At 45.1% G+C, this 69,826-nt stretch overlaps 4 protein-coding genes, 1 long non-coding RNA gene and 1 other non-coding gene across 8 annotated transcripts in view; 3 read left to right on the top strand and 3 right to left on the bottom strand.

The window, feature by feature from the left end:
- Nucleotides 1–732, top strand: part of Dusp26 (dual specificity phosphatase 26) — a 7,315-nt gene extending 6,583 nt beyond the window's left edge. For both annotated transcript variants that reach the window (XM_040731842.1, XM_005066596.4), the window contains one exon: nucleotides 1–732. This exon is cut by the window's left edge and continues 83 nt beyond it. In XM_040731842.1, the coding sequence (XP_040587776.1) occupies nucleotides 1–117 (117 nt within the window). In that variant the 3' untranslated portion in view covers nucleotides 118–732.
- Nucleotides 733–18,034: 17,302 nt separating this feature from the next.
- Nucleotides 18,035–35,606, top strand: Rnf122 (ring finger protein 122). Of its 2 annotated transcripts, none has more exons than XM_005066598.4 (6): nucleotides 18,035–18,403; nucleotides 24,868–25,024; nucleotides 31,042–31,087; nucleotides 31,324–31,365; nucleotides 34,274–34,353; nucleotides 34,592–35,606. In XM_005066598.4, the coding sequence occupies exons 1-6, from the start codon at nucleotides 18,379–18,381 to the stop codon at nucleotides 34,704–34,706; spliced, it is 465 nt and encodes a 154-aa protein (XP_005066655.1). In that variant the 5' UTR covers nucleotides 18,035–18,378; the 3' UTR covers nucleotides 34,707–35,606. The 2 variants fall into 2 exon arrangements, with proteins under 2 accessions (XP_005066655.1, XP_005066654.1); XM_005066597.4 differs by having other exon boundaries at nucleotides 18,037–18,403; nucleotides 34,271–34,353.
- Nucleotides 20,743–51,522, bottom strand: LOC106020827. The gene is made up of 3 exons (XR_002382105.2): nucleotides 51,344–51,522; nucleotides 45,964–46,064; nucleotides 20,743–21,691 (listed from the first exon to the last, which is right to left on the bottom strand). It is a non-coding gene; the product is annotated as an uncharacterized LOC106020827 (long non-coding RNA).
- LOC121134206 lies at nucleotides 51,129–51,233 on the bottom strand. Its single transcript, XR_005871244.1, has one exon. It is a non-coding gene; the product is annotated as a small nucleolar RNA U13 (small nucleolar RNA).
- Nucleotides 51,523–51,614: 92 nt separating the features above from the next.
- Tti2 (TELO2 interacting protein 2) lies at nucleotides 51,615–60,312 on the top strand. Its single transcript, XM_013110850.3, has 7 exons — nucleotides 51,615–52,552; nucleotides 54,252–54,438; nucleotides 54,879–54,971; nucleotides 56,457–56,644; nucleotides 56,719–56,862; nucleotides 58,765–58,927; nucleotides 60,110–60,312. The coding sequence occupies exons 1-7, from the start codon at nucleotides 51,939–51,941 to the stop codon at nucleotides 60,212–60,214; spliced, it is 1,494 nt and encodes a 497-aa protein (XP_012966304.1). The 5' UTR covers nucleotides 51,615–51,938; the 3' UTR covers nucleotides 60,215–60,312.
- Nucleotides 60,313–60,651: 339 nt separating this feature from the next.
- Nucleotides 60,652–69,139, bottom strand: Mak16 (MAK16 homolog). The gene is made up of 10 exons (XM_005066599.4): nucleotides 69,020–69,139; nucleotides 66,756–66,805; nucleotides 66,569–66,678; nucleotides 66,423–66,487; nucleotides 66,134–66,285; nucleotides 65,123–65,177; nucleotides 63,366–63,440; nucleotides 61,699–61,809; nucleotides 61,308–61,373; nucleotides 60,652–61,137 (listed from the first exon to the last, which is right to left on the bottom strand). Exons 1-10 carry the CDS (start codon nucleotides 69,032–69,034, stop codon nucleotides 60,940–60,942), a joined length of 897 nt encoding a protein of 298 aa, XP_005066656.1. The 5' UTR covers nucleotides 69,035–69,139; the 3' UTR covers nucleotides 60,652–60,939.
- Nucleotides 69,140–69,826: the final 687 nt, after the last annotated feature.

The following is a 69,826-nucleotide window of genomic DNA, read 5'->3' as shown; positions in this document are numbered from 1 at the left end:
ACCCTTGTGGAGGCCATCAAAAAAGTCAAGGATCACCGTGGCATCATCCCCAACCGGGGCTTCTTGAGGCAGCTTCTAGCCCTGGACCGGAGGCTGCGGCAGGGTCTAGAGGCATGATGGGAGGGGAATCAGGCCAGGTTCCTGCGTGGTTTCCTGGCTCCCGGCTGGGAAGAGGAGACCCAGGAGGCAGGTAGTTAGAAAGGCCATACACAACCCTTCCTACCCCAGTGGCAGGAGCGGGGAGGGCCCCAAGGCCACTGTGACTCTTTGTGGAAGGGGACGGAGAGCCAGGTTGGGCAGTGTGGCAGGTGGGGCCTGTTGACCCGGGAAGGAAGCAGCTGGGCTGTAAGATGACTCTGTGATGAAGACAGCACCAGATTCCAGCAGGGCGTGCCCGACGACTCAGAATCCCTTCCCCTCATTGTGTTCAAGTGTTCCCCTCTCTCACTTTCCAAACAAAAGCACCGCAGCTGTGCAGGACCTGAGCAGTGCTGGGGGGGTGTCAGGGATGCGGCAGCAGAACTGTGAAGGAAGATGTACAGGTTGCAGAAAAGGAGTCGGGGACGGAGTGGTGCGAGAGCCACAACTCCAGGAAGAGAAGTGTGGGAGGACCGACATGACACCCCAAGGGAGCTGCTCGGGGACACTGGTGGAAGACACCCGTGTCTTAGGTGGCCATATTCTCGCTGAAAACCATTCATCTGGAGCAAAAAAATAAAGTCGTGAAAAAGAGGAGAGTGTCTTTGCATCATTAACGGTGTGACTGTTTCCTGGGAACCCTACCTAGTCTCACCGGCTCACTAACCCTCAACCAATTCTTACATGGCATTTTGAAATCTTCAGTTGCTATTCTTAGCTTTTCCACAAGGGGGCAGAAGAGGTCCAAAAACTTGAGGCCTGTAACCACTTAGGGACTCCTGCCCAAGAAAAAGACGTCTTCTGTCTTCCAAGGATAGGGTCCTCTGTCCCCTCAGGCTGACGAGACAGCAGAATATTAATCTTAAACCAAGATCAGATCTAAGTGTCCTACTTCAGGTGCCAATGTACTAAGGGACAGTTGTTTTCGCTTTTAATCCTTCCAGGTTTCCTTCAGAGGAGTGTAACCTTAGTAAGCTTCGTATAAAGGTTTGACAACCAGGAAGAACAGCATGTTATCTCAAATGCCAGACCGCCACCACAACTCTTGCCAAAAAAATAAAGTGTGCTCAATATCTGTCAGAATGGGAAAAGAGGATAGAGAGAAGTGTAAGTGGAAAGCGCAGGGAAAAATAATGAGCCACCAAGACAGCTCAGCAGCCAGTAAAGGCAGCACCAAGCTTTGTGAGCTGAGTTTGATCCTGGGATCCACATAATGGGAGGAACAAAACAAGTCCCACAAGTCCTCTGGCATTCGTCTCGTGTGCACGCTATAGCACGCTCATGCACAGACACAGACAGCACACACACACACACACACACACACACACACACATGATCACACACAAACATACATCCTAAAAATTCTCAAGTCACTTCCGTACGAAGTGTATGTCCCACTAAGAGCATAGAATTCTAAGGTTGGAAGGCACCTCCACAGATTGTGTTTCTATTCTGTAAGTTTATTTATTTATTTAACTTTATTTTATGTGCATTGGTGTAAAGGTGTCAGATCCCCTGGAATTGAAGTTACAGACAGCCATGAGCTGCCATGTGGGTGCTGGGAATTGAACCCAGGTGCTCAGGAAGAGCAGCTAGTGTTCTTTTTTTGTTGGTGTTGTTTGCTTGCTTGCTTTTTTTTGTTTTTCGAGGCAGGGTTTCTCTGTGGCTCTGGAGGCTGTCCTGGAACTCGCTCTTGTAGACCAGGCTGGTCTCAAACTCACAGAGATCGCCTGCCTCTGCCTCCCGAGTGCTGGGATTAAAGGCGTGCGTAACTACTGAGGCATCTCTCCAGCCTCCTACTCAAAGGTTCAAAGGTTCTACTCACCTTTTCCATGCATCTCTCCTGACTGGAAACGGCGTCATCCTCACTCGACTTCACATCTCTAAGTCCTGTTTACCGGCAGAGGTTCTGACTACTTCTGTGGAATTATTGCGGTCATTTAACAGGTAAGAGTTAAGCGTGGCATCTACGAGGCTGTGGGGTCTGTCACCATCTGTTACTCACAGCTCTTGAGATACAGAGGGAGTTCTCTGATTTAAACCTAGCTCGCATGATTCTCTTCTGACACCAAGAGCTGGTTGTTCTTGGTCACCGGCATTTGTCATATTTCCACCAGCCTTGCTGATATTGGCATCTCTCCCTACTTGTAGGAAGCAGAATTCTCATCTCAGGGTTTATAGACCCTGAACCTCCAGGGAGACCTGTGAGATGGGGAGAGAGCAGGCTCATCATCTGAGAACTCAATATATGGTCTCCTCTGAGGGTGCATTTATCAAAGGAACAGAGAGAAGCCTTCATAAGCCGTGCTGGTCCTAATCCAAATGAGTTGGTTCCCTACTAGAACCATGAACCAAAGCCAGGTGTGGTGTGGCACACACGTGTAATCCCAGCACTCTGGACATGAAGACAGGGCATTGAGAATCCCAGGCCAGTCTTGTTACACAGAACTTGCCACAATCAATAAAGAAAATTATGTGTCACCGTGCGGTGGTGGCACTGTCGGGCAGTGGTGGTGCACACCTTTAATGCCAGCACTCAGGAGCAGAGGAAGGCAGTTCTCTGTGAGTTTGAGGCCAGCCTGGTTTACAGAGCGAGTTCCAGGACAGGCTCCAAAACAATACAGAGAAACCCTGTCTCAAAAGAGAAAAAGAAAGGAAGGAAGGAAGGAAGGAAGGAAGGAAAGAAAGAAAGAAAGGAAGGAAGGAAGGAAAGAAAGAAAGAAAGAAAGAAAGAAAGAAAGAAAGAAAGAAAGAAAGAAAGAAAAGAAAACCATGTGTCAAAATAATTAAGTATAAACCAGGTGTGGTGGGGCACGCCTCTAATCCCAGCACTTGAGAGGCAGAGACTGGTGGATCTCTGTGAGTTTGAGGTCATCCTGGTCTACAGAGTGAGTTTTAGGACTGTCCAGGATACACAGAGAAACCCTGTCTTGAAAAAAACATTTTAATTAAAAAAGAATTAAACATAATTTAAAAACTCAGGGGATAGAAATATGGCCAATGGTAAAATGCTTGCATAAATCCCCAATACTAGAGATGACAATGATGATGATGACAATGATGATGATGATGACAAAGATGATGGACAATGATGACTGAAAAATAACTGAAACTCATAGAAGGATTCATTATAACTATGATTCCAGCAGTACACCATTCAATAGACTGGTCATCTTTCTTAAATCTAAAATGTGTATTCCAGTAACCACCACCATGTTTGTTCAGTCCAGGTTGTGGTCTAGATTTCCTTTCCTGATGAATAACTTGAGAACTTGACTCTGACTTCTCACAGAAAAGCATCTAGAGTATATATGAATAGAGAACGGGCTTCAAGATTATCCTACAGGGTGGATTATATATTGTCATCTGTTAATGCCCAACTTTATTTCTCTTGTGTGATAAAATGTCTTGGCAAAGGACAGCTTAGGGGAGAGAGGGCTTATTTGGCTTACCATTTCAGCTCATGGCCCATGATTCCCTGGGAGTCAAGGCAGGAACCTGAAGCACCGTGTCTGTAGTCAACAGTAGAGATTAAACAGATGGATCCTTGCTCTAGGACTCAACCCAAGCTTTCAGTCCCCCACCCTACCCCGACTCCTGTTCTCTCTCTGTTTCTGTTTCTGTTTCTGTTTTTGTCTCTGTCTCTGTCTCTGTCTCTCTCTCTCTCTCTCGTGTGTGTGTGTGTGTGTGTGTGTGTGTGTGTGTGTGTTCAGGTGTAGGAAGAGGAATTGCTACTGAAAAACTGCCTTTAAGAACCAGCAACGCACTCTTGCTGATGTGGCTGTGCATCTGAGGTAGCTGTTAGTTGATTATCTCCCTGGCTTTTCTTTTTTTTTTTTTTAAAAAGGTTTTTAAAAAATACCAGGGGCCCATAGCCTTAGCATCACACATTCCCATCCTCCAAGCTAGTTATGTAACACCTGTCATAGACGATCTGGCTCCAAGCTGAGAAAACAGGTTCAACCTCCAATGTCCTCCATCCTCTCCTTGAGCTGCTGACCATTTGAACCCCAGAACACTGTGTTAAATATAACAGGCTGTGCCTCCAGCTGACTGAGTCACAGCCCTCTGGAACCTTCTGGAACTGGTCCCAGTCTGTCTGGTCCTTGTGCTCCTTCTCTTGCCTGCAGCCTTCTCCTCTGCAGTGTTGACTGAAGCCCTAGAAGCAGGCCTAGGAGACCTAGCTGCCTCTGGGGAAGGGGAGCGATCCTTGCCCAGTTCTTCCCCCCTGTAACTAGTCCCAGCTGGGAGGCGCCACACAAGTACGGCTCAGAGCAAACTGTGGCTTGCGAGGCCAAGGAGGCAGGTGCGTCTGGAACAAGATGGGTGGCTGCCTTAGAATTAGGCTGGCCCTCAGAGGGCTGCACATTGCCTCACCCAGCGGCCCCTGCTGGAAATGGATGCAGTGAGATGTGTCAGACTTGTGACTCATCTAGCTGTAAAATAATCCCCGTGTGGGGGTTAATCCATCAAGACAGTCATAGCTTTGCAGCATTGATAGGAAACTAATGTAAGCCTTTGGACTCACCATGAAGACCTTTCCCCAAGGAAAGCCCTCACTGAAAAATGACAACACCGGTACTTATACTCAATGGAATTTTTTCAGCCATAAAGAAAGACGAAGTTGTGACATTCTTTTGTTGTTGTTGTTGTTGTTGAAGATGAATAGAGCTAAAGACCAACTCACTAACTGAAATAAGCCAGACTCAGAAAGGCAAATGCTGTGTGTTTTCCCATACCAACAATCTATATCTAAAAATTTGTGTGTATGCCTTGTGTATTGATCTTAGGCCCTAGGAGGGAACTTAACCACAGCATTTAGCTGAAGGGACAAGATAATGAACTGCTTTCCTAATAGTCAAATTTATACCCTTAGACAAATGCTACACCTAGTCTTCAGTCACCTTCCCTTTGCAATGAACTATGGTAAATACCTCAGACTGCTAAGGTACTGAGAGCGCTTGGCAGTTCAGTGGTCCGCCCTAGACAAGGCACCTATACCAATCAATGCCTCTGTGGTTAGGAACATTGAGGAGGAGTGGGCAGAAAGCATGTAAGAGCCAGGAAAATGCTAGGACCACTCAGCTCACCTGCTGGACACTGGTGGATTCTGGTAGAAGCAATTATTGTTTTCACTTCATTGTACCCACAAGGCTCCAATGGATAGATCAGTGGGTGACTGTGGTAGTTTAAATGTAATTGGTCCCCATAAGTTTATAGGGAGTGGCACTATTAGGAGGTGTCGCCTTGTTAAAGTAGGTATAGCCTTGTGGGAGGAAGTGTGTCCCTGTGGGGGTGGGCTCTGAGGTCTCATAAATGCTCAAGTCATACCCAGTGTGACAGTCCACTTCCTTTTGCCTTATGATCAATACGTAGCCTGCACCATGTCTACCTGCATGCTGCCTTGATGATAATGGACTGAATCTCCAAACTATAAGCCACCACCTCAATGAAATGTTTTCCTTTATAAGAGTTGCCATGGTCATGGTGTCTCCTCATAGCAACAGAAAGCCTAAGGCAGAAGTTGGTACCAGAGACTGGGGTTTTGCTGCCTTTTGTCCTTGTTGGAATTGTCTGCCTGAGACTAAAGAATTTTGGATTAATTCTATTGTGGAGAGGAAATCTCTTTTTTTTCCTTTTTTATTATTATTTTAATTTTAAATAGTGTGTTTTACATGTCATTTCCAGTTCCCTCTCCCTCCCCTCCTCCCGCACCCCTCCTGCCATCCCCCCAGCTTCCTACCCTATCACCATTTCCTTCCACATAGGGTATATCTAGAGTCTATCATTTCACTCAGGGCAGGGTCCAGGCACTCCCCTAAGAGTCCAGGCTGAGAGAGCATCCCTCTTTGTGTTATGGGCACACTATGTCTGTTTGTATTCGAGGGATAAACACTGATCCACTGCCCAGGGCCCCATAGGTTGCCCAAGCCTCCTCTCTGACTCTCACACTCAGGGGGTCCGGATTAGTCCCATGCTGGCCTCCCAGCTGTCGGTCTGGGGTCCAAGAGCTCTCCCCTGTTCAGATCAGCTGTCTCTGCTGGTTTTGCCTGCCCATTCTTTGCCAATTTGCTCATCGCTCCTCTCTCTCTGTCACTGGGTTCCTTGGGTTCAGTTCAGTATTTAACTGTAGGTGTTTGCCTCTGCTTCCATCAGTCACTGGATGAAGGCCCCAGGATGGTTATAGACATCAAGTTCATTATCAGGAATGAGCATTCGAGGAGGTCTCTCCACTATTGCTTAGCTTGCCAGTTGGTGTCATCCCTTTAGATCACTAGAGGTCACAATGGTGCCTGATCTGTCTTCTAAACTATGATTCCCTCTATCCTACCTCCTCACTCAACCTTCCTGTTTCCCCATGACCTACTCTCTCTTCCTCTTCTCCCCCTCTCTTCTTCCCAGCTCCCACTCCCCCACACTGGTCGCCGTGTTCCCCATCTGTTCAGAAGATCTTGCCTCATTCCTCTTCTCTTGGGTACCATGCATATCTCTCTTAGGTTCTTTCCTGTTTCCCAGACTCTCTGTCAGTGGAATTGCAGACTGGCACTATCCTGATCCATGTCTAAAATCCATATATGAGTGAGTACATACCATGTTTGCCTTTTTGTGACTGGGTTACCTCACTCAGGATGGTTTCTTCTAGTGCCATCCATCTACCTGTGAATTTCAAGATTCCATTGTTTTTTTTTCTGCTGAGTAATACTCCATTGTGTAAATGTACCACATTTTCTCTATCCACTGTTCAGTTGAGGGGCATCTAGGTTGCTTCCAGGTTCTGGCTATTACAAATAATGCTGCTATGAACATAGTGGAGCAGATGCCCTTGTTGTATGAATTTGCCTCATTTGGATATATGCCTAAGAGTGGAATTGTTGGGTCTTGTGGTAGATTGATTCCCATTTTCCTGAGGAATCTCCACACTGATTTCCAAAGTGGCTGTAGGAGTTGGCACTCCCACCAGCAGTGGAGGAGTGTTCCCCTCTCTCCACATCCTCTCCAGCATAAATTGTCATTGGTGTTTTTGATTTTAGCCATTCTGACAGGAGTAAGATGGTATCTCAGAGTTGTTTTGATTTGCATTTCCCTGATGGCTAAAGATGTTGAGCACTTTCTTAAGTGTCTCTTGACCATTTTAGCCTCCTCTATTGAGAATTCTCTATTTAGTTCTGTACCCAACCTTTTAATTGGATCCTTTGGTGTTTTGGAGACTTGCTTCTTGAGTTCTTTGTAAATTTTGAAGATCAGCCCTCTGTCAGATGTGGGGTTAGTGAATATCTTTTCCCATTCTGTGGACTGCCTTTTTGTCTTGTTGACTCTCAAATTAGCCTAGTGTAGACTCTGTCATACAGTTATTAGTGGTAACTCTAATAAAGATTTATAAGAAGAAGAAGCAAGCTGAGCAGAGTAAATTACAAAATGTAAATTTTGAGGAGAAAACAGCACAAAGAAGTGGAATGGGGTTAAGTCCTGTGTTCAAGGAGATAAATGGGTGAAGAAATGGAATAAAGGGAGTGGTGACCTCAGGACAGATCCCACCCAGCCGAGCTCCCAATTTATGGAAAGAAACTAAAGAAAAGAACTGGCTGTGGTGGGGCATACCTTTAATCCCAGCACTGGGAAGGCAGAGGCTGGCAGATCTCTGAGTCTGAGGCCAACCTGGTCTAGAGATCCATGTCAGGACAGCCAAGCTTAGGCAGTGAAGAGAAAATTGTAATTGAACAAGGGGGACATTTTCCAGCCCCATTAAGCAGCAAAACTTGGCAGTTTCTGCCACCCATGTGGTTCTAGCTTTTAGAGTTAAGGATAGAAGAAACGGGTTATGGAATTTGCCCCCAAGATTAATGACAACTGAACAAGCCAGGCATGTGTCAGGGGTGTCCCCAGATGGAGGCCTAGGGAGGTCACTGATTGAAGCTGTCAAGTTGAAGCCTGAATTGCCTCGGAGAACCAAAGACGTTGGAGACACTAAAGCCGTGGGATATCTACTAAGGAGAGCTGTTAACAGAGTCGAACCAGCCCAAGAGAAAAAAGTGTGTTTCAGTCAACAAAGCTAAAAGATGCTGGATATCTGAGGAGCATTTTGACATTAGACATGGAGATGCAGGGTTTGGAGTTTGCCCAACTGTTTTTTGGTCTTGCATGGTTCAATATTCCTTACTATGCTCCCTTCTCTACATTTTGGAATGATAATGTACATCTTGTACCATTATACATTTGAAGCATGTGTTCTATTTTTTTATTTTGATTTTGTAGGGGATATACTACATGGTTTTGTGTGTCAGCTTGACACAAGCTAGAGTCATTAGAGGAAGGAGCCTCAGTTGAGGAAATGCCTCCTTGAGATCCAGCTGCAATTAGTAATCAATGGGGGAGGGCCAAGCCCATGGTGGGTGGTGCCATCCCTGGGCCACTGGTCGTGGGTTCTATAAGGAAGCAGGCTGAGTAAGCCATGAGGAGCAAGCCAATAAGCAGCACCATGACCTCTGCATCAGCTCCTGCCTCCAGGATCTTGCCTGTTTGAGTTCCTGTCCTGACTTCCTTCAGTGGTGAGCAGCAATGCTGAAATGTGAGCCAAATAAACCCTTCCCTCCCCCAACTTGCTTTTTGGTCATGATGTTTTGTGGTAGCAATAGAAACCCTAACCAAGACAGGGGATTACAGTTAAAAGATTGCATGAATCTCAGAAGAGACTTGGAACTAAGGACTTTCAAACACTGGTGAGACTGGGATAGATTGTGGGGACTTTTGAAGTGGGACTAAACGCATTTTGCATTATGATATTGTTACAAGCTTATGGGGGCCAGGGAGTGGAATGGTGGAGTGTGATAGTCTGAATGTAATTGGCCTCCATAAACTCATAGGGAGTGGCACTATTAGGAGGTATTGCCTTATTGGAGTAGGTATGGCCTTGTGGCAGGAAGTACGTCACTGTGGGGGTGGGCTCTGAGGTCTCCTATGTGCCCAAGCCATGCCCAATGTGACAGCCCACTTCCTGTTATCTTATGATCAAGATGCAGCCAGCGCCATGTGATGATAATGGACTGAATCTCTGAACTCCAAGCCATCACCTCAATGAAATGTTTTCCTTTACAAGAGTTGCCGGGGTCATGATGTCTCTTCACAACAAAAGGAATGCTAACAAGACAGAGACAAAATATAAAGACATGAATGTGAGAAAGGGACTTTAAAGAGGGATGGGCGTTTCGGGAGTAAGGGTAACAAGAGTGTATTATACACATGTATGAAAGTATCAGAGAAGAAAACCAATAAACAAAGTATATATGTGTTTTTTTAAAAAAAGCTAGGCATGTGTGGTGAATGTGTGTAATCCCAGTGTTTGGAAGGCTAAGGCAGAAAGATCTTGAGTTAAAAGCAGCTTGTGCTATACGGGGACACTTTGCCTTGAAAACAGAAACCAGAGACAGGAGACATGGCTCAGCAGTAAAGAGTACTTGTTGCTCTTGCAGAGGACCTGGGTTTTGATTCCCAGAACCTGCAAGTCAGCTTCCTACCATCTGTAACTCCAGTTCCAGGGCATCTGATGTCCTCTTCTAACCTCCTGAGTACCATGCGTACACATGGTGCACGGACATACTTGCAGGCAAAATACTCAGACCACGCAACAGTAATTAAAATAAATAATAGGAATGATCTCTGGCATGTTCAGGAATGGAGAGAGGTGGAGACACAGAAATACGGGACAAGGATTCCCCTGGCAAAGGCAGGAGGAACAAGGAACTGAGCCCACAGCCCAAGAGCCGAAGGTGTTTTATTCACTGTCTTGTGCTTCAGTAACTCTAAAACTTCCTAACATTTGAGATTCCGCCTTTGCACAAGACAGCTATGTGGGGCTGTGCCTGAGAGAGAGAGAGAGAGAGAGAGAGAGAGAGAGAGAGAGAGAGAGGCTGAGAACACCTGTTCCCCGCCCCTCACCAGTTTTCTGACACTACACTTGCTTTACTCCTTAAGGTCATCCCCCTGGCTCATCCTTTAATCCCAGCATTCCAGAGGCAGGCAGATCTCCTTGAGTTCAAGACCAGCCTGCTCGACATAGTGAGTTCTAGGCCAGTCGGGTCTACAAAATGAGACCCCGTACCAAAACCCAGCAAAACAGGTTTTAAACCAGGTGAAGTGATGCACACCCTTAAACCTAGGACTCTAGGAGGCAGAGGCAAGAGAATCTCTGTATTCAAGGCCAGTCTGGTCAACATAGTAAGTTCCAGGACAGTCAGGGCTACACAGAAACCAAATCTCAGAAAGAAAGAAAGAAAGAAAGAAAGAAAGAAAGAAAGAAAGAAAGAAAGAAAGAAACTCCCTGCAACCTCTGAGAAAAACCACCTGCCCCATGGCTAATAACCAGAAATATGAAATCCCTGATGCCTTGCTCCTAAGATGTCCCCATTAGCCTGCCTTTCCAGATTTTCTCCTAATTCCTGTCTATACTCGCTGGGTTTTGGTTATGGGCAGTGGTTTGGAGCTGTCTATATAGCCTGGGATTTCTCCCAATGATTTGACAGACAAATCCCCAAGCAAATTCCCAGTCAGCATTGGGAGCCAGCTGGGAGAAGGTGGCTATCACTCTGAGGTTCTCCAGCAGAAAGCTTGCAGAGGAGCCCAGTCCATCCCTGGAGCCCAGCACCATCCTGGGGAAGCAGGGAGTGTTTCTGAACTCACAGGCCGGCTTCTGGTGTTTGCAGACAGCAAGACACAAGCCACCACCCTTCCCAGGTAATGCTCCTTGATCAGTCTGTTGTTAATAGACACATGGATTAAATCCAGATCCTCCTCCCTTATTCATAGAGTTTACTCATAAACTGGGTCAAGGCTCGATGAGGCCGTAGTCTCAACCCATTACCTTGAAAGAGTCTGAGATTCCTAATCCCAGATGAGACCAATGATCAGTCTTAGCCTGACGAGGACACATCCAGAGGGTAAATAAAAAATATTAACCTGGAGACAGAGCACAGTCTGCTCTGAGAATGTCTAAGTTTAAGTTAGGAGGGCCCTGCCAGAGACACAAGGACACTGACCCCTCACAACACACCAATCCCAGGGAGAGAAGGGGCCCTCACTTTGTTAGAATTCAGGAGAGGAGTGTCCCAAGATTTGTCACCTAAGGAGTAAGAGGAAGTGAAGCAGAGCTGAATACTCAGGCAGGGGTTCATTCCATTTTCTTGTGGTAATACCTGCCTGGTACAAAAATCTCCTCGCTGCCAAGCCAGACGAGGTTTGGTAGGTTCACCCAGGTGAATAAACACAGCCTCAAAAACACCACAGCTGGAAGGAAGCCAGGAGAGTGTCAAGGTCAGTGACTCGCTACCCGGCCCCCCTTTTCCTTCTTCCCTTTTCTTCCTTTCTTTTCAAGGTTTATGCAGGAGACTAACAGCTTTCTTAAGGACTCCGCCAAAATCTCGGCAAACATTTTAAAAACATATTTGTAAACATTAGGCTTGTCTTCTCAGCTGGCAGAGCTCAAAAGGGACAATACAAGGAAAACAACCGCCTGGAACCAACATTATTAGTGCAAGATCCTTGCATACACCAGACCACAATATGTATAAAATGTACAAAATGCACACGCCCACATGCTAACACGAGTGAGAGCGACCTAGTCAGCATCAGCAGATAAACGCCGTGGCAGGAAGTTTATGCTGGTGAGTGAGTGAGTTATGGTGTGTTGTGGGTAAACACGTCTGCTCTTTTCAAGAGCAGATGTATTTTATTTTGATTTATGTGTGTGTATGAATGTATACCATCTGTACCTGGGGAGGCCAGACAAGAGCTCCATATACCCTGGAGTTGGAGTTGTAGGAGGTTGTGAGCACCTGATGTGGGGGCTGGGATTCGAACTTGGATCCTGTAACAAAGCACCAAGAGGTATTGATGCTCTTTCGACCGTCTTTTTTTTCTATTCACAGTACCCACGATTCAGAAGGAAGCAATATTTAAGCACATATGTCGTGTAGACATTAGCCTCTTGCTTGGTTATACACTTCTGTATTTTCTGAAGAGAGGTGTTAAGTCAATGATTTTGTTGTTCTTTGTTGAGTTAGGGATCCAGCCCGGGAACTGGCACATAGGAGACTAGTATGTTACCAGGAAGCTGTACTCCCCCAACCCTGAGCCCTGGTATTTCAAATAGCTTTTCCTGCGAGAACACGTACAGGAGCCCATTGTGGTTCAGAGAAACACTTCTGTTCTTTCTTATACCCGAAGGTTTTATTTCTGTCTTTTTGTTACAAGACATTGAAAACTCGTGAGTTTTAAGTACATAACACTACTGCTGAGGTATGTCAGCCCTTGCCGTTTATTTTCAAATACAAGATTCTGTGCTAAAGATAAACTTGTAAACCAGCAGTCATAGCCAACCCTTCACTTTAGAAACAAGAGAAATAAGTAACTAGAAGGCAAAGAGACACTGTATAAAAGCCAGATGTGGGGCCGCCAGACAGCATAGTGGGCAGAGTTCCTTGAACATCTTAGTTCAGTCCTAGAATTCAACAGAGAACCAACTCCTACGATTCATTCTTGTGCTTTCCCCTCTACATAGAGACTGTGGTATGTGTGTGCCTGCACTACACACAAAGACATGCACAGACACGCACTAAAAGCGCTGTTCCAATGCTTGGGAGGTGAAGGCAAGAGGATCAGGAAGTTCAAGGCCATCCTTGACTACATAATGAGTTCTAAGCCATTCTGGTCTATGTGAAGTTTTGTCAGTAAAATAAGGTCAGGATAAAGTCAGGGAGGGAGTGAAAGTGGAAGGGACGGAAGGAAGAGAGAAGGAGGAAGGAAACAGAAAACCCAGGACTCAGGTGGGAGCGCTGTCAGGCCATCCCTAGCACCTCACCCCACTTTGCACCCCATCTTCCTCACATTAATAAAATGGCCCTGAGCTTAAGACACATACGTCATTGCCCAGCTGCAGTTTATGTTCTGTGTGCTCTTGCAGAGAAGTGTAGCCATGGAACAAAGTTCCACCCAGCAGAAGGAGAATGGAAGTAGGGCTCTGTTTCTTAGAAGGAAATGGCTGTCCCTGCCCTCTTGGGTTCCTTTCCCTTGGGCTGACTCACAGGACACATGACTAGCAAGGATCTAGTACAACAAACTAACAAAAGCCATCTATTGCAAGAAAGAGGGAAATGGCTGAGGGCACAGCCTGGAGAAACAGATCCCAATACTCAGGAAGCAGGTGCAGGAAAAGCTTTGTAAGGTTGAGGCTGTGACTGCATTGTAAGACCCCGTCTCAAAAATAAGTAAATGAAGAATTAAACCCCAAGTTATTGTTTCGTGATTTCCGTGGGTCATTCTGCATAACATGTCTCTTCAGTCTGCCTCAGGATCTCTCAGGAAGTGGCAGCCAGCATTGTGGTCACCTTAATAGTCATCAACATCTACTCTCAAGCCCACGCTCAGGCTGTGGCCTCAGAGCAAGATCTAGCTCCTCATTGTGTGGCTTCTCCACGGGTCCTTTTTTTTTTTTAGGATTTATTTATTTATATATTTACATGCTTTATCTGAGTGTATGCCTGCATGCCAGAATAGGGCACCAGATCTCATTATAGGTGTTTGCAGCCACGATGTGGTTGCTGGGAATTGAACTCAGGACCTCTGGAAGAGCAGCCTCAGGTAAGCGTCTTCATGGCATGGCAATGACTTCCCTCAGTGCAAATGACCCAAAAGCCAGAGTGAGAGTTTGATCTTTTTGTTTGGTTGGTTGTTTTTTCAAGACAGGGTTTCTCTGGACAACCCTGGGTGTCCTCCAGGTTGACCTTGAATTTAGAGATCTGCCTGCCTCTGCCTCCTGAGTGCTAGGATTAAAGGCATGTGCCACTACACTGGATCTGTCTTTTGAATCTATTGATTCCTTTCCTACACCAAACCTTCATTTGATAAAATCCATGGATGTGTTTTTTGCTCTCGTGGCCGGTGCCTTTGGGGACTTTCATTTTGCTGTGTTGTGGGTTTTTGTTTTGTTATTTTGGTTTTGTTTGGTTTTGCGACAGGGGTTCCACCCAGTAGCCCAGGCTGACCTGACAGCATTTTCCCTACCTCCACCTCCCAGATGGTGCTAGGATTAAAGTGTGAGCCAACTCACCTGTTTTGGATTTCGGGCTTAATATCTACATCTTTGAATCGTTTTGCGTTGGCTTGGGTATTTGATGACACAGAGAGATGTACTTTCATTCCTATGCACAAGCAGTTTCCCTGACACTGTTTGTTCACTGTCTTTTCTCCACTATTCTTGGCACTTTTATCTGAAACCAGTTGGCTATAATAATATGGATTGATTTCTGATGAGCCAAATTATTAAAATGCCCAAGGCCATAGCTTTTCCTATCTGCTGTGCCCATGACCAGCCATCATCTGCAGCACCGAACTGCAGCCTCAGTGTCAGGAGGGACAAGAGTGGTAATTTGACTCCGGAGAATTTACTGGAAGCATGAAATGGCATGCATAAAAGTATAAATTATAGATCACGTGGTGCCCACTGTAGCAAGGTTCCTGTGAGTATGACCCAGGATATTCACTGCTCAGCTATTCGAGAGCTGTCTGCATAAGCACCGAGTTGGCTCTGTCTTCTAGGTGTTTTCCCAACTAGGCTCCTTTTGGCCTGAAGGGGAACTGGTAGGGAAGGGACTTCTCCCTTCCTGTCACTTTCCCCTTCAAAGGGCTCTTCCTCTTTGTGCTGGGGGCACCTAGCTGACATCCCTAAGGAAAGCAGGATCACCCATCACACCTGACTGGAACCAATGTGTAAAAATTGCATTCTATCTAGTTAATGTTGTGCGTAATTGGAATTTGATTTTCAATCAGAGTTAAGGTTTTTTTCTTTGCTGTTTTAGGTCACAGCAACATGGATGAGAAGCGTCAGAAAATTCCCATTTATTTCCTGGTTCAATACATGCAAAACCTCTATCACCAATATCCCCAACCCTAATGGTAGGTGTATTCTTACAACTGCTTAATCTATACAGACACAGTGGTGCCCGCTTTTAATATCAACCAGGAGACAGAGACAGGTGAATCTCTGTGAGTTAAGGGCCATCCTGGTTTACATCGCAAGTTCCACAACAGCTGGAGGGTGTGGCAGAAAGACAATTGGAGGCCAACCCGGGTTTATGTCGCCTTCACACACACACACACACACACACACACACACTAAGAAAAAAATAAATCAGTTCAAAAAGAAGGCATTGAGATGACTCAGTGGTTTGGGGTGCTTGCTGCCAAGCCTCACAAACTGAATTTGAGCCCCGGAACTCAAATGGTAGAAGGAGAAAAGTGACTTCCACAAGTTGCCCTCTGGTTTCAAAGCTCAAGCAGTGGCATGTACAGCACCTAACAATCAGAGAGAGAGAGGCAGAGACAGAGAGAGAGAGAGACAGAGAGAGAGAGAGAGAGAGAGAGAGAGAGAGAGAGAGAGAGAGAGAGAGAGAGAGAGAGAGAGAGAGATTTTGTACAAGAAAAACTGAGGACGCCGCACAAACCTGTAAGCCCCAGAAACCGGCAGAAGCTATTAAGCAAAGGAAATGATCAGATGCACTCGTTAGAAAAATAACTGGGTCGCTATCAAATCCGAGTACCATTTCCCTCAACAACTGCAGGATTGACACAGGAAACAAGGCCTGTCAGAAGGACTTCTGGAGCAGGATTTTAAAACAGAATCTCTGGGCTCAAGTTTGGGTGTCAGTAGATGCACATGTCTGCCATTAGCGTGACTCTGAAGTCAGAGGCAAAGAGGATGATGGGAGAGGCCATTAGAGAATCTTTGCACTGATCTCATTAAGAATTCAGAGGAGACAGGTGGTGGTGGTGCACGCCTTTAATCCCTGTACTCAGGAAGCAGAGGCAGGCAGATCTCTGTGAGTTCAAGGCCAGCTTGGTCTACAGAGTGAGTTTCAGAACAGGCTCCAAAGTTACACAGAGAAACCCTGTCTTAAAAAGACCAAAAAAGAAAAAGAATCCAGAGGAAGTGTGTCATTCCTGACATTTTAATCCCAGCACGAAAGAGGCTGATGCAGGGAACTCTCTTTTATTTCCAGGTCTGTCTAGTCATATAGTGTAAGTTCCAGATCATCCAAAGCTACATCATTAAAACCCTGTCTCAAAAAAAAAACAAAACAAAACAAACAAGGGCTGGAGAGATGGCTCAGTGGTTAAGAGCACTGACTGCTCTTCCAGAGGACCAGAGTTCAACTCCCATCACCCACATGGCAGCTTGAAACTGTCTGTAACTCCAGTTCCAGGGGACCTGACACCTTCACATCAATGCACAGAAAATAAAGTTAAATAAATAAATAAACAGAGAAAGCAGTTAGTTCTGCCCGTGACACCACACCTCGGCCTAACCCTGAAAGAACAGAATTGTTAAGGAAGCAACTGATAAACTACTGTGAGCCCTCTACATTGTCAAATTATGCAAATATTAGGAGGGAAAGACAGTTTAATATTAAGGGATATATAGCTCACTTTCAAACATCATGTCACTGCCCACAAGGGCCTTTTGAATTTGGAGATCATCTGACCATCCCCAGAGACTGGAAGATAGCCTTGGTTCCAGCAGCTCCGTGGGGCTGAGCAGGACATTTGATAGTTTAACGACTATACTTTGAAATGGCAAAGCACTCACATGCATTAGCTTACTTAGGTGCCAGGAACTCCCCAGAGTTAGGGAAGTACTCCATTCCAGTGGACAGATCAATAGTGGGGTAGAAAAGTGTGGGGAACACGAAACAGGACGTTTTGTTTGCTTAGTTGTGGGTCTGTCTCCTCACACACTTCTGACCCTGGATGAGGCTCCTGTACCAAGGTACTCTGAGCGATACTGTACACCTGATGGTAATACTTTAAGTGGAACGATAGACAAAAACAGAAATAAACCAGTTGGGTGTGGTAGCGTATGCCTGTAATCCCAGCAATCAGGAAGCAGAGGAGGGCAGATCTCTCTACGTTTGGAGACCAGTGAGGACTAAATAAATTTCTGTTTAAAAAATAAAACATGAAGCCGGGCAGTGATGGTGCACACCTTTAGTCCCAGCATTCGGGAGGCAGAGGTAGGGAGATCTCTGTGAAGTTCGAGACCAGACTGGTTTACAGAGCAAATTCCAGGACAAGCTCCAAAAGCTACAAAGAAACGCTGTCTCGAAAAACCAAGATAGATAGATAGATAGATCAATAAATAGAAAAAAATATGAAATGAACAGTGGAAAGTCATGCAAAATAAATAATACTGCACAGAGAACTCAGATTGTCTTTCCTTCGTGAGCTGTTCATTCCACACCCACACAAGACCCCGCAATGACAAAGCCACAATCTGGGGAACTGTAACCCTGGCAAGTGATGGTCTCTCAGCTTTAGGCCTCAAATCCTTGTTGTAAAAGAAGGCGCTGTCCCGAAGTGAGGTGAGAACAATAGCCCTTTTGAAGATTCGAGTTTTGAGTTTCATCTGCTTTGCCTTCTGGTCTCAGGTCCCTCCTTTGGCGGTGGATCTGGGAATATTCTAACTGCCACGCACAACCCTCCAGGGCTGGCTGCTACAGAGCTATAGAAATTCCAGACAGGCAGGGATCTGTAGGCGGAAAACAAAAGTGGCACTAATCGTCTGGTCCTTCCCCTACTCTATCCCCCACCTCCCTACCCCGTCCCCCGCCCGCGTCCTGGGAGGTGGCGGTCTCCGCCCCCTGCGGGCGTCGCCCCTGAAAACCCGGGACTCCCCTGCTCTGGCTAGGAGGCGGGGTAGGAGACTACCCAGCGAAAAAACTCCCCTTTCCAGAGTGGGGACCCGCCTGTAAATAATACCCGGGGGCAGGAAAAAGGCTCCCATTGGCTGGAGGGCAGGTGACGAGCAGGGGGCGGGCTCCCAGGAGGGGGCAGTCATAGGGAGGGGGGTGTGCGCCTCTCCGTGTCAGTTTTCGGAATCCCAGCGCGCACTCTTCGGCGCGGTGGGACCCCAGCCCGGCTTCGTGCCCCGGCTGCTGCCTCCTCGGCCGGGCGTCCCGGCCCACTCCGCTGCAGTCTCGGCCCGGGCCCTCCGCGATTCCCCTCCGCAGAGCTCCGCTCCGAAAGACTTTGTTTGTTTCCTCCTCTGCCCTCTTTGTTGCTCTGCAAACCGGCCTCTCCGCAGCCCTTGACTCCTCCAGGAGTTGCATCTCCAGCTCGGCGACCGCCGTGCACAACCCCACCAGGTCTCAGCACCCTGTCTCCTTTCGCTCCGGGAAGCTGACCTTGACTTCATTGATGCACCCATTCCAGTGGTGTAACGGTGAGTTCCGGGACGGGCAGGTGAGTGGACACCACTCCGGTCCAGGTCCTGAGCCAAGTTTCCCCGTCTCTGGGATGGCCCAGAAGGCGTCCTGGCGCCCTGCGGTGCTCTGCACAACGTGCAGTTTGAAACGACCCATCTCAGTGTTTGGGGATGAAAAGGGTCTAGAAGCGAGTGGAGGACCAGGGGCATGTGAGCCGAGGGCTTCCTGGCCTTTGTGTGGTGGTCCGGCTCTTCTACCCTTTTCGCCTGCCTTTGTGCGCTCTCAAACTCTGTTCTTTGTTGTGGTGGTTAGAGAATTAAATCCGCGCTCCGGCAAGGATCTCCTCCTAGAGGGAGCTCAAGTTCCGGTTCTGAAACTTTGCAGGCTCTTTTAAATACGTGTACAGTGCAATGTGTGGGACAGAGCACGGGGTGACTTTCCTCATCTTTGTTGGTTCCCAGCGGCTTCCAGGGGCAAGATTCTGGATTAATGAGCGCCAATACTGAACAGATAAAGTCTTGCAGACTGCTGGGCTCCCAGCTCAGGGCTGGCCTGGCAAGAGCTTTGCATTCTGGCGAGGAGGCCTGGCCATAGGGTCTGCTTTCAGCCGAGGTGGTGACACTGCATCCAGACACAGCCACTGGCCACCAACCCCTATCCATGCCCTACGGGGTAATGGTGCTAACTAAGTTAGTTCACCTGAGGCTTTTTGGGTGGCTCAGGTGTTATGGATAAGGAGCGGATCTGGATTTCCCGTTTAAGCTACCTGACGGATCTTTCTGAGCCCGCCACTTAAGCTTTAGATGTTAATACCACTCACCCCTCCCCCAAAGGGTCCCCAGAATCTTGGCCACTTTTTTTAAGCTTGAAGAGTTGGGAGAGGTGGAAAGCATCTGGCGCTTTTATTTTATATATTTATTTATTTATTGGTATGGCTGACTGGTTACTTAGTAGGCTTCTGCCAGATCTTGGATTAATTATTTCAAGAGTCTTTTGTTTTAAGGCAGGGTTTGGGCCGCATGTGTATGAGTGGCCCCCATCCCCCCTCCTTCCTCCTTTTGCTAGTCGGATCTAATTTCCTGAAAATGAACCAAGCTGTGTGTGATAGGCGGGTTATGGAGAGGGGCGGGGGATGGGGGCTGAGGCCTGACGGTGTATCCCAGCATCTGGGAAAGATTCCCTTGGCTGGAAAGAAGCAGTTCCCAGATCCGCTGGTCTTGGCCAGACCTGCCCTGACGTCATTCCTGCTTGCAGCCTGCCAGCTGAGATGAGGCATTCTGGTGTCAAGTCGAAGACAATGGACCAGAGACTTAGGGAGGACTAAGCTGTCAGTAACCCCGACCTTTTTCTGGCAGCTCCCTTTGGGAAGTGTTTTGTCTTTCCCTGCTTCTGCCCCACCCCCGCGGTGATGGAACCCAGGCCTTGCTCATGCTACACATACTCCATCACTGACCAGCGCTGCAAACTTTCTTCATCTTGCACTCTTTTTTTTTGTTTGTTTTGTTTTGTTTTAGAGACAGGGTTTCTCTGTGTAGTTTTGTAGACCAGGCTGGCCTCAAACTTACAGAGATCCACCTGTCTCTGTCACCATCCGGTTTATATTGCACTTTTCAAAGTGATTGGGCTAGGCTGTGGTAGTGCATTTCTTTAATCCCAGCACTTGGGAGGCAGAGGCAGGTGCATCAATGTGAGTTCCACGATAGGCTCCAAAGCTACAGAGAAACCCAGTCTCAGAAAACCAAAAATAGATAGATAGATAGATAGATAGATAGATAGATAGATAGATGATAGATAAAGTGATTGGCAGATCCTGTCTCTTGATTCCAGAGGGGATGCAACCCCATGTCTGCCCCCTTGAAAATTTCCTTAGAGACCCCATATCTGGGTTGGGTATTCTTTGACCTATAAGTTTTAAGGAAAAACTCTATTGTCCAATTTAGATCACTATTTTTTTCCATTTCTCTTCAAGAGTACAAGTTGAACATTCCCAATCTGAAAACATAGGGTGAGTTTCGTGTTTAGACTTGAGCTCTATCCTAGAGATATCACACTATGTACAAACATTCTAAAATAATAACATTTCAAATCCAAAACCAGTTCTGTTCTCCAACGTGTAGAATGAATGAAACTCATTCACACTGTAATAGAAGCTTTGTTTTATGAGATGGGTTTTCACTGTCACCTATGCTGGCCTCAGGAAAACTCAATCATTCTGCCTGAGCTCCTCAGAGTGCTGGGGTCACACACATGAGCTACTGTGACAGCAGGCTGTTGTGTGGCAAAGCTTTTTCCTGGGGAGATGCAACTCACATGTCTACTCACCCCAGGAATGACCAAAGTATGGATACCACTGAAGTTCAACCTGGGTGAACCAATGAGTTTTATTGGGATTACTTACAGGAGTATGGCTGAGGGGTTACTACTCACAGGGGCAGAAATGACTCCGAGAGAGTTCTATCACCAAAGCCCATCCCAATGTGGGCGATTGCTCACAAAAGCTGGGAACCTGGAACATACTACACAGAAAGCAAGCAGGTCAGCAGATTGAGAGTGTCCTTTTCAAGTGACTGAATCTGGTTTTAAGGGTCTTCTTTATAGCTTTTTCACATCTGAGTTCAGATTCTCAGCTTTTGTTGTTTCCTCTGACAGAGAGGAGCCTGGTGAATCTGGTCCACTTCAGGGACTTCCTGAAGCTATTTGAGTTTACCCTCCTGCTTAAGGAGCTTCCTGCAGAATGAAATCTTTGAATCTCAGAGGAAACTATTACACAACAGAGGCTGAACATCTACTCTTGAAGCTGACTCCTTATAGGCCCCATAAAGTCCCAAGTTCATTGATTCAGTCCTAGAGCCCCAGGGAAAGCCTTTTAGGAGATGGGAAAAGATGGAGATAAACTGATCTGGGACTGCTGGAACCAAAGTTCCTGCAGGGTGCAAGCGTATACCCTCTAAACACAGTTCTAGTTTTTCAGAGTAGAAATGTGAGGTTCTTTGGGACCCAGTAGATACAGGATCCTGCTTATGTAAGGTTCGTAGAAGAGCCATAGTAACTGTGGAGAGAATGCTGGCCCTCTTACAGCATCGGATATTTCTGTGGCAGGGTGAAGGAGGCTATTGGCAGTAGATGGTCCTGTTGATCCTGAAGATGCAATTGTCTGGCCTTTTCTGGTGCAGAATGGAGGATGCTGGGGCAGGTCTAGCATGATATCTTAGTAGAGAGTTGCTCTGTGAAAGGCCCGCAGAAAGCAAACCCTCAAGCGGGAACCAGTGATGAAAACAGTATTCTTTCTAACCCTCCAGTGGAACCTAGAAGCAAGAAACATTCTATTGAGCAAAGCAAACTTTAGTAGCTAATTGCTTCTTCAATTGCCCCTAATTGAAAATGCCTTCCGAACAAGAGCTTCTTTCGCTTTTTGTTTCCCCATAAGGTCTAGGTCACTGTATAAAGCACACCCAGAACAAAACCTGTTGGTGGACTGGTGATTTATTAGCTGAGGGCAGTTTCTGGGCAGTTTTCCCAAACATCAGTCTTCCCACTTTGAAGTAGGAGCTTTTGCCAAGGAGACTAGGTTGTTTTGAGAAAGCAAGGAGCTGTCTGTTAACTAGCTATGTAGACAGACCAAGCACTAGCTCTCAGGGCACTACAGAGTGTTTGGGAGTCCAAGTTGGTATTCCCAGGCTGAGCAAAGTTCAGGCTTGTTGGGATGACTACACTTACTCCCAGAATTGTAGACTGACCTCCACTGCCACATCTCACTTTGTCAAGTGCTTGAGTCTGTCTCTTTCCTACATGGAAAGCCATCCAGCCATTGCTGGTATGCTCCTTTTATTCTTCATCTCAACTATCGTTATTATCGTATGATCGATGCAGAGTGCAACGGGAACCAAATTAAGTTTATGCTAGCAACATCAGGGTAACAGAAGATGTTTGGAGCAAAAACCATGGCAAGCGATGCAAGTCTCAAGCATTGTAGAGTTCCTGAGAGGTCCCTGGACTAGCCTAAAGACCATGCAGGGGCTGAGGATTCAGCACAGTAGCAGATCTCTGCCTAGCCTATGCAAGGTACTAGTTCAGCCCACAACCCTGGCATCGGAAAGGAAAATTATCACAAAGACCAAGACTAGACTTCGGAAAGGAAAGAATTCTAGACAGAGAAGGTGACATAGACGAAGGTGTGGAGACAGACAGGGACATAGGTGGGCAAGATAAAATAAGACTGGCCCAAGTGGAGAAAGCTCACAGGCTATTGCAAGGCGGTGGGCTGCATGTTCCTCTGGACTAGAAACCAGACAAGAGTGTGGAACTGACATGGTAAGTGGAGTTGGAGGATACTGCCAGACACGGAGAAACTAGAAACAGTGGTGACATGGATAAGACAGAAGAAGGTGTGTAAAATAGAGATGTGGCAGTAGGGTGGGGCGTGGTGTTAGACTTTTGGGTGAAGGCTTAGGTCATCTACTGATAAGACACAGAGGAATGACGGGTACCATGTGTGACGCTTAGTCATGTCATCACTGTTTCAGATTCATAATCATACATGACTTAGAGCATTTTAGCTCCTGACTTTTTGAGGTTTAAGTCTATCAAGTGGGAAAGAAGTAGCTTTACCTCATGGGGTTCAAGAAGCAGAGAGGAAGAAGGGTCAGCATCTAAGCCCGCTGAGGGATGCCTCAAGTGCAGACCATAGCACAGTGTCACAATTGATGGCAGCCTCTGGAACTGGTCTACTTGCAGAGTTGTGGTAGCACTCAGTCGTGGTAATTACCAGGTGGAATCCTGGCTCCTAACCAGAAAGCCAGGAGAGAGCCTAGCCCCTGAGGTCTGGCAGGTCTTGGGAAAGTAAAAAGGCGAGGAGGGTAGAATGTGTTTGGAATGTAGGACACAGGTTCTGGTTAATCAGGGACATCACCCTTCAATGCTTTTGGCTCTTCTCTTTCCAGCTGTAATGTCTGAGGTGATATACCTTCCTGTATGTCTGAGGTGATATAAGAAGAAAATATTTCCTTAAAGGAATGTGGTTCTTTGTTTGTGGTGGATTGGGGGCTGGGCAGGGGTATCACTGCATTGCTCAGGCTAGCCTGGAACTCATCATTCCCTTGTTCCAGCTGCCTAGACCCTTCTTAGATCATTGGGATCATGAATCCAGTTCATGGAGTGAGTATAGACCTAAGACTGCACATTTCTTTTTTTTTCTTCCTTTTTTTAAAATTTAAGTTAGAAACAAGCTTGTTTCACAGCTCCCTCTCCCTCCCCTCTTCCCCATCCCTCCCCACCAGACCCCTCCCCAATCTCCACTCCAATCCCCAGGGAGGGTGAGGCCCTCCATGGTGGATCTCCAGAGTCTGTCATGTCATCCAGGGTAGGGTCTAGGCCCTCCCCCAAGAGTCCAGGCTGAGAGAGCATCCCACATTGTGGCATGGGCACTCAAAATCTATTTGTACGCCAGAGATAAATACTACCCAAGGTCCCATAGATTACCTAGGCCTCCTCACTGATACCCACATTCAGGGGGGTCTGGGTCAGTCCCATGCTTTCCACACAGCCATCAATATGGGGTCCAAGAGCTCCCCCTTGTTCAGGTCAACTGTTTCTGTGGGTTAAACCAGCCCAGTCTTAACTCCTTTGCCCATCAATTCTCCCTTTCTGAAGGGACTGCACATTTCTAACAAGTTTGTAGGGGATGTGTTCAAGGGTGGGACCTTGCAGCTGTGAATAGAAAGGTAACCACTCAATGAAAATGATAGTCCCTGACACCAGTTCTCATCAGCACCTTCTGGAATGCTGGCCTGGACTTCTTGTGAACAATTTCTTGTCTGGTTTCTGAACAGGTGGTTTTTAGTGACAAAATGACCTTTGCCATTGCTCTTTCCAGCTTACTATTTCTCAAGCCGTCATTTCTACCCTAACCCTCTATTTGCTAGTTTTCCTATGATGAGATTAATTCTATAGTAATTACTCATTGAATGTCACATAGGTTGCTTAGGAGGCATGGGTCAGGACTCAAACAATATATTTTCTCACCTAAGACTCTTCTTTTTGCTGTGTGCTCGATGAGCATCTCCTACTTGGAGGCAGTTTTGTTTTTGTTTTCTTTTTCTACTTTCTGTCCTTCCTTGCCTGAATTCTTTGTTTGGCTTATTAGGACAGTTTCTCTGCATAGCCCTGGCTGTCTTGGATCCTCGATCTGTAGAACAGGCTGGCCTTGAACTCAGACATCCATCTGCTTCTGCTGCTAGGGAGTGCTAGGACTAAAGGCATGCGCCACCACTTCAGGCTTCTAAATTCTTAATCCATTTAAGTGCTTTGCTCAACATTCCATTTCACAGATTGACTCAGTAATTTACTCAGGACCATGTAGTTAGTAGTTAGTGCTGGGAAATAATATTCTTCAGCTAGAACCTGACATCCCTGCTAACGCAATGTGCCAGGCCTCAGTGGTAAAAGTGTCTAACTTCAGTATTATTTGCCTCTTGCTTTGCAGGGTGTTTCTGTGGCCTGGGACTGGTTAGTACCAACAAGTCCTGCTCAATGCCACCTATCAGTTTCCAAGACCTTCCCCTCAACATCTACATGGTCATCTTCGGTACAGGCATCTTTGTCTTCATGCTCAGCCTCATCTTCTGCTGCTACTTCATCAGGTTGGTTGCCGGATGACTGATCTGGGGAGGGAAATGAAGGAGGAGGGAGACAAGTGCATGGAGGATATAGAGCAAGGCATGCACACGAGTGAACACACACGCACACACATCAGAGCCTTATTCCGGAGCCTCTATGGAGGATGTACATTAGCCCACCCTTCTCTGGACCCTTGAGGTCTAGTGTTTGCATTTATATCAGCTCATCAAGTTATCCCAGACATAAGGTCACCAAGGGTTGGACTGCATTCCACCTCTTGGTCAGTTATTCGAGGGCTGTCTAGAATGACTGTTAGCTGAGTGATAAATCCAGCACTCTTAACCTGCTTCCCACCCACAGACAGGGAGACATAGGTAGGTAGGTATCAGTTCACTTGTTCACCTGTGAGATTAGTTGCCAGTTCTCCCAATGCTGATGTTGGCAAGCTCATGCTAGAAAGGTCCTTGTTTATTCTGTCTTGTAAGTTTTCTTTTTATTTTTGAGAGTGGAAAGGAAAAATGACACTTACTCTTAGTTGCTTAGGGATCAAGGGAAGGGCTTGAGCTTGGCAGGGGTAGCTAAGCTCCAGAAACTATTTCTCCTCATGGTGAAAGACATAGGAGCTTGTTGTCTACTAAAAAACTGGGGAGATGGTTCAGTGGTTCAAGTGCCTGTATCAGGAGTGGAATTTGAATACCAGAACTCATGTTAATGCTGGGTGAGCATGGCAGCCCGAGGTAATTCTAGTCCTGGAATATGGACACGGGATCCCTAGAGCAAGCTGGCTATCTCAAGGAGCTCTGAGTTCAATGGAAAGAAGCTGTCTCAGTCAATAAGGTAGAGAGCCACTGAGGAAGACTGCCAGTGTCAGTCTCCTACATATACCCGTATGTCAGTCTCTACATACACACATGTGTGCTTATCCACACAGGAATGTGAGTACACACATGCACATGGGGGAAGTGTTGGGCATGCTTGGTGCTTAGAGCAGAAACCAAAGCAGAGTTGTTCTAGTGGGGTGCTCTGTTGGTGCTTCTGGGTCTCAATCCCATCCATGGGTCTGCCCTGTACATTGGAGAGAGTAGGACATCTCTGGCCAATAGAACATGTTCATAATTCTTGCAGTCTTTGTGACAACTGCCCCCTTCCCTGGCACACACACTACCCAGGGAGACATGGGCTAGGGTCTACTCGAATCAATTTAGGAAATTAAGAGACGGGAGTCTTGGTACCATGTTGTGATTCCCTGCTGGGGGATAGCTTCTGCCTAAGAGGCAGATGCTTGGGAGTTCCAGAGACAAGCATTGTTCCCACAGCCAATGACTACTTCGGGCTCTTCAGAACCTTCCCCAGCAGGTCTTTTTGTTTTGTTGGTTTTTCGACATTGGGTTTCTCTGTAACAACGCTGGCACTTGCTCTGTAGACTGGCTTCTAACTCACAGAGATCCCCTGCCTCTGCCTCCTGAGGGTTGGGATTAAAGGTGTGCGCCACCACTGCCTGACCTCCAAACAGGTCTTTTAAAACTTGAATTTCTCCACCTAGATGGAAAATAGTGCTTGATTTTTCCTCTGCTACAATTAGTGCAAAATCCACGCTTAACTCCTAAGTGGGAGTGAATGTAGACTTGCTCTTTCCTGATTTATAATCTCCCTGTTTCCCTCCCAAGACTATTCTTATTCACTGACCTTTTCCCTCAACTCCTTTATCAGGCAATTAACTCAATTCTCATGAAGGGTGAAGGCATGCATGTTTCAAGTTATCTCAGATTTATTTAGAATGTGACTGATAGAAATATAAGTTTATAAAATTTTATAAAACTGTATTTCTCGATTTGGTTCCTTTCTACACACACACACACACACACACACACACACACACACACACACACACCCCACAAGGACCAATGATGATAAACAAAAGAAAATCCAGAGGCTAACACTCTGACCCACAAGTAGATAACTGAGGTTCGTTTCCTAATTGCCACTACCAGGTATGACCTTGTGCTTTGGGCTTCTCTTTGCTAAGGGCTTTCTCATAGTAGGCATTGCAGTGAACCATTTAGCTCACCCAATTCTACGAACAAGCATCCAATGTAAGGGTTAGAGAACTGCGTAAATGAAGTCATTCATTCTGGACAGTTAAGAATTTGCCCAGGAGCTGGGCGGTGGTGGCGCATGCCTTTAATCCCAGCACTCGGGAGGCAGAGGCAGGCGGAGGCAGGCGGATCTCTGTGAGTTCGAGGCCAGGCTAGACAGACAGCCTCCAAAACAATATAGAGAAATCCTGTCTCGTAAAACCAAAAAAAAAAAAAATTTGCCCAGGAAGATGCTGAGGTGGGTTAATCTCACAATTTAGCCTTTCATGCTGTCTTCCATGTTTTGACCTTTGTGTGTCTTCGCTGAGACCTGCATGGCTAACCCCTTTCAGCTGGGCGTCAGGGTCCTGCGGGGCAAGACAGGTTGTTCTGTTGGTTCCTGATTTGTTTTGTTTGGGTTGTAGCAGAAGGACAGAGAGAGTAGTGACTGCATGATTCTAAAAGCCATCCGCACTGTGCCATCTGTCCTCTCTGCAGTGTTTGGCTCCTTCACCACCCCACCCTGTGTCCCGTAGTCTGTCCAGAGCCAGCTGCCCCCTGGGTCTGATGCTTCCAAAGGCTCACTGACATGTGGTATCTGTGTCTATATATAGAAAGACGCACAGGCACAAAGGCCATTTCCTCTCCTTGCGTCTCAGTTTCCACCTCTGCCAAAATAGGTCCATGACTGCCGCTCCTGACCCGGTGAGCTCACGAGCCAAGGACACATCAACTGCCAGCTGCCCCTAGTTTCTCCTCTTTCCCCTCAGAGCTGGCCTCTGCTTACACAGGATGGAGGGGCCGGTGGACTACAAATAGGCAGGAAAGGAACAATTATTTTCAGGAGCTGGCTGCATTGTCTTGCTCTCAAAGGGAAAGGAGGGAAGGGAGAGCCTGTTGGCAGTGGCTTGCAATGGTCTCATTGAAATCGTGGTATTTTTAGTTGCTTTGCTCAGCCAACAGCTGAGAGAGCCACCTGTCTAGAGTCCTTGGCTCTCCGTCCCCAGCTGGGACGGACCAGAGCATGATTTCTGCTGTTGTTTTCTTTCCAATCCTTTGGGCCCCATCTCCTCAAGACCTAATCCTTCCTGAGCCGAAATAGCCATGCAGAATGAAGATGGAGCTCTGAGGGCTCTGGGTCCCTCTATTAAAGGGAGCATTCCATACACAATAGGTGAGAGGACCCCAGGCACTGGACCCCAGTGGTCATAGAGCATAGCACACTCTGCATCGGTGGTGGAAGACGAATTACAGGTTGCACACGTTAGGTCTCTCAACATGTCAGTGTTGTTGGTGAGGCAGTTGAACTTTAAAAAAAAATGTGTGGCATTCTCTCCTTTAAACTTCTACCCAGACAGGGTTGGAATGTAGCTCAGTGACCTAGCAAGCATTCGGTCCTTAGACCTAGAGGGCAGGGGAGGATAAGATCAGGAGTGCAGATGGACTTGGTTGTAGCTAAACTGGAGAGTGCCTAGCAAGCCCAGAGCTCTCATAATCAATCCTAGCATCTCAGAGATTAAGGAAAGAAAATCAGAAGGCCAAGGTCATCCTTGGCCAAGCAACCAGTTTTGAGGCCAGCCTGGGTTACATAAGACTCTCAAAAACAGGAAAGAAGGCTGGGCAGTGGTGGGGCCAGCCTTTAATCCCAGCATTTGGGAGGCAGAGGCAGACGGATCTCTGAGTTCAAGGCCAGGCTGGTCTATAAAAGGCATTCCAGGACAGCTAAGAATGTTCCACAGAGAAGCCCTAAAAACAGGAAACAAAATGAAAAGTTCTAAAGAAAGATCAGACACAGTGTGGTCAGGTAATAGCTCACTTGTGCTTTGGACACACCCTTCCCTGCCCATCCCCTTTGGAGGCAGAGAAGACACACTTGTATTATATAAGAAAACATTTCCAGGTCTGGAGACTTCTGCACATTAAGGGTTTAGTCCAGACCTGAAAGTGAGCACATGATAGAGGGGGTGTGGGGGGGGGGGAGCGGTGCGAGCCTCAATGGCAGTGCTGCCTAAGCCCCAAACCCTGGCAGGAGGCCACCTGGCAGGGACTTTCCCAGAGGCTCACAGAGGCTCCAGGAACAGTCAACCTTGCCAGACCACGTGACTTCCTGTCAGGAAGGATGGAGGCCGCTGGTGGCCAGATCTTATCTGTCCTGACCCACCTCTCAGGCATGCCTAAGCACCCTGCTTCTTCACCACCCAGGGAGGGGCTACCACCACTGAAATGAGGTGTTCTGAGTTTGTCACTTAGGGCAGCAACCTTTTTATTTACGGGCTTGTTGGGTTGTAAAGTCTCCCTCACAACCACCCAGCTATTCTGTTACGCCATCACAGCCAGTTCCAAAGGCAATCATAGGCGATACATACATACGGTGATAGACCAATGGCAGTTTTTTAAAAGTGGATTTCTTTTTCTTTTGTAGTTCTGGGATCAACCCCAGGCTCCACTGCTGAGCTATGCCCTAGCATAGCTCAGGTCATGAGATAAAAGTTTTTATACTATGAGATGTTGATTTTTTTTTCCTTCTATCTTCACCCAGTGAAGAATAATGAAAGCCATTCGTAGCCTGTCGATCCAGTAAGAACAGGTGTGAGGTGTAACCAGGCTTCCCTCCCGTACGCCAGCCAGATCTATGTTAGAAAGTGCTGGGTGTGTAGCTCAATGGAGAGAAGCATGTACGCAGTAAAAAATACCATATATATCAAATATACTTTTATTGTTGTTATGAAACATACCTGATTTGATTTGTGGTTTTGGAGGGTTTCATCTGTGGTCACTTAGTCTCAAATGCTTCAGCAGAAAATTGTGGTGGCAGAAGCATGGACAAGAGACAGGAAAGGACCAGGGCAAGATTCTTTCTACAACCTTCTAGAATACCATTGTACTGTGAATCCATGGAAGGACCAGGTCAAAACTCTCATGGTTGGATTATGTTGGGAAATGACATCATAGATGCACCCTGATATATACTTCACGTAATACTGAGATACTAAGGTATTTCTTAATCAAGTTAACTTGATCATTATAGCATGCCTGAGGCATTGGGGTTAATTCCTAGCACTCACCAACAACTGGAAGGTGAGAGAAAGTTCTGTGCCCATATATAGGATACATGTATACCTACCTGAATTTGAAGTCAGTCTGGGCTCTGTGTAGAACTCACAGTGAAAATGTCCCCCACTGATGTAAGGCAGCACAGTGGGTCACCCAAAGTCAAAGGCTTAATAAAGCATTCATTGTATCTCAAGATCAAATAGGAACTCAGGGCTCCAATGTATTCCATTTGATTACAGAGGTAGGGGGATCACGTTCTGTGGTAAAGAGGGTGGGCTCTGTAATCACAGACTGACTTTTAACCCAGGAATTGCTCCCCATCAGCTCTGTAAAGTTTGGGCATCTTGCTTGATTTCTTTGGGCTTTTTTTTTTTAACTATAAAATGAAAAGTTCTTCCTTCCTGGAGTCATTTGAATTCAGTGAGACAATGTCAGTCTCCAAGGGACACACAATGTAGCCTGGATGAACTATTTATTATGCTATGAGTAACAACATGCTGTGTTTTGGCTATCCGAGAGTGGCTTTTTGCAGGCAACCATTTGAAATATCTGCCTCCCTCTGCACACAGTAAGCACACTGTTGGTTTACGTAGTTTGGATATCTGAAGGAATTTACCTACTGGAAACAGGGAAAGAAAGCAGATAAGCCATTTAGGATGCCCTGCTGGAGAACAGCCCAGAAAGTGGCTGGAACCTGGTAATAAAAATCCTAATCCTTCTCATTTCTGATTGGCTGGCATACTTCTGAACTATGCTCCCATTGGCATTACTGAAACAAGGACCCATCTCACCTCCAGAAAACTGTCCAAGCACTCACATACTTGTCATTATCTTATGTGTCTTAAAACAAAACAAAATAAAACAAAACAAAACATGGTAATCTGCCCTCTTCTCTTTCTTTCTCCATCTAGTAAACTCCGGAACCAGGCACAGAGCGAGCGATATGGCTACAAGGAGGTAAAGTAGCACTACACTTCTTCCCCACTTGCCCTGATAAGAAGAGCTACCCAGGCTTCCATAGCCTACATTCCCCAACCCCCTGGACATCCCGGAGGCTCACCACTCCTGCCACTGTTCCCTAGTAGGGTTTGCCCTCCACTTTCATGGAGACAGAGAGAGACAGAATCATTGGATGAGCCTCTCTGGCTTCTATATTGGTACCTTCAGACATCAGCTGCTTCTTTCCTCCTCAGGTGGTGCTTAAAGGCGATGCTAAGAAGTTGCAGCTCTATGGGGTAAGTGTCTGGGGATAACTAATGTTTGGGAGGATCCTTCTCCAGCTCATGGGTTGGACCTTTTCCAGACTCTGTAGTCCCTGCCTTCAGATTACCTGTGTCCAAACAGAAGGAATTCATCCTGGCAGGTAATACATTTACTCTAGAGTCAAGTAAGGCAGGAAACAAAGGGATCACTGCCATAGACAGTGTGCTTGCTGGGTAGAATCTGTAAGAGTGTCACAGGCTGTATGCCATAGGTAGTGTGCTGTGCATAATCTGAGTGTGGTCACAGGCTCTATATCATAGATAGTGTGCTGCGTAGAATCTAAGTGTGGCCACAGGCTCTATATCATAGATAGTGTGCTGCGTAGAATCTAAGTGTGGTCACAGGCTCTATCATAGGTAGTATGCTGTGTAGAATCTATAAGTGTGGTCACAGGCTCTATGTTATAGGCAGGGTGCAGTGTTGAATCCTTAAGGGTATCATAAACTCTATGCCTTAGGCAGTGTGGTGTGCAGAATCAATAAGAGTGTCACACACTCTGTGACATAGGCGGTGTGATGCTAACTTTCCCTTTATTTGGTGCCTATGCTCCAGTTTGTGACTAAAGAAAATAAGGTCCTTTCATTCATGTTTATTACATTGTCCTAACAGATCAGTAACTTGTATCCCCCCTCCCCCTCCACGCCCGCCACACATACACACACACACACACACACACACACACACACACACACACACACACACGGCAATTCCATAGGGTCTATCAACTTTGACCTTTTTATTTCATCGGTCCCCCTTCCCTTTTTTTCTTCTACCCCCTCTTTTAATGGACCATTTCCAGATCAGTCCCCTTAGTCTTTGAGGTTACCTAACTCATCTCCCAAGGCTTCTATCCATAACCACAGACACCCTAGCCAGCGAGTTGGCCTTTTGTGGTTGTCTGAAAATGAATACGATTCCAGCATCACCAAACATGAGACTCTTTAGACGTGGCCTCATTTTACTCTTGTTTTCCATGTTGCTACGACACCTCAGGTTCTTAAAATAAGCTCAGGTGTTTGCTAAAGGCTTTTGGAATAGTTCAGCTGAGATCTTGGAGTTTCATAAATGGGGATACAAGTCTGGATTTAAAGAATGTAACGGTGCATATATGTGTATTAATCAGGTTCTCTAGTGGAACAGAATTTACAGGATGAATATATATAAAGGCTTTATTAGAATTTCTTACAGGCTGTGGTCCAGCTAGTCCAACAATGGGCGTCTACCAAAAGGTCTAATCCACAGGCTGGATGTCTCAGCTGGTCTTTGCTGTACACTAGAATCCCAAAGTCAATCTAATGCCAGTGAAGGAATGGACCTGCCAGGGAGAGGGAAAACAAGCAGAGAGAACACCCCTTCCATTCATTGTCTTCTCCATGGGCTCCTGGCAGAAGGTGTGGCCCGGATTAAAGGTGGATCTTCTCACCGCAAAGATCCAGATTAGAAGTGGGTTTTCCCACTTCGGATGATTTAATTAAGAAAATCCCTCACTCCCAGGTGGTGATGGTACATGCCTTTAATCCTAGCATTCAGAGACCGGCAACTCTCTGAGTTCAAGGATAGCCAGGGCCACACAGAGAAACCCTTTCTCAGAAAAGAAGGGAAGGAATGAAGGTGAAGGAAGAGGAGAGAGAGAGAGAGAGAGAGAGAGAGAGAGAGAGAGAGAGAGAGAGAGAGAGAGAGAGAGAGAGAGAGAGAAATCTCGAAGGTGTGCCCAGCCATTTGGATTTTAGTAAATTTCAGATTTAGTCCAGTTGACAACCAAGACTGACATTACATCTGTCCTATGGTCTCACTCATTACTGTGGACCTCCTTGGTCCATGCTATAGGCTAGAAAAGACAAAACTATTTGAGACCAACACTGTCAATTTAAAACTTGCGTGTTCATAAGAAGGTCCTGAGTCTGTACTCTCCAATCAGCCATAGGTAGCTGTTGAGCATTGGAAATATGGACAGCTACCTCCAGGGTGTGAGAGAGGCTTAGAACTCATATCAAAGTAGCCTACACCCACTAAGTAGGCACCATGAGCCCAACTCTCTTCTGAGGCAAAAATATGCATAATTTGATTACCTGAGAAGTTATCAGTGACATTAAATAATTGCACTCCTGTCTAAAGAATACTGTAGGGATCCAAACACATTATGACTTATTAGATTCATGATTGTGAGAAGATGGGAGCTACTGAGCACCAAACAATAGTAGTAGCATGAAGAAACAGTGTGCATTGTGGGAGAAGAATCGGCACACTTATAAGCAGTGAACTGAAAAGAGTACTATCTATGTATAGTCCCATCACTAAGGAAGTGGAGACTGGAAGATAAGAAATTCAAGGGACAGCTTTGTTTATACGGTGAGTCTGAGGCCAGCTCAGGCTATGTGAGAGTCTGCCCCCCCCACAAAACCTAAAATAAAACCGGGATTATAGGCAGAGAGATCTATGTCTCCTCTCCTAAGGACCATATCACTGACAGCAAAAGTCACCACACACTCTTCATTTATGGTTTTCGATTGTGGTGTGGAGATTCCAATTTAGGATCTCACGGATGATGTACAAAACTACCACTGACCCACATCCCACATTTTTATATTGAAATAAACATTTGAAAAAATGTGGCTAGTACTTCTGAGGGGCTTTGCTTATAGTTTCTTCATTTGGTTGATTTCAGTTTAAGCAGCCGTATTGGCTGCTATCCTTTGGATGCAGTCTTATAAATATGGCTGACGCAGGAGACTGGGCTGGAGTTTGGTTTCCTTGTCTGAAAATTAGATGGTGGATACTCGGGATGGATGAATGAAGACAGCCTCTAGCTCACAGATTCTCTCTCTCTCCCCTCCTTCCTCTTCCTCCCTCTCTCTCTCTCTCCCTCTCCCTCCATAGCAGACCTGTGCCGTTTGTCTGGAAGACTTCAAGGGGAAAGATGAGCTAGGCGTGCTTCCATGCCAGCATGCGTTTCACCGCAAGTATGAGGGGGTGTGATGGGGGAGGGGCTACCGTAGGGGAGAATTAATTAGGGAGTGTCTTTAAGGACCTTCTAATCCCCACCAATGCTGTTCAACAGTGATGCCCTAGGTTCGGCACGCCCGGGGGGTTAGCTAAGGGCAGGCACAGGGGCACTTTGTTGTCAGAAGCAGCTGGACTCAGAGACAGCTGGAGCCATCTGGAATGTCTCCTCCGAGATAACGGTGCTCTTGTTCACAGGTGTCTGGTGAAGTGGCTAGAAGTACGCTGTGTCTGCCCCATGTGCAACAAGCCTATCGCTGGCCCCACAGAGACCTCGCAGAGCATTGGGATCCTGCTGGATGAACTGGTGTGAGCGCTCCGTGTATGTGGACACTGGGGAAGACCGGGGTTCCTCTACGCAATGAACAAGACTTTTGGGTGTTAACTGGGCTTTCACCAGCAGTGCCGGACCAGGACCACGATTGCCTGGGCTCTGCCTCCCAGAGCTTCTTTCCCTGTTACTCGGTTCCAATGGCCTCACCTAGCCAGACTACTCCATCCTGGTACCACATCATCCACCTGCCTCATGCTTGCCCTAGGAAGGAATCAACCCTGTGACTGTGAACATGGGCACTTCTCTGGCCTTGAAAGGATGAGGTGGCTGTGCCCCACCCACATCCCTCCCTCACTCCTGTCAGCGCGCCTTGGGATGATTTAAAGGGAAGGAAGGAAAGGTCAAAAAAAAAAAAAAAAAGAGCCAAGGTGAAAGACTCAGCATGAAATAAAGGAGGGCAGGGACCTAGAAAAGGGAAAAGTCAAAGTCAATGTTTACATGGGATGTAGGAAACAAAGGCCAGGCCTGCCCTGGCTGACTGCAGGGTGATGGGACCAACCATCCCCTGTTAGATTCTTAGGTGCTATCCATTCTCTCCCTGGCCCTGGTTAATCTCAGAGCTTCCAATTCCTTGTTGGTTTTGAAGAGACCCCGCTCTATAGGAAGGGACTTTTTCTATCCTCATAACATTTCTAGGGGCTTTTTAAACGAAAAGGACCCTGGGATGGGGGTGTCTGGAGGTTACAGTAGGGCAGGTGCCTGCTTCCCCTCTGTAAATAGTATTTTTATACTTCATCGTCACCATCTCAGGCTTTACATATGCAGCCCCCAAGGGTGGAGGGGGTGGAGTCTCCCCATCCTTAGCCAGGTGGCTGAGAGTGGGAAAAAGGTTATGTATTTAAAGAAAATTAAATTTAATAACATGTTTCTCTAATCAAATTTGGCTTGTGGTTGTGGCTCTGTGCCAGGAGAGGCAACAGAGCTCTTCACCTGGTTCTTCCTCCTCCCCAAGTCAGAACAAACTTAACATTTCTAATCCTTAAAAAAAAAAAGAAAAGAAAAGAAAATTGAGGTCTGGGCATGTAGCTCACTCGTAGAGTGCTTGGTTAACATGCTCAGGGACCTGGGTTTACTTTCTGGCAATGAAAAAGAAACAAGTAGCTAGGCAGTGGTGGAGAGTTCTGGGACAGCCTCCAAAGCCACAGAGAAACCCTGCCTCAGGAAAAAAAAAAAAGAAAAGAAAAAAAGGTTACCTGTTGAACACCAGTGTGAAATAAGATCTAATGAAGCCAGGATCAATTATCAGAATGTTTTGAAATGTTTTAAAGCCAGCGTTTTCAAGTGTCATTCACCAACTAAGTCTTGGAACTGATAGGATTCAACCTGTAAGCTGACTACCCGTGACCTCGTAACCCACAGGTCCCATGTACCTATCCTGGTGCCCCATCTCTACTTCTGTGTCACTGACAATCCCTGAGTGGCATATCCTAGCCTCCCACACCCTATCTAGAATTCTACATGATAGCAACTCACAGTCCCGTGTGTGTCCAGATTTGTCTACCTATATCCTCCAACTTAACTTTGTCAGTTTCCCAAGGGGCTGCTGCATCAACAGTGAGTATATACAGAACAGAATGATGTTGGGAATGCCTTACGCATAAGGATGCTAAACCCTGGTTGCCCCCTGCTTGGTAGCACAGGTCAATGCCAGTCAAGCGGGCAATTTTCCTTGGGTGCTAAGGCCAGGAAAGCCATTTGCTAAGTTCAGTATAGTGTTTTGATAACAGCTGTATAGGAACTGTCCATCGGGGACCAGCCACCAAGCGTGGGTATGGTGCCTTCTTACCTGGCCATTGTCTTGGGGAGACTGAACAATACTAAGGCATACCTGAGTATGGGGTCCTCTGCAGGAAGGTGCCCTTAACCTTCATGTTAAGTAACTCCTGCCGGCTGCTGTCAGCCTTACAGGACGTGATCTCTTCACGGGTCACTGCACCCTCTTCTAACACTGTCAAAAGCCGTGCAAATAGTGAGGAATGTATTTTCGCAGCCCATTTCAGCCTCTGCTCCCATCCTGCCACTGGTGGGTGCATTGTTGGAATATGATGGGGAAACGGATCACAGCTTTGCATCTCCTGCCTCCACCATCTCTCCTTGCTTTGGGGAGAATCCACCAATGTTAGCATCCAGGTGAAAATGTTAGCACTAAAATGCATGTTTCACAGATTTTTTTATTTGTTTGTTTTTTTTTTTGAGACAGGGTTTCTCTGTAGGTTTGGAGACTGTCCTGGAACTCTCTTTGAAGACTAGGCTGGCCTCCAACTCACAGAGATCCTCCCGCCTCTGCCTCCCGAGTGCTGGGATTAAAGGCATGCGCCACCACCGCCCGGCTGTTCCACAGATTTTTAAATCAGTATCCTGAGGTCAAAATGTGGTGGTGGTGAGGGGGGACGACACGTTTTATTCCCAGCACTTCCATTCATATATTGAACTAGAGTAATTTGTATTACAGAGTACACCGAAGGGAAAATGATGCTGTTCAGCTGACTGGCTGTGAATTGGCAGCTGCAGAGCACAGTTAGGTAATATAGCCCCAAGTCAGACAGTCATTGGTGAAGTCTTTTGTTTGTTTGTTTTGTTTTTTCAAGACAGGGTTTCTCTGTGGCTTTGGAGGCTGTCCTGGAACTAGTTCTTGCAAACCAGGCTGGTCTCCAACTCACGAGATCTACCTGCCTCTGCCTCCCGAGGGCTGGGATTAAAGGCGTGTACCACCAACGCCCGGTGGTGAAGTCATCTTAATTCCATCTTTCTAGAACACCTGGTACGCAGATCAACCACTTAGCAGGGAAATCCTGACCTTGGGTAAATTGTGTGAGCACTCTGGGTAGAGGGTGTGGCAGGGGCCTTTTCTCCGCTACAGCAATAGCAGGAGGGGATGGCAGGACACAGTGTCTAACCTTGAGAGAGTTGTAATGTGGCCATTTACCATGATTAACCAGTCTACTGGGGACCAGATAGTGCATTCCACGTGAAGCTAATGTGGGGAAGTACAATGGGGTGGGATATGGGGGGCAGGGAGGATAAGTCCTGTGTAGAGGCCAGGAACAAAGGTTTTGACACAGTAAGCACCCTGAAGTAAAACTTAAACAAGCCACTAAGTACAGAACTAAGCTAATTATTTTCTCCTTGAGTCCCACACAGTCGAAGGCGACTACAACATGCCCAGTCCTATTTAAGTTAACAAAGAACTTTACCCTGAATATATCTAAAATGTAAAAGTATCAAGAAAAGTTGTGTTGTGGCCATACATGCCAGCTTCAATAACCAAGGGTTTTCGGTTTGCTTTTTTTTTCTCTGACAAAAGACACTTTGCTTGCTTTTCTGAATACACTGAATTTAGGGTTAGGATGTTAAAAACAAACAGTGCTCCTGTAATTAAACACTAAGTGTCAAGGCTAACAGGAAACACCCCCCACACACAATGTAGATCCAAGTTCAATGTCAGCTTCATCGCCCTACTGTTTTGGAAGCAGATGAGGCTGAAGACTTTCAGAAGACAAGGTGTTGTCAAGCCTGACGCAGTCAGAGAAGACAAAAACCTCATTGTCCCTGTGTTCTTCACCCTTCCCATTATTAGGGGCATGGCAGTGTTTTGCAACTTATGGTCTTTGTTTTGTTTTAATTTGGGGGCTTCTGCGTTGTTTAAATTCCATGGTGGATATCTTAAGTCTTAAACAGAACCATCACTTTACAAAGTGGGTATCTGAAGTTCAGAGCTCGTTTAGGGCAGAATTTGAAATTCAATGAAAGAGTGAGGTATGCAACCTTGGGTGAGGCATGGTAGCACAAGCCTTTAATCCCAGTACCTGGGAGGCAGAGGCTGTCAGATCTCTGAGTCTAGGGCCAGCATGTCTACATAAGTTCCAGGACTGCCATGCTATATCTATATATGCTATATCTATATAGCCATGTACATAGCCAGGCTATATAGATAGACCCTGGTTCAAAAAAAGCGCTCTCTTTCCTCCTGGTAGTTCCTACTTAACCCTCCCACCCTGACCAGGGCTTTCCCCATTTTCACTGGTCTTTTATTCATCAATTTAGTCATTTTTCCTCCTTACCCTTGTCTGCCCTCCATTCCGCTATCTCCTATCTCAGAGCAACAGATTAACGTCTTCACTGTCCTGACCATGTCACCCACAGCTCAGTCTTCTGTTGAAGGTATGTGTGCACAGGTTCAGAGGGACAAATGTGATCGAGTTGGAGACGAGAACAAAGTGGCCGGTTTTACAAGCTTGAACAGATTCATGGAACACATTAAGCTGTTTGTTGTTCCACTCAGTAGCATTGGATTACAACTGATCCAATGTAAGAAATTGAAAGTCATGCCCATTTCCTTTCTCATGGGAAGACATTAAATGTCACCTTTGTGCTTTGATTTTTCCTCTGTGACAGCTCATCAAAAGACCATCATTTTTGCACTGTAGATAAATAGCTGGGGGGCGAGGGAGGGGGGAAGGGGGGGAGACGGACACATCAGCACCGGGAGATACTGAGGTTGCTTGATGGCTACTGAGTGTTCTCAGTCATGACCTCTTACAAAGTAGCACACTTTTCTTCATCTGTGCCTATTGTCTAATATTACTAAGAATACCATATTGTTGTAGAATTCCCCAGATGAGCTGCTGTTGCCATGAAAGAAAAACAAACCAACCCCCCCAAAAAAACAGGAATTTCTAAGGGTTTGTGCCTAAATGATGGCGTGAATCCCCACAGAGATTGTCTCTGAGTTCTAAATGTTCAATGAATAAGCATAGTGTCTCAAGAAGGAGTTGATATCCTCAAAGACATGAATAGCATTTGTGATAACTGGAATGTTTTTTTAAAAACTTGAAGTATAAAGAGTCCAATAAGAAGAGAAACTACTGGAACTCAAAGCCAAAATGCAATAATAAACCAAATGCCAGTGGATTGTTTTTTCTGCTACTTTCCACATTTAAATCTCTGTTGGATTGGCTCAGGGTTTATGTCTATTGAAAGCCAGGGGTGACTTTAAAACTACCATGGAAGGCTTGGGGGTGTCCTGGGTTGTAGAGCACTTAGCACGGGAAATGTGTTGAGTCTGTCTCCTGTGCCCCCTAAACAAAAAGCCCAGAGAGCAAGAAACTGAAGGATTGCCTCTGGAGGGAGGAAGACCAAAAAACCAGCAAGCCACTGGTGGCCTTTAGCAAGCTGCTTTTGCTGTAAACCACGCCCATTTCGTTTCTGAGATAATGGCGACACATCCTGCCAGTGCTTCCATCATGCCTCAATGCTGTGAGCAGACACCCAGCAAGACGCATCAGGAAGGATTAAAGGATAATTCTGCTCCCATTGATTGAGGGGATGCAGCCCATCCTCATAGAAAAGGCATGGTCCTGAAAAGCTGTATGGTGCTAGCACTGGGTGTCAGCTGGTTCCATTAAGTCAGCATTGAGACGGGAAGCAGGTTCATGCTATAAAACTTCAAGGCCCACCACCTTCCCAGCTGAGTCCCCATCTAAAGGTCCTATAACCTCTTCAAACAGCAATGTCAGCTGGGGTGCAAAATGTTCAACGTAGGAACCTGTCAGGGACATTTCACTTTGAAACTGTGACATGTCCCTTCCTGAAATATCCAGAGACCAGGGATCAATACCCTCTCTACTCCATTCCTCCTGTATTTGTTAACCCTCGATTGCTTTTTGTGTCCCCCAAGACCTCAGTACTACCACCAGCCAATCTGGGGCCAGGTCGGAAGGTGAGTTTAATGACATGTCCAAAGTTGAAGACATCTAGGGCCCCATGACTACCCTGTCTGACACCAGCTCTGCAGTCCCAGCTGGGAAGTAAATCTGGTCTCAACTATGTGTGGTACCTGCCCCTTTCCTCCTTTATAGCAGAAAGGTTGTATTGTGAACCATCTGAATTATTTCAAGAACATTTTGCTATGTCTACTTTATGACTTATCTTTCCATCATCAATATGTTTTTTAATGAATTTCAAAGCAGGCTACAGATAATGGTACATTTCTTGTTGTACCAGTCTGTACAGGGAACTGCTGCTGCTTTTTTGGTTTGTTCGTTTGTTTTGTTTTGTTTGGACAGTAGACTGAAGATGACTTGAATAATATCTTCAATACAAAGGTAAGCAAGGTAGCCACTGTAACATATGTTTGTGAAGCCAGCATGCTTGGCTCATGCCAGAGGATCTGGGTTTCATGGCCAGTCTGTGACAGAAAGTGACCAAAGTCTCAAAGGCTGGGAATGAGATTAGCAGGGGGTGCTTCCCTACCCTTGCCCAGTGCCCTGCATTTGATGCCCTGGCACCACCACTCATTGATTTTGAAGAAAGTCTCTAACTTCAAGGTGGTTTTTAGAATAACTCAAATATGAAATCATTTATTTACTTATTTATAGTGGTAGGAATTGAAGTCAGAACTTAGCATTACTAAGCATGAAGGGTACCACTAAACCCTATTTTATATATAAAACTGCCCTCGTTTTATGTTTGAAATTCAGTCATGGTGATAAAGAGCTTGTCACTGGCTCAGTTAACTTTGAATCTTGTTAAATTACATGTTGTGTGTCGGAGAGGGAGGGAAAAATCATCCGGAGTTTGAAATACCCTCCGTTGCCTCACATATTAACATTGCTTGCACAATTACCAATGGAGTATTCTCACTTTGGACTTTATCCACACCCTAAATTTAGCAAGCTGGAATTATCTCTTAAGCACCACTTTAAGCAACCTTTCTGAAAGGAATGCCGACGAGGGGGAAAAAAAGTCTGCGTTTCCTCATGCTTAAAATGCAATGCCTAGCTCGGTCATTCAATCAAGGAGCAGAGTCTTATTATATGCTGCCGACTCAGCAAAGACAAAGAAATCCAGGAGATTCATCCCAGGTGTGTTAAGTGTCAAAAGTTACACATTCAGGTTGAGACACACGAGACCCAGACTCCACCAGACAATGAATCACGTGCTCTGCGTGTTTGGGAAGTTGTGTACTTGGAGTTGGATAATGACCTTCCACGTGCCATGGGTTTTTCTTATTGTTTAAAGGAATGTTACGTCGAACCTTTTGAAAGCTAAAGCTGCATTTCTAAAGGCAGTGCTGGGGAGCCACAGCCAGGACCTCAGTCATGCTAGGCAAGCACTGTTACCTGAACTGCATCCTGAGCTCTAAAAGCATCCTTTAAAATGGGATGCAAAGCCAGGCGTTGGTGGTGCGCGCCTTTAATCCCAGCACTCGGGAGGCAGAGGCAGGCGGATCTCTGTGAGTTTGAGGCCAGCCCGCTCTACAGAGCGAGTTCCAGGACAGCCTCCAAAACAATACAGAGAAACCCTGTCTCAAAAAAATAAACAAATAATAAATAAAATGGGATGCAAAGACTTGAAACTTTAAAATCTGCATACAAAATAGTGAGTTTGTTTTCAAGTGGGGCATGCATATAAAGCAATCAAAAATAATTTCCTTGAAGTTTTACTTAGGAATAGAATATCATAAAGTTCTAGTTAGTTTTGCTTGGTGATCGCTTTTAGAAGGAGAGGGACTCCCAGCCTTGTGCTGAAACATTCTCAAAGCTGCTCTTTCTCCCACCCTTTCCCAGCAAGGCTGAGCCTTTGAACTTACTACTAAACTCCTTGACCCTGCCATTCTCCATGGATGTGACATCTTGGATGTACCCTTGCCATAGAAGGCCCTCTGCTGGCTGTAGGCAGATGAAGCCTTCACTGCAGGCCATATTCGTCCTTGAGGGGAAGGGACTGTCAGAAATCCAACCAAACTATGGTGCATGATCTCTTCTTGGTTATACTGGGATCTTAAGGCAGAAATTAGCTTTGTTTATTGGTGTTGGAGACAGGATCTCACCACGTGTAGTCCACACTAACCTTGAACTGGTGGTCCTCCTTCCTCGATAGCAAACACAAGACAGTTGGTTCTTGTTATTTTATTTATAGATTTTATCCCAACTGTATTGAAGTTCGTTGAATTGCATAGTCTATGGGTCTGGTTTATTTCCATGTGTGATTTTTTTATTTGCAGAATTTTCTTTCTAATAATAAAATTTAAAATAAAAATATTTTGTTTATGGCCATATGTTTATTTATGCTACATGTGTGGGTAGCCATGGAGACCAAAAGTGGGTGTCAGGGCCCCTGGAGCTGAAGTTACAGGCAGTCATGAGCCATTCATTATGAGTGCTGGGAACTGGGTCCTTCTAGAAGAACAGCAAGTTCTGCTAAGCCATCTCTCCAACCCCAGGGTTCCCAGTATTTTATAAACAAAAAGTCCACTGCCAAGAATCAGTGATGACATGTGGCTATGTTTTGGGAAAATATGGCTATTCTTCTCTCCTCATTAGGAGATGTAGTGGAGTAAACAAAGCCAAGACTGGAATCTGAAGAGTGAACTTAGAGTCAGCCTTCCCTCGCCTTAGCTGGGAATTCCCAGTCTAGCTCCTCGATTTTTTCCTTTGTTTTAAAAAATATTATGGAAGATGTGTGTGTGTGTGTGGTGTGTGTGTGAAACAGTGTCTCATACACCCCGAATCTGGCCTTGAACTCCCTATGCATCCAAGGCTGATTTTAAATATGTGTCGTCTTGCCCAACTAGTTCCTCAATCTTCCTCAGCTAAGTTTTCCCCTGGGGGGAGTCAAGGATGCCTGGTGAATGCGTAAGAAGAGAACAAAGTCCTGAGTGGATCTGTATAGTTGACATACACAAGACCCACCTGATTCCAGCTCTTCTAGAGACATGTCTGTGTGTCTGTCCCTTCTTTTTTTCTTCATCATCCCAGTCAGGTCAAGTCCTAAACTGTGCTGGACACATGGCTTCTCCTCTATCAATGGGGGTAATAGGAAAGAATACCGCTAAGGAAAGCATAGGCAAGAATGCATGCACATGGTAGTCTCGAAGTCATAATAGCTGTGAGATACTTTCACATCTCAGGTCATAGGGAGCTACGAAAATAAACAAGGACATTGGATAAAAAGACTGTAGGACATAACAAAATGCACTGGGGTGTTGGGTCAGTGGGTAAAATGCTTCTCACACACGTGTGAAGACCAGAATTTGGATTCCTGGCACCTGTGTAAATGCTGGGAGGGTGTGGTGTCGCAGCACACTGTGTAATCCCAGTTCTTGGGAGGCAGAGACAGGAGGATTGCTGCAAGTTTGAGGCTAACCTGGTCTACATTGTGACTTCCAGACCAGCCAGGACTACATAGCGAGACTCAGGGTCAAAAGACAAAGCGATCGAATAATCAACAAAACAGCCATCTGGATGAATGCAGCTCTTGTTTTCCTTACTGACCATAGTTGTGTCCCAGCACTCTAGTCTGGATTTGCTCTACTTCAGTGGAAATAGTTGACATCCATCCACTGAATATGCCTTTCATAGAGAAGTCTGATGTGGTTAATACTCTGTCAAAACCTTCAAATGCACTCACCAGCTAGCACATATTAACTGTGTGCCTTGCAGACACTGGTACTGTTCTAGTGACCAAGTGTTAAGTGATTCCTACCCGCCCTCCACGAGAGACACGGATATTAAACAAACATGCACATCCACAGTCACAACCAGGGTTAGCTATGCAGGGTCTGTCTACACTAAACTGAGCTGGGCATGGGATAAGGTCTTTCCTAACAGAAGTTGTCTCAGTTCAGAACAGAAGCATGTCAGGAAATGGTGTCCAGGCAGAAAGGGCAGATAGAAGAACTTGGAGGCCCAACAGAACTTAGAGTGAAGGAGAACAAACTCTGCGTACCCTGGGCATAGCAAGATAGGGAGAAGAAAGGTACGAGACTCAAGGGACACAGGAAGATCACGTAGGGCCAAGCAGTCATATTAAAGAGTTTCAGTTATGGTAATGAGACTTAAACAGAGTAGTGACAGCGTCTGAATTTTGTTTAATGCTTTCTTCCTTCCTTCCTCCTTTCTTTCTTTCTTTCTTTCTTTCTTTCTTTCTTTCTTTCTTTCTTTCTTTCTTTCTTTCTTTCTTCCTTTCTGTCTATAGTGTTCTGCATGCATGTTGTGCAGGCCAGAAGAGGGCACCAGATCTCATTATAGATGGTTGTGAGCTACCATATGGTTTCTGGGAATTGAATTCAGAACCTCTGGGAAAGCAACCAGTGCTCTTAACTTCTGAGCCATCTCTCCAACCCCCAGCATCTGAATTTTTAATAGAAATAAAATTGTGGGTATGAATGGAAAAAAGTCAGTTTGAAGGCTTGTAAGTGGGCTTGACATGGGACAGGAAGAGAAGACTGGGACAGTGGCTTAATGGTAGAGTAATTGTTTAGTGTGACAAAGCCCTGGATTCAGTCTATAGCACTGGAATAAGAAAAGGTGGAGGAGGAGGAGGAGGAGGAGTTGGAGGAGGAGAGGAGGTGGAGAAGTCACATGTATTTTAGAGGTAAAAATAATCAATAGAAAGTTTTGACAGGTAGCACATGGGAAGGGAAGGCATTAAATTATACTCAGGTTGGTTTCTGGTGCTCAAGTCTGTATTTCCCAGGGGTTTCCACAAGAAAGACAAGTGAAGCGGAAGAAGGGACTCAACTGGAACTCTCGTAAAAATGGCATTTCCATGCTGAGCTGTAGCTTTTAAACAATGTTCCTCTCAAAAAGTACCAGGGCTCTTTGGAGAAATGACTGATGCAATCTTGCCATTTCTGAAAATCCGGGAAACATTCCAAGATTACGTGACAGTGACATAGTAGCCAGAATGAAAAGACGTCTGTTGGCAAGAGTCTGGGCGACCTTAGTATAACTTTTGGGAAAAACCCATCACGTCCACAGAGTTGCTAGACCAGATGAGACTAGCAGGAAGAGCAGTGGAGTGAATGCTGGGTGTTGACTGAAAGTCACTGGGGCGCTACACTCAGTACTACAAACATTGATACAGAAAGGAAAAGAATCGAGCATTTTTCCTGCCTTCTCTGTGCAAGCTGTATTCAGGGTGATCAAGTAACTAGCTGCAGATGGGAAGTCCTGCTTTAAGAGTCGTTCCCATTAAAAGAATACCAAAGGAAATAAAATTAGGACATTCCCATTTCATAATCTTAATGAAATAATGAAATTAATCAACAATCATGTGCTGGTTCTGTTAAAGCCACCAGGGCAAAGAAGATGTGGACATTTATAACAAGTCAACCTCTAAAAATATCTGTGTCCTGACAGAAAGCCTCAGCTTTCAGTTTCCCTGCCCCCCCCAAAAAAATTACAAGGCAAGAGGAAAGACAGTGAAGGAGCCATGGTCTATAGGTGCTTACATTTTACGCTCTTCACAGGATGCATGCTGGGAACTTGGTGTGCGCGCTCTTGGGTTGGAGTGTTGGCATAGGCAGAGAGTCCGTGAATTACCTCTGATTTCCTGGAAAAAGAATTGCCACCATCATGACCTCTGTTTCAGGTGAGATCCACAGCAAAGCTAATGATGTAGACTGCTGCACAATTTCTAAAACCGGGGATAACTCGAAGCAAATGCAGCTGGAGGACTTAGCAATAATTGTCTTATATTATTCCAAATCTGCTATAAACCGTGTTTGGGTCACAGAGACCTTGACAGCCAAATCAGGAATAATTTCATGTTTTAGTCACGGCAGTTGTTATTCTCAGTAAAAAGAAGAAAATAGATTTTTCTTTTTGATTTTGACTTTCTCTTGTTTTGTTTTTTACCAGAACTGGTTTTAGTGTTTGTTTTTTATTTTTATTCTTATTTTTATCTTTATTATTTATTTACTTTGGCTTTTTTCAGACAGAGTTTCTCTGTGTAACAGTCCTGGCTGTCCTGGAACTCTTTGTAGACTGATATCTGCTTGCCTCTGCTTCCCAAGTGCTAAGATTAAAGGTGTGTAGCCTATTTTTAATTTTAGAGACAGAAAGTAGTGAGGTTGGTCTTGACCTTCTGATCCTCTTTCATCAACCTTTCCAGTGCTGAGATCACCACAGCCCCAAACTGTTCATGATATAGGCTAAGAAGTCTTCCTGAATGTTTAGTCAAAAGCTTCCTGCGAGTGACAGTAGTCTGTTTCCCATCAAGGGAAATATCTAAAATGTAATCCCTTTATACATAAGTACACTTGATACCTATTTTAGATAAGTGCTCAAATGTGTCATGCCATGACTTGTAAAACATGAGGTCATCTTTCTCCTGGCTTGCTTGTCTCTATCTTCTTCTCAGTCTTCCTTCCCTTACATCAACACTGTCCACTCTGCCCCTCAAGGTCATCTACAGGTGCTGTAAATCTAGGCTTCACCTTTGACCTTTGCATGAATCTACATAAACCCAGCACTGATTTTTTTTAAAACACAGTCATATACATGAAGCCCCATGTTACCTTCTGCTTTGCCCATGCACCATTTAGCAAGTTTACTTGGTTTCACATTTCTTAAAACAAACAAAGATGGCTGGAGAATTCTCGGCTAGTGTAGATCCAACACGGAAGAGCCCACTTTTTGTCCTTGGGTTTTGGCTGTATGAACTAGAAGCTACTTATTTATCCTTGCAGTCCAGAGTCTGTATCTTTACATATAATAATTTGCATTTGATAGTTGTTTTGGTTCTTTTCCCACCTTTACATGGATCTCAGTGTGTTCTACATCTATGGAGACATCTTGCTGGCCCTTAGCCCTATTTAACTGAAATTTAATGTACAAACCACAACATTCCATTTTAGGGTGTACAAATTTCGCAAGCCTGGGAAACCACTACCACTAGCCATATCCAGGACATTTTTAGTATCCTAAAAGGAACCACCGTAAATGTTCGCAGCCATCCTCCATTTCTTCCTCCATCTCCTAGGAATCACTGGTCTATGCATGACTTTACTGATACATGTACTCTGGGAATTTCATGTCAGAAAAATTATATGTGCCTTTATCACTGGCTTATTTCACTTTGCATAATGTCTTGAAGGTTCATCCACGTTATAGTATGCATCAGAATCTCACTTACAGCCGAGGGCACAGCTCAGTGATACAGCATGTGTTTGGTATGGGTTCAATTCCCACAGCTAAAAGCTCTCACCAAACAAAACAGAACAAACAGAAATCTTTCATTAATTTTGGTTAAGCAAAATCCCATTGTGTGTATCTATCACACTTCATTTGCTGTGTTAGTTTTTGTCATGATAACAGAGTAGCTGGCGTAGTCAAATTATGAAGAAAAAAAGATTTGTTTCATAGTTTTGTAGATTCTAGCATATGACCTATTGGCCAGGTTGCATTGGGTCTGTGGTGCCTCATCCAGGGTGCTCATGCCAGAGCACAATCATTTACCTCCTAGGCTTGACTGGATATGAACTAAAACCCCAAAGGCCATGTGCTGACAGTTGACAGCTTCTTCTCTAACTTGTGGTACAACTGCAAGGTGGTAGAACTTTTGGAAGTAAGGCCAGATAGAAAGTATCTGGATCAACAGAGGCCTGCCTTCAGAGGAGACACTGAAAATATGGTCCTAGTCATTCTCTCTCTCTCTTTGCTGTGTGTGTGTGTGTGTGTGTGTGTGTGTGTGTGTGTGTGTGTCTGTCTGTCTGCCCATCTGTCTCTGGCTCTCTTTCTTCCCAGATGCCACAAGAGGAGCAGCTTTTTCCCCTTTTTTCCCATCATGATCTACTGTGTTACCACAGGTACAAAGAACATCTGAGACCATGAGCCAGAATAATCTTTCCCTCTTTATAAGAACAGTCTCAAGTGTTTTTCACAACAGTGTAAGCCTTCTTGCCTCTTAAAGTTTCAACTATCTCCCAAGAGGACCAGTGGGGGAAACAAGCCTTTGATGTAGGCCTTAGGGTGACGTACGACCAGTGAGCTATAGCGTTTATCCATTATTTCCTGTTGAAGTGATTTCACTGTCTAAGAAGATTGTAGCTGTGAACACTCATGTCCAAGTTTTTGTATCAGTACAAGAATTTCGTTGTCTTGGCTGTATATGTAGGAAGATAATTGTTGAATCCTGTTCAGCTCCGTGTTAAGTCTCTTTAATTCTCAGGGAAACTGTCAGACTGTTCCACAACATTCCCATCACTTTATTCACCACCATGTGGGCATTTCATATTATTTCTTAGTTTCCCAAAACACTTGCCAAAAATTTTCAGTGCTGTTTGTTTGTAGCCATTCTAGTGAATATGACTTCATAATTCTTTCTTGCCTCTCTCTCTCTCTCTCCCTTCCTTTCTTTATTCCTTTCTTTCCTTCTCTCCCTTCTTTCCTTCCTTCCTTTCTTTTTTCTTCCTTCCTTCTTTGCTTTTTCCCTCCTCTTCCTTCTTCTTTCTAAGTCAGGGCTTGATGTAACTCAGATTGGCCTTGAATTTCTGATCCTACTGCCTTCCCCTCCTGAGTGCTGGGATTACAGGCATGCACCAGCATACCCAGTTTCATGTGGCACTGGAGGTTCTAGTCAATTGTCTTGTGCATGCTAGGAAAACATGCCCCAACTGAGCTATTATTTACCCAAGGCTGGTGTGGATCCTCCTGTCTTAGCCTCCCAAATGCTGGTATTATAGTCATGTGCCACCATGCCTAATTTATCTTCTGTTGAAAATAACTGTGTAAGGAAATTCACATGATTCCAAAGTCAAAACTACTGTGGTGTGTATAGAGAGGTCTAGCTTTCATTCATACTCCTTTCATTCTATCATTCTCCTATGTCTTAGTTAGGATTTCTTTTGCTGCAAAGAAATACCATGACTAAAAAAGAAAGATGGGGGAGGAAAGGGTTTCTTCAGCTTTACACTTCCATAACACTGTTCATCGCTGAAGGAAATCAGGGCAGAAGCTCGAAACAGGCAGGGTCCTGGAGGCAGGAGCTGTTTCAGAGGCCATGGAGGGGAGCTGCTTACTGGCTTGCCCCCTATGGCTTGCTTAGCCTGCATTCTTACAGAACCAGAGCCACTAGCCCAGGGATGGTGCCTCCTACAACTGGCTAGGCCCACATTGATCACTAATGGAGAAAACGCCTTACAGCTGGATCTCATGTAAGCATTTCCTCAACCGAGGCTCGCTCCTTCCTCTCCAATGACTCTAGCTTGTGCCACGTTGCCACAAAACAAGCTAGTACAGCCTACATACATATAATTTTTTTATTAGTTTGCTATTTAGACTCAATTTCTACTTTGTCAACATACGAGGAAATACATACGCTTTGCTCTCTGTTTCCCCATCTCATTTTACAACAAGACAAAAATCTACACTGCATCCCCTCTACTCCTTTCATCTGCCTGTAAACCCTGGAGTTCCACAGTATTACACGGAGATCGCTCGCTTTTCCTCCGTGCTACACGGAGATCACTCTCTTTCTCTCAGTGCAGCTGTACCGAGCTGCGTTTTGTGTGTGTGTAGACTGTGATCAATTCAGTCTGTGCTCTGTGTGTGGACATGGGGGTTCAGGATCCATTTGTTGCCTGACTAAATTGTGCCAGGCACTAGGAATAAAGGCAGGGCCAGCTCTAGCTTCAGAAAGCTCAGGAAGAGATCTCGACAATAAAGAACATTCCTTAAGTCCAAGAGCATGCCTGGATCCGCTGAACACAAGGGGCCCATGTTTTGGAGAAGAAACGTCCCACACAGAAGGGACACAATAACCTATTATGGACCATCATCACGCTGCCCTTGGGCCTTTGTGTGGGAAGGTTCCCTTCCTTGGATGTGCTTAACAGTGACTGATCAGGAGTGCCCCCAATCGGTCAGAGTGGGAAAAACCAAATGAAAGTGACCCTGAGTTAGGATTCCAATAACTAAGTTCCCTTGGAAAGAAGAAATATAAGTTAATGCTAGTGTTGTGGGCATAACAGTAGGAGCTAACATCTGTATGGACTTTATGCTTATCAGATACTGTTCTTAGCATATTTGTACTTAAACTTAAAAAAAATTATCCTAACAGTCCTAAGAAATGGGGACTATTCTCTAAAAATATTCTCCAATACAGAAATTAAGACACAGAGATCAGAGTTATTGCGTGTTTGCAAAGGGTCACACAGAAAACAGGGGGTGGGAGACAGACCGGCATCACCGATAGGGTAATTGCAAATAGTGTACTAAGAAGTGTAAGCCATGGAGCTGACAAGATGGTTTGGCAGTTAAGAGCAAGAGCATATCATAGTTAACAACCTTTAGAAACTCAAGTTCAGTGAATTAGATACCCTTTTCGGATTCCACAGGTTTGGTCCCACGAGATACAAAGATATGTATGTGGACAAAACATTCATACGCATAAAGTAATAAATTAAAATAACTTTAGAGAAAGCCTCTCTGAAATAAAATTATTTAGAAGGTGCACCAGCAGATCCACAGTTCACAACTCTGGTTTCTTAAAAGTACAGTTCATGATACCGAAACTCAAAATAGCACGGAAACAAAACAGAGGAGCACACCACTTAATAGACAGAAGAGCTGAGTTTTAGATTCAAGTCAAGATTACTGGATCCTCTAAGGTTCATGTCAGACGGGTAATGTGCCCACGTCGTAACAAGGTTTGATGGGCGGCACACGTCACGCAAAGGCGTGAATCCCCAATCATCACGTTTATGAACCGAAAAAGGATCGACAAATTGAGTACCTAGGGAGGAATCAAGTCACTCCTACCAGTTACACGGAGAGGGTGACTAACGCCGTGCAGCTCTATTTAGTTATTACACACAAAATCTCACACACCTCAAAACTCCTGGTAGGAGTTTGTGAGCTTTCTCCCGTTTCTGCCGTGGAAAACGAAATCAGAAGCAAAATTGTTGAGCGGACGCTTAATTATGCAAATATATTCTCCATAGCTCCACCTTCCACTCGTTCTCGGTTGGCAGGGCTGTTCTTTGCTTTTCGGCCGTAAGTCGTGAAAAGAAGCGTTGCGGCTCCGCTGCCGGAAGTTTTAGTTTTTACATTTTACGGCAACACGGCTACCCGGGGGCCGGAAGTTGCCAGGTACGGAGTCTGTACGGGATCAGCTGTTGGAGTCTGAACCTTGTCTGTGTCACGGCTCAGTGATCTGTCTTTAAAACTTATTTTTCCAGAAAGGGTAATTCCTCCACGGGTTAGGAGTTTGAGGCTCTCACCATACCGGGGCCCCTCCTTACACCCGCTTGTCCGGTCCCACCTTGTCTGGACAGCTCGCCCTTTCGCCGTCGGTGATTTTAGTCCTGCTCGTTGGGGGACTCCCAGTCCCGGGGCGATCTTCCCACCGAGACTCCAGACCCCTCCCCGCTTTGTTGTCGGTCCCCGCGGGGAACCCAGCTCCCCGCCCCGGGCGCCACCAGGAATGAAGCTGGACAGCGCGGAGGAGAAGTCGCCGGCCGGCCCCTCCATGCCCGCAGAGGGCTCTCCCCCGACCCTCGAGCATGCCTTCTCCAAGATTCTGCACGCGGCAGGCCCGGGCAACGCAAGGAGTGCCATCCTTGAAGACCTCGGTGCTTTGATAGAGGCCGCCGAATGTGACGAACTGTTTGAGGGCGCCAGGATGCCCGAGACCCTGGGGCAGGTGGCGAAGACCTTGGAGAAGCTCGCAGCCCCACCCAAGGAGAAGGCAGAGGGAGGCGATGGGGTTTCCGAAGCGCCTGGGAGAGCAACTGGAGTCGGGTTGCTCTTTCTTAAGCTGCTGGGGAAGGTTAAAGCTGCCAAGACTTCTCCCGCCTGCCCTGCGTGGAGGACGGGCCTCCGCCACTTGGCGGGACCCGCGTACGTTTTTGCGGCCACGCACAGGCTGAAGCAGCCGTGGACCAGTCCAAGATCTCAGAGTGTGGCTGGTGAGGTGCTGTCCTCACTGCTTCGAGTTATGGAGTGCAGTTCCGTGGCAGGGTTCCTGTGCGGAGAGAACGAAGAGGATCGAGGGAGATTTGCCGCGGTCTTGGGCCTTCTTAAACCCCATTTGAATAAGTGAGTACTGCGCCTCTCACTGTTAATCAGGCAGATCAAGGTGTTGGCATATTAGATATCTTAAGGCTCAGAGCGGTTGTGACTTGCTAGAAATGAGGTCACCGGGTAGAAGCAAACTCCGGTTTCCTGCACAGAACGACTGACTGACTGACTGCCTTGGGAAATTGGAAATTCTGACAATAGCAATGGAAATTGAAAATCCTGCCCCATTGATATGGAATCAACTATCTTATGCTAAGTACCCATGAGTATTTGAAAGGATCCAGTCTTTTATCTTGAACTTAAATATTGGCGCCTCTAATCCTAATAACTCTAGTTATTAGATTAGGGTGATTATTATATAAGGAAGTAATAATTGGAGTGAAATGATGAAAGCCCTGTATTATAAACTGGATCGAATCGAATTGCTACTAAAATACTTGCTGTGGGTTTTGACTTGATACTTTTGGTGTTTTGTTTGGAGCCAGGTTTTAATTTTGTTTATTTATTTTTGAGATAGGGTCTCACTATGCAGCCTTGGCCACCCCGAAACTCTAGTGTAGACTGGGCCAGCGTGGAACTAACAGAGATTGGTCTGCAGATCATTTTCTTCTTTTTAGGGTTTTGTTGTTTTTAATTATGTATAGGTGTGTGTCTGCATGAGAGTCAGGTGCCTTCGGAAGCCAGAGGTGTCCGATCGCCTGGAGCTGGACTTAAAGATGATTGTGAGCCACCTGATAGAGTTTCTGGCTCCTTTGTAAGAGCAGCAAGTACCCTTGGCCACTGAGCAGTCTCTCTAACCCCTTCAGGCAGGTTTTCACGTAGCCAAGGATTGTGGCCCTGAATTTCTGATCCAACTGCTAGGCTTACAGGCAAGTGCTGGGATTGCACATGCGCCCCACAGTCTTGCCTCACCATGCCTTGAGTGAGCCCAGGGTTTTGTGAATGTTAGGCAAGCACCTGGCCAACTGAGAAGATCCCTAGTCCCTTGGCACCAGAAAGGTGAGACAAAATAAACTTGGAGCGAAAAGACTTGAAACTAATCTTTTTTTTTTGAAGACATGATTACTTTATAGGCTGTCTTTGAGCTCACTAAGTAGTTCATGTTGACCTCAACCTTGAGCAATCCTCCTGTCTCAGTTAACTCAATGCTGAGATTACAGAGGTACAACACGGTGCCCAGTTTAGTGTTTCTTTTGTAATGTTTTGAGTAGGACTAGGTCAGGGAGCTTCCATGAATCTTGTTTTATTATTTGCAACTAAAGGCGATATACCTATTATACAGTTATTATTTTGAGTAAGATGTGCAGACTTCTTTCATAAAGTTGGTGCTCAGGTAGTGTAAGACACCTTCACTCCCCTCTCTCCCTCCCCAGCACATGTCACATCATCCACCAGCATGGCCACCGCTGACCTCCACAGGACTTTTACATAGCTGTAGTTGTGAATGGCTGCCACTTACTGAATAAGCTTTTACTACCCAGAGTTTGGGCAGTTGCTGAGTATGTATAGTGTAAGTTATGTAAATTAATCCAGTTTAAGTCATAAAATGTGTTTGAAAAAACACTAGTTGTATAGGAAATATATATATTTATACATACATACACATATGTGTATACATCTGTTAAAGACAAGAAAAGAAGCTCTTGCGAAGCTTCAATAGTTTTCTTTGCTGCTGCCGTGTTATTTTACTCAGTGTGGCTTTCATGTGTCCTGGCAGGGAATCCTGGAAGAATAATCCCGCTGTCAAACATGTTTTCTCGTGGAGCCTGCAACAAGTCACTCAGCCCTGGCTGAGCCAGCACCTGGAGAAGATACTTCCTCCATCTTTGCTCATCTCAGATGATTATCAGACGGAGAATAAGATCCTGGGTGTGCAGTGCCTCCATCACATTGTGGTTAATGTGGTGAGCAGCTCAGTTAGGCCTGTACTGATTGGGCAGACAGAGTTACTCCATGTTTATGTCTTATAAGTAGCTTTGTTTTCGTGTTGTCATTGAATACACACACACACACACACACACACACACACACACACACACACACACACACACACCTTTTTCTCCCACCTGGTATCTAGTATCTCATTGGTAATATAAATAAAATGGTAATTTTAGAAGAGACAAAGTCATGCGTCATTATAAAAATGAAAACAAAGGCAAAACCAAAACGTGCTTATAGAAATTAACAGAGTGCTAGTGAAGGAGACTTCTGTATTGTGGAAGTTTTACAATGCATGCAGAAGAGGGTGGTTTACTGAGTCTCCACATACCCATGTCTCATTTAAAATCATTCACATTTTGCCACTCTTGAGAAACCTTTAACTGGATAATTTGTGTGTTTGCAGCCAGCTGCTGATTTGCTGCAGTACAACAGAGCCCAGGTCGTATACCATGCCCTTTTCAATCACTTGTACATGCCAGAGCACCACCTCATTCAGGTATTGTAAGATTTACACCTAACTGTCTGGGTTCTGGTATGAGTAGAGGGTCGTGTTATGTAAGCAGGGGCAGTTTAGAGCCGTTTTCCCCTGGGACAATGAGGGCACCTGAAAGCTGCTGCCTACTTAAGAGCATCTCAGTGTTAAGCCGGCATCCCCTCTCCTGAGCATCCACGAGTAGCCAGGGTTTTATCTTCATGAGTGTCGACTCTATGCTTTTATTAAGTTAAATGTTCTTCCTCTGTGCCGCTCCATGTCAACACATGTATTTCATGTGTAGACACTTAGTGTCATTCTCCCAGCCAACAGCCATTAACTGAGAGCTATCATGTTCTGTGCTAGGCTTCAAGAATAAATGAATCTGAGTGTTTCTGGCTTGAAACCCTTTGGAAGACTTTTATGTAAATATATGACTGTACACATATAATCTCTGTGTATGCACAATACAGCAGCAGCTGTATTATAAGAGGTGTAGCCGGGCGGTGGTGGCGCACGCCTTGAATCCCAGCACTCGGGAGGCAGAGGCAGGCGGATCTCTGTGAGCTGGAGGCCGGGCTGGTCCGACAGCCTCCAAAACAATACAGAGAAACCCTGTCTCGTAAAAAACAAAAAAAAAAAAAAAAAAAAAAAGAGAGAGAGAGAGAGAGATGTAATGTATGACCAGCAGCAATAGGCAGTTAGCAAGGTTGAGGGTGGCTTTAGGAGACTGTGGGAATGACAAGATAGATGTTTATGAAGGGTAAAAAGTGATTTCTTAGGAGGGAGAAGAACACCATAAAAACAGAAAAATCAAGGTATAGAAAGCTGTAAATAGAGACATTTTGTTTTTCTTTGTGCTGGGACTGAATCCCAGTCCTCATACATGCTCCTATTCTGAGCCTCCTCCTCAACCTTTTGTTTTTGCTTTTTTGTGACAGTATCTGAGTCTAACCCAAGCTGGCCTAGAACCCGCGCTGACCCTGGCTACTAAGTGCTGGATGGCAGTATACAAGCACAGTGTCCATCAGCTCCTCCCTGCTTCTGTTTTGCACGCTCTCTACCATAATATTTTGAATATTGAGAGTCCACTTACTATCAGATGGAAAATGTATTAACATGGTGGAGAAAGGAGATTTTTAAAGTTGTCAAACACTTAGAAAAGCATGAGGTCTCCAGAGTGCTAAAAGGGACTGCCTAGATGCCATAACTTCAGATAACGAAGTGCCCACGACTATCACTAAGTCTAAGGCATGCTAGACCTAGATTTCTGGGTTAAGTAAGGTCTGAGCTCAGCCATTCTTTCCATTTCACAGATTACTAAAGAGCAGTTCTGGAGGGGAAGTTTGAAAATTTGCAGTAATATGCACCTCATACATTAATTACGAGTATCTTTTAGAATTCTGTTATATATCCTAGGGACAGTAGATTAATGAAGATCTTAGAAAAGTCAGAAATGCTGTGAATGTCAGTAAATGAACTGTGTTTCTTTTTATTCTTTTCTCCCAGGCCGTGCTCCTGTGCCTCCTAGATTTATTCCCTGTCCTAGAGAAAGCTCTGCACTGGAAGGGAGATGCAGCTCGAGCTACTACACACTGTCATGATGTCCTACAACTGATCCTCACCCACATGGAGCCAGAGCACCGCCTTCTCTTACGGAGGACTTATGCCAGAAACCTGCCAGCTTTTGTGAAGAAGTGAGTGCCTGGGCTGCTTTGGTCATAATCGCCACATTCAACTTCTTAGCACCTCATTTTCTCTTACTTTTTAGGTTGGGGATCCTAACTGTCCGGCACTTGAAGAGGCTGGAGCAAGTTATCATTGGTTATCTGGAGGTTTATGATGGACCAGAAGAAGAAACTAGGTTGAAGATACTGGAAACCCTGAAACTTGTCATGCAGTATACTTGGCCCAGGTATAGCATCCAAGCTGACAGATGAACTAAAAGGGCATGCTTAGGTTAACTTTCACTTCAGAACTTCCCAGACAAAATATTCAGGATATGCAGTGTAGCTGAATCTTTTTTTTACTTTATTCATTTCTAGGATATACAGCTACTTCAGATATTTATATTTGAGCCTCTTTCATGAGCCAGTAGGTTCTGACACAATTAAATCACTTCTCTTCCTTAAAAGTTCTAAGGGTGGGCCCTGTAGTGCAGCCCTTTAATTCCAGTACTCAGGAGGCAGAAGCAGGCAGATCTCTGTAGGTTTGAGGCCAGCCTAATCTATATAATGCGTTTCAGGCCAGCCAGGGCTACATAGAGAGGCCCTTTCTTAAAATGACAAAAAACAAAACATCTCACACACAAAACAACAACAAATCGTTTGGTCACCTAAGTTGGGAAACCTTGCAGATTGTCTTACTTTTCTGTTGCTGTGGTAAGATACCATGGCCAAAGCAATTCCTAGAAGCAAGTTTATTTGGAGCTTATAGTTTCAGGGGGTTAGAGTCCATGGCCATCACAGAAGGGAGCATGGCAGCAGACAGGCAGTAGCTGAGCGCTCACACCTTGAGACACAGAGGATGAAGGAAGAGAGAGCCAACTTGAAATGGCATGGGCTTTTAAAACTTCAAAGCCCACCTCTGGTGCTATACCTTTTAATTTTTTCCACACAGTTCTACCCACTGAGATCAAGTATTCCAGTACATGAGCCTATAGGATTCATTCTCATTGAACACATCATACAGATGGTCTGTCCAGATTGTAATTAATTCATATCAAAATACTAAAGGCTATTTAGGACTGATGTGCAGTTAAGTGGTAGAGCACTTGTCTGTTATGCACAAGGGTTTGATCCGGCTCCCCCCCAAAAAGAGTGCTTGAGAAGTGCTTCATCCTACATAGGCATGTTTAACTATGTTCATCCTGCAGGTCCTACAGCTAATTGAAAAATGGAATTCTTCGAGGCACATCACTCAGCATTTGCAGAGCAGTGATTAGATTGCTATTTAGAAGGCATTCATAGGTGGTTAGATTGCTAACTTAGGATAGGCTTATTTAGAAGGGTAGACAGTTCAGATTCTCGTTTACTCCTGCGACCTTCAAGCCACATACGGAACCAGCTCTGTAGACCTGGCTGGTCTCTGTGAGTTCAAGGCTGGGCTGGACTGACAGCCTCCTAAACAATACAGAGAAACCCTGTCTCGTAAAACCAAAAAAAAAAAAAAAAAAAAAAAAAAAAAGACTAGACAAGTGAGTAGCCAGTGACTGCAAGTTCATATTGACACTTAAGCACTAGTCATCTTTATTTCTCTTTTAAAGCAAGGTTTTTCTCTGTAGTGAAGCTCAAGTTCTAGACCCTCCTGTATCCTAAGTGCTGGGGCTATAAGCACTTACCACTACCTGCAGCCTCACTTTATTCTTAATGTCCAGCCATTGAGTTACATGACTGGGCTGTCTTACCTTGGGTCAGCATAGGGCCTTGAAAAGGAGAGATCTTGGCCCATCTTATTCTCACCCTATAATAGGCCAGTTTCCCTGAATAGACTCAAGCATTGGCAGGAAACAAAGTTGAGTTTTCTGTTTGAGACAGAGCCTCGCTGTAGCCCTGGCTGTTCAAAAACTCACAAACACCCACCCACCTGTCTCTGCTTTCTGACTGGCACAAAGTGTTCCTGAACAAGTCAGTGTGTGTATACAGGCTGCATGCAGTAGAGAGGAACTCTGAGGCTAACAATCTGCAGTCTCTTTGGTCCTGTTTGCAGAGCTTTGGTAGCAAACATCATTTGACTTCAGTTTTCCCATGTCTGGACCAAGTCTTATCCAAGTTTAACATTCTAGTTTGCAATATGAAGGTTTTCTTCCTGATTCCAGAATTCCCTGTAGAGTTGTCGTCTTGCTGAAGGCTCTCCTGAAACTGATATGTGACGTAGCAAGGGACACAAGCCTCACAACTGAGGCCACTAAGTGTGCCCTGCTCCAAGAAGCCACAGACTGCCTGATTCTCCTGGACCACTGTTCTCAGGGACAGGTGAAGGTAAGGCAGAGTCTGCAAGTCGGTTTCAGTTGGCCTTTTTTCCTAGGAAACCCCAGTGATTAATTGTAATTTACTATGTGTATGCCCAGCCAAGTTTGGACATTAGCTTGGATGGTGTTAGATCCCTACCTCTGTACTCCGGTCTTAGAGTGTGGATACCTTACCCTATTTATTTTTAGTGCTAGGGCTGAACTCTTAATACTATTCAAAACCATTTAGAGCATAAAAAAAGAAGATCAGATGTTACTGGCATCTAGGATAAGAAAGAACAAGCAAGCCACCAGATTTTGTAAAATTTAAGTTCAGAGGTTGACACCTTCTATGTGAGACAGACACCTTAGAGTTCTGTTCTGGACTTCAAATTGAAACCAGTACTAAAAGAAGCTCAACGAAATGAGGCTGTAAGCTTCAAGGAGGAATACTTTGGGATAGCACAATGTTCACATAGCATCTCTGAGATGTTTGTCTCGTGTACATGTGCAGGTAAAGGTGACATAGGGTGTCATTCCTTAAGCGCTGTGTCCACTTTCCCTTTTAGACAGGATGTGACAGGGAACTCTGCAAGCAGGCTTGATTGGCTGCCTTGCTAGTGGGCAAGTAGTCCCTGAGGTTCTGCTTGTCTGTCTCCTCCCATACTGAAGTTAGTGTATGTGTTCCCACTCATGACAAGCACGGGGTTTAAACATGGGACTGAACTCAAGCCCTAGAGCTCATCCCACTGAGCTGTTTCCTCAGTTCCCAGATACTCAGTTAACCGGCAGGAAATTCTTCCTTTAGTTTATTCCACAGAATTCTCAGAGCTGAAGTTTATGGTGTCGATACTTGTATTTACATGGAATTAAGACTAATTTCCATTTTTACCAGTTAGAAATCTAAAGATTAAAGGAGCATGAGAAGAAATTCATGCCCTAAAACATGTACAGCTACAGTATGGTTTGTTGTTTTTAGTTTATTAAAACATTCCATTGTTGCCCTTTATGTTTGTGCAGTTTTCTGGTCCAGCTTGAGTTGTTCTGGCTAGGATGAAGCCAATGAATGGGGTTCTTACAAGCATGGGACAGTTTTTAAGTAATACCTGTTCTGATGGAGGCACTTAACCTCACTCTCGTTGAGTATGTGGGAAAAAAGACCGTGGGGAACAGGTTTTACAAAAATTAATGCCTGTTTGGTTTCATGTTTCAGGATCTCCTGTCTAAAATTGTCCTGTCCTGTGAAGACCGCACAGTGGTGAGCTGCATCAGGAAAGTGCAGCAGAGCTCTGCAGCTGTTCCCTGTGATGTCTCTTAGATGACTAACCAGCAAGAAAGGGCACTTTTCCTATCCCAGATCTTATGGATGGAGTTATGGAAATTCTATTTTTATACTAAAAAGATTGTAAGTTGGAACTGGTTCTTTCAGTTTATCCTTGAAGCCGGTGTGGTGGCACACCTTTAATCCCAGCACTCATCAGGCAGAAGCACAAAGATCTGAGTTTGAGGCTAGCCTGATCTATAGAAAGTTCCAGGACAGCCCAGGTTACACAGAGAAACCTTGTCTTAAAAAAACAAAAGGGAGCCGGGCGTTGGTGGCACACACCTTTAATCCCAGCACCCGGGAGGCAGAGGCAGGCGGATCGCTGTGAGTTCGAGGCCAGCCTGGTCTACAGAGCAAGTTCCAGGACAGCCTCCAAAACAATACAGAGAAACCCTGTCTCGAAAAAACAAAAACAAAAAAACCAAAAGGGATAAAGAAAAAATGACATTTATAAGTAAAAATGGGGAGGGGAGAATTTAGCAGTTGCAATTCAGAAATATTTACAGGGATAATGTCATTCCAGCTCCAGGAACTCATCTGTTCGCTGTTACAGTACATGTGTTAGAAAAATACTCTACAGTTGAGACTCTTCTCCACTCCAGATTTTTGGTCCACTGAAGTGACATAAATATTAACAATATAAATACTGTATGAAATATAGCACAAAAGGGCACAGTGGAAAGTGTCGACTTCTCAGGGTACAGTGTGAAGGAACGAACTCATGTGGTTTTGGCTTTGGCCATGGGCTCTGTCTCCTGCTCATACTCTATTTCCACATAGGCCCGTTTCTTCCGCAGAGGTCCTTTCAAGGGTGCTTTGCCTTTGTGTTTGGCCTTAAGGGCCTTTTCTTTTTCTTCTTCACTGGAGGATTCTTCATCCTGTTCTTCGTCACTGCCGGCATCCAGTTTATCCATATCCTAATATGTGGAGACAGAAGTCAGAGAGGGAAAGCAGGTTTCTCCAAACCTCCTCCACCCCCCCGCCCCCCACTCTGCCAGTTCAGCTCTTGTGGGTTCAGATCCCCCCCTGCTTTCCCCATTTGCTGCAGACCACAAGACATTCTTATTCTTTATTCCACAGAGCTCACCTCAAAGTCACTCAGGTCACTCTCATCTACCTCATCATCTTCTACAAACTCTCTTTTCCCCACATCCTAAAATAAAACATAGTTACCAGGTTAGAAAAAAACAATGAAGATCCAGCTTAGCCTTCGAATTTCACCTCTTTTCATAAATACGTGAATCAGAGTCTACCTACATATTCAGCTACAAAAATCTACTATTCTCAACTTTAACGCTTATACATAAAAAAGAGAAATTAAGGATATAAAAGTCAGTGCAGTTTGTTGGCTAAACTCTGCTAGATGAAAATCATCACATGATATAAAATTGGGGTGTAAATAATGCTCCCTCTGAATTAAACGAGAATGTGTCATCCTAAAGATTACTTTGTTTCAAAACAAGACAAACCATACTCACCTCTTCATCTTCCTCCTCATCCTCCTCCTCTTCTTCAGAGTCACTCTCTGCTTCCTGTTTCTCTAGGGCCTTGTCGAAGGCATGGATGGGGAAGTTGTAGATGTCGCCATACTAAAAAACAAACAGACTGCCTTTAACTATTCTTGAAAATTACATTTTTCAAAGTTCTTCTTCCTGACAAGCATATTAATATTTATATAGTTTTCCAACCTAGGTACAGTGTGTTTATGACATTGAACAATCAGTGGTTGATAGATGGCTTCTATGGAGAAAAGAACCAAGTCGTTTCAAACTTATTTATGGAACCACATGCATTGGGGTAAATCTAATTTTGCTTAGAAGGGGAAATAATACATTTTAATCACCTTTCCATTTTTCTAAATGACACTGACCTTAGTCAAAAGGCTGAGACATCTTAAAAAAGATTTTTAAAAACTCATTTTAAGAACCTCAAAAGACTAGAGTAATACATAGAGACAAACATTCTATCGGGACTGAGAGCAGAGCTCGGGTGGCAGAGTACTTGTTTATCACATACAGATTCCTGGGTTCAAGTCCCAACATCATATACACTTGTGCACGGACACCTATGATCCAGCATGTGGGAGGTTTGAGGCAGGAGGATCAAGAATTTAAGCTCATCTTTTGCTACATAGTGAATCCTGAGGCTATCATCAGATATCTGGAATATGATGAGATTACAGTTTCAAAACAACAAAATAAACTATAGGGAGGTGCTGAAGTGTGTGAATGTTTGTGGATGACATGGGTATGGCCATGCCAAGGACCCCAGAGCATCAGGCCCATGGAAGAATGGCAAAGCTTTCTCTCAGGGTGAGGCTCAGAGGGGGATGGCAAAGCTGACCTCTGGTCTTCGTGCACATGCTGACTGTGCAGAAAATGACTACCATAGCTCCGCATCCCCCAACATTTATGGTCTGAAGAAGTCCCCACTACAGAGACTGCTCCTATTGAGACTTAGCTAAACCCGTCCCCTTATTTACATGTACGTAATAACCCACTCCCTTGTTTTGCTGTATGCAATAACCACCTTCCTGTTGTAAACATGCTGAGCTTGCAAAGGTGCTCAGGTTTCTCACCTAAGAGCTCACCCAATCACAGCTTTCTTCTACCTATCTTTTTATTCTTTGCTGTCTGAAATCACGTCTGTCCCTGGAGACTGTGTATGCACAGGGAAAAAAACCCATGACATTCATACATTCATTTATTTATTGTTTTTGGGACAGGGTTTCTATGTAGCTTTGGAGGCTGTCCTGGACTCTTATGTTTTTATGCAAAACTGTTGGTCTTGGAAGTGTCAACTGGCAAACGGAAAAAGACGAATTTGTTTTATTCCATGGACAAATTGCAGTGGGGAGGTTATTTGTGGCATGTTTAAAATAAATACACTGGGAGGGGGGTACACGCCTTTAATCCCAGCACTTGGGAAGCAGAGGCAGGTAGATCTCTGTGAGTTGGAGGTCAGCCTGATCTACAGAGCGAGTGCCAGGACAGCCAGGGCTGTTACACAGAGAAACCCTGCCCTGAAAAACCAACTAAATAAGTGAGTAAGCAAATAAACAGTTTGGGGGAAAATCACTCTCTGTACTTTCTAGCATGGCACTACTTAAGAAAACACTTGCACCCAACACTACGAGCTTTCTCACCGTATCCTGTTTCAGTCTTTCCAGTAATTCCTTCTCAATGGCATTGTCCAGCTGGGCAGCTATTAATGCTTTTTCCTATAAGAAGAAGAGCAAGTCCATTATTCCATCAGGACTCATTTTCTATCTATACAAATGTAATTACCAATTTTTAATAAGAATATGATGTAATGTGGTTACTTCCTAGTGGCCTCCATTAGTGAGGCTTTTGTCTCTAGGTAGATACATTTCTCCTTTCCCTCTCAAGGCCTCTTGAGAATCTTTCAATTAAACAATTCCCTTCTATAATTTGCATAAATGTAACAAAGTGAAAATAGTTCCTATGGCTTTAGCAGTAATATTCTGAATTTTTAACAAGCCCTAGATAGACAGACCACACATATATGCTTACATACACATAAAAATGTCACAGGGGCTGGGGGAGATGGCTCAGTTGGTAAAGTGCTTGCCCTGTAAATATGAGGACCTGAGTTGGGACTTCTGTAGGATCCATGCAGGAAGTCAGGCATAATGACACATACTGGTTTTTGTGCTAATAGCAAGAGAGGAGGCAGAGATAGGTGGACTCTGGAAGTCTATGGGAAAGATAGACTTGAAAGATAAGAGTTGAAGCCAATAAAAGATCTCTCCAACAAATAGTACAACAAGCCTGAGGACTGTCACCCAAGGTTATCTTCTGATTTCCACAAGCATGTGTGTGCACTGTGATCACAGTAAGTAAATACATTAGTGGATTAAAAAGGTGTCAGAAAATACTTTTGGTGAGAAGAGGAGGCCTCTGAATTCCCAGGGATAAAGTGTAACACACTCTGAAATGTTTGCATGAATATGGAAACTCGCTAGCTGGACTTGAAAAAAGAATGGGTGCATAGTTAATGGAGAATTAAGATTTCACAATGAATGTAGTCTCCAATCACATAAGCTGTGTGTAGTACACACCTGTAATTCTAGTACCATGGGATGCTGAGGAAGGAGGACCACGTGAGGCCAGTTTAGGTCACATATATTGCTGTCTGGGACAGCAGTGAAACGATAGATTAGCTATATAAAACTCCATGAGATTAGTGGGGGTAAAAGTACCAAAGATTATTGAAGGTGTTCTTAGAAAGACAAAGGGAGGCAAATGTCATTTAGTGAAAGAGAAAAATGCAAATGCCAAGAATGAATGAAAACTGGAGCTTGGAACAAGTGACTCTGAAGTGTACCGCTTGAAGACCATGGAGAGAGGACAGACTAACCCCCAGACAAAAGTTGGAGACTCTGGAGCAGGCCATGCTCTTCATGCATATTGTCAACACCCCCTTTCCTTTAGTAACAAAGTCACCCAGCTTACTGCAGAGCAGCTTCATCCAAGATCAGAGCAGGGTGTCCTGGCGTTTGTTTTTTTACCCAACAATCCCACAGTCAAAACCTTTCAATTTTCTAAGTAATATAACCAAAACAGTAACTGGGCTACTTAAAGACAGGTTTTAAACTCGGCTGAAGGTAATGCAGGCAATGTCAAAATTGTAAATTCTGAAATGTTTGACTTGAATTTTAGACAATTATCTAAAATACCTTTTTACTGTTTCCCACTATATCCAAACACCCCAAAGTATGTATTTTTATCTTTCAGTGAAAATCATAATCTGAAGACATGAACGAGATCACGTCACTGAAGATAAACTACTCATTAGTGACTCGTTATTGAGTTCCATGCATCCAACTCCTTTCAAACATGAAAACACAGATGCTATATAAACATCAGAACAACATGTTACCTCTCTTCTTTTTTCCCTTCGTTCAACTTTCTTACTCAAAGGAACAAGTTTCTTCCTAGCAGAAATCAAATACATTATATTAGAAAATTCAAGTTCATTTTAAAGACTAAAGAATTAGAACAGATTTTAATAGTACGTACGTTTCTAGTAATTCAGGGTGCTAGTAGAGTTCAGTGGCCGAACATCTGCCCAGCACATGCATTATGTGCATGAGCACACACACCTACAGCTGAATGGCATGAAAGTCAGGAGCCTGGGTAGGGCTCACATCAGTAAGTTAGCACTGAGGTGAGGCAGAAGGATCACTGATAAGTTGGAAACTACATAAGTTTCCATGCCAGCGTGGAGGGCATGATGTTGTTTTTCAAGACAGTCTTTTCTCTGTGTAGCCATGGCTGTCCTGGAACTTGCTTTGTAGACCAGGCTGGCCTTGAACTCAAGTGACCAACCTGCCTCTGCCTCTGCCTCTAGAGTGCTAGGATTCAAAGTATATGCCACCAAATCCAGCTATAAAAGTCAGATATTTTAACATGTATTTTAATGTGGTTACTTTTGTTTTCTTTAGGTTCACTATAATAAGATTAATGCTTCAGTAAACTAAGAAAAAGGAATTTTCTGGGAAAGGGTCAGGCAATTTTTAACATTCTCTGCTGATGTTGATGAAAGGGTCACACACCATCAGAAGGTATTCTACTAGTCCTGTGGGCTCCACATCATCTTTACTCAAGTGGAGTTCATAGGCCTGTTAATCACATTTCTAGATCATTCTGAAATCTTTCATTTTAGCTTTTCTCGGGGACTACACAGAACAATTTCCAGGCAGGATAATCAATCACATATCCTATTTTAAAATCCTGCACAACCACTGGACACATCTTCATCCCAGAGTTTTTTCTTGGCATATTGTAAGAGAGTAGTCACTGTTAAATTTCACAGAAAACACTGCTTGTGACATGGCCTGGGAAAAAGTAGTAGGCTGGAAGTGAACAAAGGAATGAGCTTGGCCCTTACCGTCGCTTCAGCGTGAGTTTTCTAATTCGAATCAGGTACTGGGTAATCTTGGTAAACCTCTGCTTACACTTGTGCCGAATGAAGCGGGGCCAGTAAATTAAATTTTCGTCTATTTGTTCCAGTGCTTTCTCATAGTTTTTACTAAGCCGGACCTGTGGAACAGAGAAGGGCAACATGAGCGGGAAGGTAAATCGTGTTAGGTCTTCATTGTCAGTACCAAGAGGGCATAAAACACATGGCATCCTTGCCCCTGACCTATGGTCACTGCAGTTTTCTCAATGAGTCTTACCCGCTCCCAGAGCCGCCGAGGAAAAGCTGCTCGTTCTATAACCTTCATATACAGGTAGCACTGTCCTGAGGAGAAGTTAAACAGCTGTGTTACTATTTATAGAGACTAGGAAGAACCTGTTATAAACTGCTGTGTAGTTTTCATACCTTTCTCTTCTTTAATTGTAGCATACTGACTATTTGCCAGAGGACAGGATGACCGATTGCACAGCCCAGTCAGACTATACTCGTTTCTGCAAAAGCCCTGAGTCTTGGTTCTAGGATGCAAGGAGAATAATGTTTACAACCAAGGGGGCAACCAAATGCATGTTAGTCTAGGCTGCAATATACTCACCTTATTTTGAAAGAACAAAACTGCCTGTTTCCTAGTGTATTCCAGATAACCTGCAAGACAAAGTGAAAGCCCTTTTGCTCTGGCCCCAAAGATGCATTTAACATAAAAAGAGACGGTGTTCTCCAGGCTGCAAATGGTGCTCACTGGCAGAATTCTTCCCTGAACGTGCATCACCTCAGTTTAGTCTCCACTGCCACTACCACCAGAATACAAACAAAAAAAGATGGGAACCATGTCAGCCCAGTGCTACAGCACCTCAATGAAAAAAGTCTTTAGGAATGAAAAGAAGTTTTCTTTTAATAGGTCTGATTTGTTTCCTTTACACAGTAGCATTGTCTTGTAAAACAAAACAAAACCAAACCACCTAAATACAGCCAGGCGGTGGTGACAAACTTTAATCCTTTAATCCCAGCTCTTGGGAGACAGAGCTTTGTAAATTCAAGGCCAGCCTGGTCTTAGCAACAGAATTTCACTAATAGTTTCTCCCCATTTTTTTCCAGTATATACAGTTACTCATCATCTGTAATACGTACCTGTGTATAATGTTAAAATTAGTCATATCATATATACCTTGTAACTTTTCACATGTCTCCATTATCAAAGGCTGCACACTACTAGATACATAGATATACATACCACAACTTTATTACCTTTTACTATCTCTCACTAGTTGATGTGCTATTTACTCTAATGCAAAAGCACTGCTGTCTCCATAAACACCTGAGTGTTCGATGGATAAAAGGAAGTACAGTCCTTCAAGCACCATCTATATTTAGTTAGGGGAAAGTCTATAAATGAGCATCAAGAAGTTGCACTCAATTAAGAGCTGTATATGGGTGTATGAGAGCATGGAAGTCTTTGGATGGACTGCTTTGAGGAACTGAGAAAGACTCTAAAGACTAAAAAGAAAAAAATGGAGAAAGGTCAAAGAATAAAATGTGCTTACATGGTGGGATTTATTAGGGATGTCTGATGGGGGAGGAAGGAAACAAAAAATGAAATGGGAAACGGGGATACCGTTCAAGCTTGTGGCTTTTAAACATCATTGGTCAGACAGCTTTTTTTTTTTCTTTTTGGTTTTTCGAGACAGGGTTTCTCTGTGGCTTTGGAGACTGTCCTGGAACTAGCTCTTGTAGACCAGGCTGGCCTCGAACTCATAGAGATCCGCCTGCCTCTGCCTCCCGAGTGCTGGGATTAAAGGCGTACGCCACCACCGCCCGGCCAGACAGCTTTCTTAAGCACCAGATTTGTCCATGCATCTAGCTGCCCACTTGGCATCTCCAAAAGGATTCAGAGGATAAACATAGCCAAATGCAACTCTCGATTCCACACTCCTCCAGAGAATACAACATTCGTCCTAGTTCCCTCTAAAAGAACCTAAAAGCATTTTCTCCAAGATTCAGCCTGTCCTTGTCTTGGCAAGCACATCAAATTCGACATCCCTATCTCACCCTCTTGATTCCTGTAAAGAGTCCCATCGGTACCTTCTATAGTCCGCCTTTCCCACCTCCAATCTTTATACCTCTACCATTTCTACCCTCTTTCAGTGGCTGGCTCAGTCCTATATATATATTTTTTAATCTTTATCCAAATGTCTGACTGGCCTTATCTGCAGTGGTCTCTCCCCTCTACTATTCTCCATTACTCGTCTTTCATGGTACCATTTACCAGGCAAACGTTCCATCTGTTTATTCTCCATCCCCAGAGGGCTTATGAGAGCAGAAGTATTTTTGTCTGACTGGTTAACCAAATCCTCAGTAATTACCACAGAGCCTAGACACTCCTAGAACTGATAAGTATTTACAACTCCCGTAAACAGATGAACGTAGGATACTTCCGAAATTATGATTCAGACAGTAGAGCAAGGTAAAGAAAATCCTAACACAGTTAAAGTAGACTGAAAAGGAACGCTCATGGACGAGCAGGACTCTTAAACATGAATTTTAAACTTTGCACCTCTCCCGCCTGCCAAGTCCCGGGACTACTGACATTCAGCTGGTAATGGCACAGGAGCCCTTAAGCTAGGCACCAGGGACTAAGTAAGTCCAGCCGACGGGCTGAGGCTCGGGTGTCCTGGCCGCTTAACCACGGTGGGGCGCTGAGATAAACTCGAGTGGGAAGCCACTGGGAAATCGGGGTTCTGGAAGTCTCGCAATCAGAAAACGGGAGACGAACGGGCCATCTAAGTATGCGGATCTGAGTCCCAGATGAGAGAAACGTCCCGCACAAAGCCCGGGGCTCCAGAGCAACGGGAGGGAACTCACATCGTCCGACTGCATGGTGTCGGCGGGTCAGCACACCGCGCTAGGCTGGATCAGGAAAGCAGACACGCTCCTTCCGGGGAGCCTCTTCCGGAGAGCCTGGCCTATCCTATCGCGAGAAAGTCTCAATCTCGCGAAAGCCCGTGACGTCTCCTAGTGGACTGAGCGTGCGCGCTTCCGCGTCCTAGCGCTCGGCTGGTCCTGGGCGTGCTCGCCTCCCGCGTCCTTTGCGGTTCAGACACAGACGGCGGCGCGCGCGTCTTGTTCGCTGTGGTTTGGGAGCGCTCGCGCCTAGCGTCTTCCTCAGTGACAGGCCGTGGTGGCGACTCATGTGGACTCACCCCAGCCTCTAAGTGGCGGGACTCATTTGTCCTGATTGAAGGCGCGCAGGAACTTAATACTAATGTCGTCCTACTTCTGTGCTGTGGCCGCGAACCTGTCAGGCCTGAAGGTGTCAGCTGTTTATACCATCCTGCTGCGACTTCTAAGAGTCGTCTCCATTCTGACTTTGAAATGCCCACTGTAGAACTACTTTAAAGCGAAACAACAAACAAAAGCCTGTGTGCAAACGACTCCAAATGGGACAGATACTCCGTCCAAGCCTTTCTTCTCTCATAGGAGTGCTGGGGACCAAACCTCAGATTACCACGCTCATACAATCTCCTGAACCATCATTCAGTGAGAATGCTTTTTAAAGGACAACTGGGGTAATAATAAAATGAAGTTTACCTACCCCATTCTCTTTCCTGAAAGCCATTAAGTAATAAAGTAGCCGGGCGGTGGTGGCGCACTCCTTTAATCCCTGCACTC

The sequence above is a fragment of the Mesocricetus auratus genome, unplaced genomic scaffold (genome assembly GCF_017639785.1).
Source record: "Mesocricetus auratus isolate SY011 unplaced genomic scaffold, BCM_Maur_2.0 Super-Scaffold_100026, whole genome shotgun sequence".
Lineage (NCBI taxonomy): Eukaryota > Metazoa > Chordata > Mammalia > Rodentia > Cricetidae > Mesocricetus > Mesocricetus auratus.
The sequence above is the reverse complement of the archived record's forward strand: the minus strand, read 5'-3'. Positions and strand labels throughout refer to the sequence as shown.

Excerpts from the sequence above, each read along its gene's own strand:
- Rnf122 (XM_005066597.4), top strand. The coding sequence starts at position 18,379 with ATGCACCCATTCCAGTGGTGTAACG. Across the intron at positions 25,025-31,041 it reads TTCTGCTGCTACTTCATCAG|TAAACTCCGGAACCAGGCAC; the intron begins GTTGGTTGCCGG and ends TTCTCCATCTAG. Across the intron at positions 31,088-31,323 it reads AGCGATATGGCTACAAGGAG|GTGGTGCTTAAAGGCGATGC; the intron begins GTAAAGTAGCAC and ends TTTCCTCCTCAG.
- Tti2 (XM_013110850.3), top strand. The coding sequence starts at position 51,939 with ATGAAGCTGGACAGCGCGGAGGAGAAGTCGCCGGCCGGCCCCTCCATG. Across the intron at positions 52,553-54,251 it reads CTTAAACCCCATTTGAATAA|GGAATCCTGGAAGAATAATC; the intron begins GTGAGTACTGCG and ends GTGTCCTGGCAG. Across the intron at positions 56,645-56,718 it reads CTGCCAGCTTTTGTGAAGAA|GTTGGGGATCCTAACTGTCC; the intron begins GTGAGTGCCTGG and ends CTTACTTTTTAG.
- Mak16 (XM_005066599.4), bottom strand. Across the intron at positions 66,488-66,568 it reads TACAATTAAAGAAGAGAAAG|GACAGTGCTACCTGTATATG; the intron begins GTATGAAAACTA and ends ACTTCTCCTCAG. Across the intron at positions 61,138-61,307 it reads GTGACCTGAGTGACTTTGAG|GATATGGATAAACTGGATGC; the intron begins GTGAGCTCTGTG and ends TCCACATATTAG.